General features: G+C 39.1%; 6 protein-coding genes across 11 annotated transcripts in view; 2 read left to right on the top strand and 4 right to left on the bottom strand.

Annotated features, from left to right (window-relative positions):
- Positions 1–13,511, bottom strand: part of kdm5bb (lysine demethylase 5Bb) — a 22,459-nt gene extending 8,948 nt beyond the window's left edge. The window contains exons 1-17 of one of the 2 annotated variants that reach the window (XM_074643440.1): positions 13,140–13,511; positions 11,676–11,753; positions 11,086–11,208; positions 10,827–10,997; positions 10,212–10,268; positions 9,141–9,296; positions 8,892–8,985; positions 7,217–7,335; positions 6,760–6,918; positions 6,446–6,565; positions 6,195–6,353; positions 4,677–4,858; positions 4,378–4,540; positions 4,111–4,230; positions 2,298–2,492; positions 1,790–1,971; positions 681–805 (exon numbers count right to left, since the gene is read on the bottom strand). In XM_074643440.1, the coding sequence (XP_074499541.1) occupies positions 681–805; positions 1,790–1,971; positions 2,298–2,492; positions 4,111–4,230; positions 4,378–4,540; positions 4,677–4,858; positions 6,195–6,353; positions 6,446–6,565; positions 6,760–6,918; positions 7,217–7,335; positions 8,892–8,985; positions 9,141–9,296; positions 10,212–10,268; positions 10,827–10,997; positions 11,086–11,208; positions 11,676–11,753; positions 13,140–13,316 (2,380 nt within the window). In that variant the 5' untranslated portion in view covers positions 13,317–13,511. The remainder of the gene's footprint in view (positions 1–680; positions 806–1,789; positions 1,972–2,297; positions 2,493–4,110; positions 4,231–4,377; positions 4,541–4,676; positions 4,859–6,194; positions 6,354–6,445; positions 6,566–6,759; positions 6,919–7,216; positions 7,336–8,891; positions 8,986–9,140; positions 9,297–10,211; positions 10,269–10,826; positions 10,998–11,085; positions 11,209–11,675; positions 11,754–13,139) is intronic. The other variant, XM_074643441.1, reaches the window with a different exon arrangement.
- A 4,620-nt stretch (positions 13,512–18,131) lies between these two features.
- Positions 18,132–23,436, bottom strand: tuba5 (tubulin alpha 5). The gene is made up of 5 exons (XM_074643446.1): positions 23,329–23,436; positions 20,845–21,070; positions 19,941–20,089; positions 18,649–19,329; positions 18,132–18,573 (listed from the first exon to the last, which is right to left on the bottom strand). Exons 1-5 carry the CDS (start codon positions 23,329–23,331, stop codon positions 18,274–18,276), a joined length of 1,359 nt encoding a protein of 452 aa, XP_074499547.1. The 5' UTR covers positions 23,332–23,436; the 3' UTR covers positions 18,132–18,273.
- A 1,835-nt stretch (positions 23,437–25,271) lies between these two features.
- On the bottom strand, positions 25,272–53,542 carry klhl12 (kelch-like family member 12). 5 transcript variants are annotated; one of them, XM_074643444.1, is made up of 13 exons: positions 36,216–36,514; positions 36,002–36,115; positions 34,996–35,222; positions 34,023–34,176; positions 32,954–33,171; positions 31,367–31,516; positions 31,136–31,250; positions 30,944–31,050; positions 30,657–30,852; positions 30,399–30,557; positions 28,518–28,616; positions 28,247–28,433; positions 25,272–26,602 (listed from the first exon to the last, which is right to left on the bottom strand). In XM_074643444.1, the coding sequence occupies exons 2-13, from the start codon at positions 36,057–36,059 to the stop codon at positions 26,476–26,478; spliced, it is 1,797 nt and encodes a 598-aa protein (XP_074499545.1). In that variant the 5' UTR covers positions 36,060–36,115; positions 36,216–36,514; the 3' UTR covers positions 25,272–26,475. The 5 variants fall into 5 exon arrangements, 4 of the variants coding, with proteins under 4 accessions (XP_074499545.1, XP_074499543.1, XP_074499544.1 ...); XR_012594902.1 differs by having other exon boundaries at positions 25,684–26,602; positions 28,514–28,616; positions 36,216–36,495; XM_074643442.1 differs by lacking the exons at positions 36,002–36,115; positions 36,216–36,514 and adding an exon at positions 53,371–53,537.
- ptpn1 (protein tyrosine phosphatase non-receptor type 1) lies at positions 37,515–47,232 on the top strand. The gene is made up of 10 exons (XM_074643438.1): positions 37,515–37,654; positions 37,771–38,086; positions 39,928–40,018; positions 41,452–41,552; positions 43,068–43,166; positions 43,274–43,411; positions 43,504–43,713; positions 43,909–44,070; positions 44,205–44,365; positions 45,057–47,232. The coding sequence occupies exons 2-10, from the start codon at positions 38,030–38,032 to the stop codon at positions 45,346–45,348; spliced, it is 1,311 nt and encodes a 436-aa protein (XP_074499539.1). The 5' UTR covers positions 37,515–37,654; positions 37,771–38,029; the 3' UTR covers positions 45,349–47,232.
- A 7,946-nt stretch (positions 53,543–61,488) lies between the features above and the next one.
- On the bottom strand, positions 61,489–63,225 carry cebpb (CCAAT enhancer binding protein beta). Its single transcript, XM_074643448.1, has one exon. The coding sequence runs from the start codon at positions 63,005–63,007 to the stop codon at positions 62,042–62,044; it is 966 nt and encodes a 321-aa protein (XP_074499549.1). The 5' UTR covers positions 63,008–63,225; the 3' UTR covers positions 61,489–62,041.
- A 7,689-nt stretch (positions 63,226–70,914) lies between these two features.
- peds1 (plasmanylethanolamine desaturase 1) overlaps positions 70,915–71,296 on the top strand; it is an 8,500-nt gene continuing 8,118 nt past the window's right edge. Inside the window, exon 1 of the mRNA XM_074643449.1 lies at positions 70,915–71,127. Coding sequence (XP_074499550.1) covers positions 70,986–71,127 — 142 coding nt within the window. The 5' untranslated portion in view covers positions 70,915–70,985. The remainder of the gene's footprint in view (positions 71,128–71,296) is intronic.

Here is a 71,296-nt window from a genome sequence, read left to right as displayed (position 1 = left end):
TCAGAGTGGAAAACAGTTTAGGCTACTCAACGGCACACAAACGCACCATTCCTGTACGTGGAACTCAGACGTGCGATATCAATAGATGACGTAACATAACAAAGAAGTAAAAGATCTCTCTCTCTCTGAGTAAATGTCAGACAGTGAATATCATGAGGAGGACCTCCGACGAGAACACGATTACACTTTCTAGAGAACGACTGTTGTACCGAATCAGTTTGAGCATACTGTGTAGAGGGAATGGTGGTGAGGCGAGCGGACTGAGACAGAACACCAGCCTCTGGAACCAACAGATGGCAAATTATGCAATCTACAACAAGTGTTTTTGCTGCCATGACTGGGACATTTTAGAACTGCTGCTGGAGGAGTTAGAGCGAGGCAGCGATGCAGTGACAAAGTTGTTCATCCCACCAAGCGACAATGTTTTGGTGAGAAATGTGTTGTGCTTCACGGAGCAGAGCCTGTCCAATCAGAACCATCGCTATATGTTTTAAGTCGGGTGTATCGTCTGAACCTTTTTTAGTTTGAACATTTTAACAATTCTGCAATATTACAAAAGCTAAATTATGGCTGCATGCTTTGAGAAATGACCAACACAGGGTGCATTTATTTGGCTTTAACATGCAAAATCACTGGTATGGTCCTTTGATGCTTTGTTTACTCATTTACTTAGTGCTTACCTTTCTTCTTTTCCAGTTTAGCCTCGAGAGTCTCCGTCACAAGGGAGGCCCATTCATCATACAGTTCAGCTCGCTGCTTCACTTCGGTCATCATGGGATAGAGCTCGTCCAGTGTGTATCTGAAACTGCAGAAGCAAATAGAACACTGAATACAAGTGGTAGAGGTAATAATAGGACACCAACATCTACTCCAGGAGGCCCAGAATATGAGTGATATAAGTGATGAAATATATATTTACTGACGTATCGTAAGGCTTATGGAGTAACGGAATACATGGAACAGCGTTAAGTAATTAGGATACAAACAAAAGCTAACTGTATTTGGTTATAGTTACAGAACAAAAGACATAAGCAGATAGATTACTGATTTGTTTAGTAAAAATGGGGCTTATTAGTAGGATTACAATTTTAAAATGAAAAACCAATAACAATATACTGTACATGCGCACACTTTAAAGCACTACACGACACGATTCTCACACAATAGCTTCCAACGTAAAAAAAAATGCTTCCACGGGGTCGATTATTTCACCATTATTTTGTATGCACAGCAGAAAGGGGGAACAACACCACAGTACTGTGCAAGTTATCACAAAGCAGGATGGTTCGCGTACTTTACAGTTCATCGAGATTATGCTTTTTGCCGAGACCCATCGCAGCATGAAAAGACGGTTCGTGGGAAATGAGCAAACTGCTTCAAATTTTAGTTTAGCAAATAATACAGGACAAACCAGTAAATTGGCATGTAGGTTAATTTCATTTAATTTAATTTATACGGGCACTGCTGCTGCGCCAAGATAAATTCCGGTATCACTAATGTGCCAAATGAATTGAATCCTTGGATGATGACAACATTTTCACAGCTGGAAGGCTTCACTTGCACTGTACTGTGATGCTGTTCCCCTTTTCTTCTTTACATACAAATTAATGTTTACATGTAATTAGTAATTATATCGGAATACATTTTCAATTATATAATACATACAAGTAACCCTTCCAACCTGGCGTACAGTATTCATGATATTTATACAGCTCACAGGTGACGGGTACTTTGATCTCTGTGTACAAAGCCTGTTAACTGCCTCTGAATCAGCTCTAGAGGGACTTACTTCAGTGTGTAGTTGGAGACGGGGCAGGAGCACAGGTCGTTGATGTGGTGCAGACAGACCAGGACTCCTGGGCTGCATGGACAGGTGACGGCAGACAGGTAGCAGGTGGTCCTGCACCTGGCACACTGCCGCTCGTCGTCCTGGAGGTGATCGTAATTTGCCTCCTTGAGATGCAACACCCCCTGAAGGTGTGAGACAACAAAGGTGTTAAGAGCAAATCGACACAGTGAGCTTGTTTGCTTGAGTGAACATGATATCTCTTAACACTGTATTTAATGTGTAATTGTTGTAAAGAAAGCCTGGAACCCTGCAGCTATCAACAAAACGTACACAGTAAAAGCGATTACATACTTTTTTTGTGTTTATATTATGTTATGAAGAAATTTAATTCTGCAGAAAGTTAGTTGTTTTCACATCCCATCTTTAACAGACAAGAGTATCCGCTCATGAAGAAACAATGTAGTCAGTATAATGGTGTATTGATATATTAAAAAGGAGACTATCCTACCATCTTCTTCACTTTCTCTCTCTGTTTCTGCTCTTCTCGGATCATGGAGACCATGTCCTTGTGAACAGCTGAGGCCAGGACCATATCGAGTGTGCGGGCTTTCGAGGCCATGTTACACACCATCTCGTCATGGGAGAACACATTGTACCGGTGCAGCATACGATAGTGGTCAACACACTGCCTGCCAAGAGGCATCTGGGGATAGAGAGGGGAAAGAAATGGGTAGTAAGGACAGTTCATTAATGATGTGTAGAATCCACAAAAAATACAGTCGCATGAGTGAAAATTAATCTGCAACAATTTTGATAATTGATTGTTCCTTGAAATAATTTTGTATTATGTATAATTTAATGTCTATATTTCACTGGTTCCAGCTTGTCAACTCTGAATATTTTCTGGTTTTCTTCTGTGATAGTGAACTGAATATCTTTGGGTTCTGTTTGATCTATGGGTCAGACAAAACAAGATACTTGAGAAGTCATAAGGGGTGTGGGAACTGACATTTTACAGACCAAACATTAAATCCAGAAAATAATCTGTAGATCAATGGACAATGAAATGAATTAATGGTGCTCCGATTGTTCAGCCACCGATCGTTATTGGAAGATATTCGTTCAAAATAGTTTGATTGGGGCGCCTGGGTTAGCTCAGTTGGTAGAGCGGGCGTCCATGTATTAAGGCTTGGTCCTGACCGCGGCGGCCCGGGTTCGAATCCGGCCTGTGGCCCTTTCCGCATCCACTCTCTCTCTCTCCCCCCTTTCAAGACTCTATCCACTGTCCTGTCATAAAAAATGGAAAATGCCCCCAAAAAAATAACTTTAAAAAAAAAAAAAATAGTTTGATTGGCAAACAATGACAATTGATTGACGCAAAACACACAGACAATTTCTCTGGTGTGCGAGGTTGTGAGTTGTGTCTCTAAAGCCTCTTTCACACAGCCTGTTCAAAGGCCGTTATTCCGCCTCGTTGCTCTGTATAAAAGGTACAGACACAGAATGAGGAGCATTGTTGCTCCACCGCTAAGACGGCAGCTGAGGTAGTCACAGAGTCGAATCGACGTCTGTGTATAAGGGACAGCTGGCATGGTGGGACTGCATGCACACACACTAGACACTGACGCTGTTGTGTTACACGTCACACCGGCATGCTATCCAAAAATCACAACTGGGGCACCATCATGGTGGATTTGTTTAGTTCAGTGGGAAAAAAAGTAAAGCCAGTGTTATGAGGGGTCTTCTTTTTTACAGCAGTACTGCGGGATCTCTGTATAAAAAGGGGCTTATGAGAGAGAGTGGAATATGTTGTACATGTTGCCTGCAATAAATAAACAGTTGTCAATTCATGATACTTTCTCATCTCTTAATTTCAATAATTAATATACAATTTTGTTAAGAATAGTTACATAAATAAATGCTGCTACACAGCAAATGGAAGGCTTCAAATAGACCGTGTGATCGGTATGAGCCGATGATGCCAAATTGGTGATCGGCCCAAAAATCCTGATTGGAGCACCTAACCATGAATCGTTAGTTGCAGCCCTACATGAAATAAAATCTTACACAAACGTCCTTTTCTTCCCTCCAGTTTATATTAATGGCCTTTGCAAGAAGTCATATGAAAACCCTCTAAATGTTGTTGTTGTTGTTGTTGTTGATCATCTTTCCGCTCCTTCCGTTAGGGGTCACATAGCTGATCATTGATCCGCACATTCATTTGGTATAGGTTTTATCCCGGATGCCCATCCTGACGCAACGGGGGGGGAGGGGGGTAATAGAATTACTTTTACAACAACAAGGTATAAGGTGATGCGTACCCAGTCCACAGTGCAGAAGTTGACTGCCTCGGCGAAGTTGAAGCCCTGATTGAAGCCGCTGTGGTAGGCTCTGGGAAACGTGATGACAAACTCACCAGCACACTGGTTTGTTCTGTAAATCTGAAGGTCAGCAGAAACAAAAGAAGAGGATTTATGTTCCCGTTAGAAAGACCAGCTTCTCGTTCGTGAAAATGTCAGCAGTGCATTACTGTGGATTATAGATAGGAGGCATCAAGTACATGTCAAACGAACTACATAAATACGTACTGGAACTCCGTGGGCCATCAGGGTGTTGGGGTTCATGATGGTGACCAGCTGGTGCAGCAGGTCAGGCTGAGACTCAAACAGCTCTGGGGCCAGTTTCCTCATCACCGCCTCCAGCTGTTCTGCAGCGAAACCAGGAGCTCCGTACCAGGTTTTGGGTTCCCCCCTGGTGGTGAAAAAGAAAAACATAAGATTTAGCTTGAAATGAAACAAAAATAACAAAGTCTAGACCTGATATCATCACAAGCCACCATAAACAATGTATTTGCTCTCATCAAGAAAAGCCCTTAAGTCTTAAGTACCAGTGCAGGTAGTTGATGGAGTAGCTCCAATGATCCTCGATGTGCCAGCAGAAGGAGGAGAAGCACATGCCAACATAAAGCCACGGCAGCGTCATCCCACAGATGTCAGCTGTCACATGAGTCAGTATAGACGGGTTCATCATCGCCAGGTTGTTGAGGTTCCAGCCACACTTGAGGTATTTCTGCAACATACAGTTTAATAGCACAAGAATATATAAGTGTTCAACACTTAATTTTACAAAAGGTGACTGATGGTATCCGATATAGTCTTTAACTTAAATTTAGGACTTTTTAAGACCTTTACATTATAATAGCAATTATTTATTAGTATATCACTTCTTTAATACTTCCCAGCAGTATATAACAAGAATTCCTCATGATATAATTAATTAAAATGTGACCTGGACCTAGATCAGCGGCATACACTGAAAAATGACCAATTCTTTTAAGCCCATTTAAGCTTTTGCTTAAATAGACACTTGCCCATTATGTGTTGATGAGCTACTGTAGCTAGCAGTAGTGACGGCGTTTGCTGCAGGTCTGATGGTGCCGACTGAAACTCCACTAAGGATTAAACAGACGTCGACAGACTCAATCTACTGTCGCAACAATCCCACTTTCAGTGTATAGGTGTGCAAAGGTCTTCCGACAGCAGTGTTCATTTTGTTAACGAAAACTCTGACTAAATAAGTTTGCCAACAAACTTTCTAGACTAGACATGACGAGATGGCACCAATGTCATTAAACACATATTAAAGGTCTCTCTTGACAATGAGAACCAGTGTCTCAATAAGATTACCTGTATAAATAAAGGCTAAAAAAATAAAAAAAAAACAAATAAAAACCGTGACTATATAAACATGCAATGTTGTTGACGAAAAAAGACGAGACTAAAACATAATTACAAATATATTTTTTTTTACCAAAATCTCTTTCTTTTTGTTGACAAAAAAGGAGACAAAAACATTGTTTTTTTTGTTTTTCTCAATGCAGTAGTTTGGTGTCCTGTATCATGCGCACCATATCAGGACGACACCGGCAGCAGCACACAATGAGCAGTCAGGAGGACTCGGAGTAATTTGTTAACTAGGTTTAATAACAACAACAGGGCTTTGGAGAAAGAAGCCATGTGATATTGTGGCTTGACTATGTTCAATATAATCTGATGACTAAAAAACACTAAAATGTTGTCACTGACTAAAACTATACTAACATAGTTAACGGTTTTCTTTAACTAAGATAAGATTAAAATGCCCAGACTTTTAGTCAACTAAAATTTGACCCAAAAAAAACAGGATGACGTTGACTAAATATGATAAAAACTAAAAAATAGCTGCCAAAATTACCCAATAGCCTGCTATTACATAAACATTTTATAACAAAAATTACTGCCGACAACAGACAAGAGACTTTGTAAATCAAATTTAAGACTTTTTAATACCGTCTAAGGCCATTTCATGAGGAAACAGAATTCTTTTTATGACTTGATTCCATAAACAGCATCTCTAAAGGGTTTACCTCATCAGCTGGGGAAACCTTAAATTTTCCGTTGGGAATGGGGAATCCGCTCCCAAACTCCTTTGAGGCGATATCTGCTCCATATTCTACAGTAACGTCCTCTTCGATGGCTCCCACCAAACGCCAGAACTCTTTCTCCACCAGCTCTGTGGGGACCATCTGTAATGAATACATGAAGAAGACATTCAAATTTAAAAAATACTCACAGCAAGAGAAACTGACAGATTCATTTTGAAACTGTTTTTACTTACATGAACTGGCATGTTGAAGTAATCGGATTTGAACGCATCAGCCATTTGTCCAAATGCACGCAGGGAATAGTCTCTGTATGCTTGTTCAAAGCCAAATGCCTCGTGAGGTTTGTTGCATTCCTGTGGGTAAAAAAAAAAAAACATCATTGAACAAATGTTGAATGTGTTTTTGAGCCATTCCTATATTCTCTTTTTCTATGTTATAAATGTTTGTATAAACGCCCTTTTAGGAGAGGATAGACTAGTTTCGATAACTTGCACAGCTCATTAATAAAGAGTCAATTTGCATCACTTTAATCAGACTTTATCCTCACCTGAGCGAGACACTTGGGACACCTCCAGTCTCCTTTGGGGATGTCGGGTAGAGGAGGGATCAGGCAGAAGGTGTGGTAGCTGTCGTCACAGCCATCACACAGCAACAGACGTTCTTCATCTCCCCCGCTGCTACACACAAGACACACGACCAGATCCACCTGGAGAACAAGAGGAGGAGTTTGTAATGAATCTGTTTCAGAGCCATGACAACTGAAAAAATAGCTTCATTAGTAGCTGCATTAACAGAAGCTAATGCGGTTTCTATAAACAAACTTTAAACAAACAATAGACAAAGACAATTTTACATCACAGGTTTAATGTTAAGTGATTAAATCTGAGCTTTGACGTTTGATGATGAATTAAACCGACAAGCCTATTAATTTTTGATCAAGAAATTTGATATCGCATGAAGGTACATCTCATCCAAAAGAGGAGATAAAGGACATTTCTACTTACTGGACTTGTAAGAACAGGAGGGATGATTTTCTTGTACCGTGACTTTGATTTGTCAGCTTCAATTATTGGTTCCTTAATTTCCACCGGTTCCTGTTTCACTGGAATTGGAATCTCTTTTGCTGCAAGACAACAGGAAACATTACTAGCACCATTACAAAGCGCAGCACTTTTGTTTTAATAAGAACTTCTACAGTAAATACACTTGACATTAACGTCCCCTCTTCAGCATTTATAAGCTGTATATAAACATTTAATAAATGGTTTATAACACACTATAATGTCGCTGTGCGTGACTGTAAAGATATATTTAAGTGTTTTTCTATGTACAGATATATTAGAAGTGCTCAGGTGAACATATTTGATGCCACCTGCCAACTTCTCATTCAATATTTGGAGAAGATAACAAACAGAGTCTAATGTTATTTACAGATTTTTGTTAACAACATAATTTAGGATCTTTGGGTTTTGTTTTGGTTGTCTAGGTTGGGGGTGTTTTTTTTCTTCTTTTTTCCTTCCCTTCTTTTTTTCTACTGTGTTATTTTCTATAAGAGAATGGTGTCTGTATTAGTTTTGTATATTCACTAGTTATCTTTATATAGCATTTGTATATACACCAATAATTCCTATATTTGTATATTCACTAATCATTTGAGCATAATGACTCAACTCTCAATAAAACTGTTTAAACAAAAGAATTGATGTACAGCATTTGTCAACAATGATAACTGCATGATTGTCCATAGTTAATCATGATTAATTGCAAATTAATCACACATTTTTTATCTGTTCAAAATGTACTTTAAAAGGGAGATTTGTGAAGTATTAAATACTCTTATCAACATGGGAGTGGGCAAATATGCTGCTTTATGCAAATGTATGGATACATTTATTATTGGAAATCAATTAAAAACACAAAACAATGACAAATATTGTCCAGAAACCCTCACAGGTACTGCATTTAGCATAACAAATATGCTCAAATCATAACATGGAAAACTGCAGCCCAACAGGCAACAACAGCTGTCAGTGTGTCAGTGTGCTGACTTGACTATGACTTGCCACAAACTGCATGTGATTATCATAAAGTGGGCTTGTCTGTAAAGGGGAGACTCGTGGGTACCCATAGAACCCATTTTCATTCACATATATTGAGGTCAGAGGTCAAGGGACCCCTTTGAAAATGGCCATGCCAGTTTTTCCTTGACAAAATTTAATGTTAGTTTGAAGCGTTTTTTTAGCCTCTTTCGCCAAGCTAGTATGACATAGTTGGTACCGATGGATTCAGTAGCTTTTTCTGGTTTCATATGATGTCACTATCTTCACTCTAGCTTTAAAAGTGAGCCTACTACAAACTAAAAATCGCAAGTTGCGTTAATGCATTAAAGAAATTAGTGGCGTTAAAATGAATACGCGTTTCCTTTGACAGCGCTATATATATTATATTGTTATAACTGTTTATTATCTGTTCATAGGAAGAGTTATAGTTGTTGAAAAATACACTAATGAAACCTATCCTTGCCTATAACTATACCATAGTTTGTTATAAACCATTTATGAAATGTTTACATACTGCTTATGAATGCAGTATGCAGAGGCATTAAACAAATGTGTTATCATAAATAATGTAAATGTCATTAGTGTAAATATTTCTTCACTCTGGGAAGTGGAGCCTGACCTGGTTCTTGCTTGGCGACAAAAGAACCCATCCTCCTCCTCAGGTTGGGCCTGTTCTCACCGGGCTCACCTGGTTCAGTCTTCACACAGACGACCTACAGAGAGAGAGAGAAGTTAAAAACTGCAGGCAACTTAAAACTACTAAAATCGTGATGTGGAAATATGTGGAGAAAAGTTAAGAATGGAGTTTGTGCTGCTTGTTTCAGGAGTTTTAGTCAGGTGTTTTGTGGCTCTCTTCAACAACACCTACCTCACACTTCATGCGCTTGGCTCTGCGAGCAGTGGGGCCGGTGTCGGGCGTCTGGGCGGTCTGCCTCTGAGCCTGGTCCTGCAGCTTGTGCTCCTTAGTGTCTACGCTCTCCGTGATTCCTGTGCTCTCCGCTGGCTGGATTGGCTTCTGAACACACTGAAGGAATAGTATGATAGTTAAACCCACAGCTAAGTGGCTTTAAAAAAAAAAAAAAAAACATGTGTGTGTGCCTAACTGGAAATACCTGTATGTTCAAATAGACAGTAAGAAATGAATGGAATACTACAGGCAACGTTTAATATGACTTTGCAAACACTGACAGGATAGATTTAAGTGTCTCCTGTAAAACAGGAAGTGTGAGCGTACCACAGCCTGCATTTAAAAAGGGATCTCCTTATTTGATTATCACTTCTGTTTACCAGGTAATAAAATAAAAATTAGGAAGTATCAGCAGCTACCAAACGTAGTTGAAAGACTGAGATATACTCTATCAAAGAGAGTATTTGGTAATAACAGTTTCAAATTAAACAGCCAGAGGGCAAAAGAGGCCATAAGAAGGATGTGGTTAGTTACAGCTTGTCACCCAAAACAGGGAGCATAGAAACTAAGGAGGAACATGCCAAATCAGAAGAAGAAATAATAGATTTGAGCTGAGGCAAGGGTGAACAGATAAAGAATATCAGACTTCCAAGGGCTGCCTGTCGAGTTGGCAGTTTAAGTAATTATAGAGAAGAGAAAATCTACTACAGTGTTTGAACTGATAAATAATTAGCACCTAATTGCCGACTGCAGCCTGTCTCAGAAAAAACAAAAGAATTGTATTTGAAATTTGTCCCAAGATGCATGTTAAGTGTAGATTAGCTCGTAGAGGCGAAGGTCACTTGTTTGAGGTGATGCTATTGCTGTAAAACCAGCGAATGACTGTTTTAAGAAGGGTTCAATTCGCAGTATCATGCCTGCAAATATGAAAACAATAAGCTGGACACACAGTATATACAGTCCAGCCACAAATAAACATGCATTCTTGTTAATTGTGAGGCCGAGTGGCTTTTAACCATGACACAAACATACCTTTTCAAGTTCAGGATCAGCCTCCAAACGCATCAGTTTGGAAGCTGCCTCTGGTGCCTGAGGCAAGAGAGAGCGCTGGGTAATTACAAAATTTAGAGTGACCTCTCCAGGAGGTCACACAGTACCAATCCAATGACTTTGGATAAGCTCTCTTGCAACATGTTATGGAATATTTGGATGCAAATGCTATTAAATGATTAGACACCAGATTGTAAATTCACACTCAGTATATTAGTCGGACGACAGAGTTAACTTCTCCAATGAAAAAATACTGTAAAAAACAAACGTTCATCTCTAAATAAAATACAACATAAATAGAGCATGCATATCCTAATAATGCATTTTGTTCCCATTTATCTTTATGGTCTTAATGTAATCCATATTCCTTCAAATTTTTGATAGGTATAGTTTCTTCTTGTTCAAAGTGAAACACAAATGTTTAAGCATAATAAATATGTAATTTCCCTTTGACTGTAACATTAAATAACTGGTATTAATAAAAAGGTATGGATAAGCATTATTAGGGTTTTGTTTACAAAAGGGACACCAGCTTGTCTTTGTGAGTATCACCAGGGACAAGATATGCTGTCATAATGATGCATGTGTCCAACTCACCAGCAGGTTCGCTCCGCTCTGAAACAGATTGTATGGATAGAGCGTTCTCTCATAATGCCCTCGCAGGTGTGAGCCGATAGCTTTGCCAGGGGCAAAACCCATTTGTAGTGCAATCTTGGTCCATCGCCTGTCCTGACAGACGGTGTCAAATCCACCCTCATCTGCTACCAGCTGAAACGACAGTGAGTCACGTTAATGGTGAGAGTTCTTTTAAAATCGCATTTTATATATAAAAATAATGTGCAGTGTTGTCAATTACCTTATTTAGCTTATACAAATCCAAAATCTTCCTCTCCACATGAGGAATCTTCAGGGCACATCCCTGCAAATCCCAGAATTTAGCAATCTGGTCCAAGAAGTTGAGCTTGACTCTGGTCTGTGCCTGGGAAAAAAATATAAGGAACGATAACAGTCAGCCACGAATTAATTAAATTATAAGGAAATCAACCAAGACAAGGAATTCAAGGCTTTCAAGGAAAACCAAAGCAATCACTGGGGACAATAACACAGGGGCTAAAAATGATCTGAACAGGCTGCATTTTTGGGATAGTGTGCCCTATTGTTTAAAGTAAATAAATAAATGCACTTTCAGTTTATTTTTTTAAATTTTACGTAACAATTACGCATTGTAATTTCCAGTCTAAATTTGAAATTAATTTAATGTAAAATAATGTCATTATTCAGTGTTCTTTGTTATTGTCAGTGTAGCCTACACAGGCCAAGTAAATACATAAATGAGGTAAAAACATGATAAGTAAATGTATAATTTTTATAGAACACTGACACACACACACACACAGAGATGTGGTTAAATCATTACTGGAATATAATTTGACTAACAAAACTCACCTCCAGCTCATTGAGCCTCTGGATCCGAGGAACAAAGTGAAGTCTGTCGACATCACAAGCAAACGGAGGTTGCCAACCCTAAACAGCAACAAAAATACACAAAAATGGCACGTGAAGGTCATAATAACACAAAGCCTGGATATTTATGTAGTTGGCAGTTTTTCTGATTATCATTCTTGCATTTATAAGTTATATTGTTAAGTGTATTTATTTTTCCTTTGAAGACGGTGCCCTTGTGGCAATTGTTTTTCAAAAGCATGGACCCAAATTTGAGAAATTTCCATAATCTTTACTTGTGGTGACTTAAATAAACTTAAATTAAGCAGATAAAAAGAGGCACGTGACTACACGGTTGCAGGAATTTAAAAACTGATGTTAGAATCAAGTTTGGCAGAAAAAGCAAGGCCCTGCTGATTCTGGAAGAACACGGTGATCCTTTATAACACATCACAATACTGATCAATATCTGTGTCAATACTCAAAACACAGCCTTGCAGAAATGACAACAAATGTCCCATCACATAAGCAAAGGGAACCCAAGTTTCTTGTTTTTAAGTCAGTAGCCAACATCCCCCACTGGCACACACAAAATGGCCAGATGGAAGACTCACCAGCCCAGCTTACCACAAAGCCAACATGGAGGACAACACCCTTACAACACAGGCTCATGCATGAACACTGGCTCATCTTCTTCCAAGAAACTTACATCATAATAACATTGCACTGCATTGTTGTGCAACATGAACCACAACTTCACAACTCACAACTTATTATTGAACAATAACAGTGGTCTTTATATTTTAAATAACCCTTCTTGTCCCATCATGAGGCAATTTCTGTGCCCATTAAAGGGCTCATTAATTAACATTAAACACACACTGCTTCATGTACTCATTAGAAACTAGCAGCTGATGATGGATGGAAGTGACCCAACAGCATCAGGATGCTCTCCAACAAATAACCCATAATTAACCTCCACTTTGAGGACATTAAAGGACAAAAGGGAATAACAAGTGTTTACATCCATGCTTACATCTTTTCATCATCTTCCTCTCCACCTAGGAGGAGGAGGAGGATGAATAGCTTCCGCAGAGCCACCTAATGTCAAAGCTGAGAGCTGAATGATGACAGGTTGGCTGTTGAGCTAGGAGCTAGTGTTATCCTAGCCTAGCTTAGCTTAAGTGGCTCAATGAACGGAGGCTTTGTTGACACACATTCACCCATAATCCACTTTTAATGCATTCACACGTCTTTATTGCTGCTAATGAGGCTTTAAAATGTATTAAAAAGCAGCGTGGTTGTGGTGTAAAGAGGTGATAAGTGAGAGGTAGGTAGCTGAGAGCGGCACAAAGACTGAACCTGGTTAACATGGTAACATCCGCCATGTTGAACAGTCCCTTTAAACCAGCAGCAGCTCCTCTCGGTTACATCTCCCGGTTTAACGGGGGTTTTAACGACACTCACCGGCGGCGGGCGGACTTTACAGATGCCCGTTTTCTCCGCGATGGGACGGATCTTGTTGATGAAGGCGAACGGGTCTCTGAATTCCTCCCAGCTCGGCTCGAAGACCGGGCACTCCGGAGGAGGCTGGAACTCGTCCGGCCGGGGCTGCCGAGGCTGCTGCTGCCGAGGCTGGCTCATCGTGAGGCGGACTGGACTCGACCCGGTGCTGGTGCTGCTCCGGAGCTCCGACTGGACGGGTCAAAGTACCGCCGTGCTACGGGTCTCCTGGAGTGTTTTTATCCCCGTTTGGTCACCGTGAGCCTCGGTGTTAGTCAGTCAGCCAGTCGTCACCAGCTACCAGAGGAGGCAGCTTACACACATAGAGCCTAGTACACACACACACACACACACACATCAACATACACACGTTCACACACACATCCATGCACGGTGAGGAGAAGGTTCCAAGGCAGTGAGCACGTCCGCTGGAAAAACTAGACACCACACAGCTCTTATTGATGCAGGAGGGATTTATCTGTGTGCATCAGTGCTTCATGTTAAATCTACTTCTTAATAAGTAACTATAGAGCTACATGTGTGTTTTTCATATTTTCAGTGTTGTGGTTGCAATATAGTAGTTATAATATTACACCTCATTTTATATAAGATATCAAATTGTTACATTTTAATTTCTGATCTTATCATATACCCTCAAACTTTAGCAACCACACAATCTAGACTTGGATTTAACACATTTATTGTTGAACTGATGAGAGATGGAGCCTCCCTTGTGTCTAAATGTGCGAACAGTATGCTACAGCCAAAGTCTATCTGTTTATATCATGTTTATTTTTGTTTATATTGTATATTGGTAGAATTTCATTTTTTTTAAAAATTTTATTCTAACGTTTTTATCTATTCTTTTGTTATTATGCTGCTTACTTGCACTAACAAAACCAAAGCAAATTCCTAGTGTATACCTCTTACACCTGGCAATAAACACCATTCTGATTCTGATTCTGATTCTGATTCTGATTCTGATTCTGATTCTGATTCTGAAGTCAAGATCTGAAACTAATAATAATAATAATAATAATAAAAACTAGACACCACACAGCTCTTGTTGATGCAGGGAGTGATTTATCTGTGTTTGCACAGTGCTTCATGTTAAATCTACTTCTAGAATAGAATAGAATAGAATAGAAAGCTTTATTGTCATTGTATTAAATACAATGAGATTCACAGTTGCCACTTCTGGTCAGTGCTTTAAAACAAATACTTGACAAGACTAAATGAGGCAGATAAGACATATAACAGGTAAAACACACACACAAAGTTATGAAGCAAATAAAACAGGTAAAGTAGATGTAATAAATATATATAAACAGAAGTGTTACACTAGAAGTATAACATATAAAAATAAATGTAATGTAAACAGAGGTAATTGCACTTCTAAAATAGGTAAGGTAGATGTAATAAATAAAATGTAAACAAAGGTAGTTGCACTTGAGGTGTATATTGCATCGAGGATATATTGCACGGACAAATGTATTTCACATTCAGTGTATTAATATTGCACAGATTTATTGTTTGTTCAGTGTCGGTATGGCCCAGGGAAATAAACTGTTCTTAGTTAGTAACTAGAGCTGGTTTTAAATATTTTCAGTTATGTGGTGCAATAAATAGTTATTTTATTACACCAATTAATCCACAAGGCATGCTGCTGCAGGTTGTTTTACTTTACCAAGATCCAAAACCAAATCAGGTCAAAGTGCAGCAATATAAAGAGCAATGCAAGAATGGAATTCACTCCCAAATCATATTACACAACAAAATGATATATATGGTTTAAAAAAAACACTTAAAGAGCATTACTTAAGAAGAAACTTTAGTAATTAATAAGTATTCTTGGGTGTGTAAAGGGTATTATGGGCATTCCATGTTAAATGATGATATTTATCTGTTAGATCATGATAGATTCAGTCGGAGCCGCTCTATTTTCTTTGTGTTTTTGTTATTTAAACTGTGTCAGTTGTTATTGTTTTATATACAGTTGACGTGTATTACGATGTGTTATGTTAGTGTATGATGAGTAGTGTAAATGTGTATTTTTGTATCGTCACCATGTAAATTATGTGGACCACAGGAAGAATAGCTGCTGCTATGCAAAAGCTAATGGGGATCTTAATAAACAAAGAAACAAAGAAACAAACACCTCATTTTATTAAAAAACATGAAATTGTTGTACATTTTAATTTATGATCTTATCATATATCCTCAAACTTTAGCAACCACACAATCTAGACTTGGATTTAACAAATTAATTGTTGAACTGATGAGAGATGGAGCCTCCCTTGTGTCTAAATGTGCGAACAGTATGCTACAGCCAAAGTCAAGATGTGAAACTAAAAATAATAATAATGATAATAATAATAATGATAATAATAATGACAACAACAACAATAATAATAATAATAATAATAATAACAACAATAATAATAATAATAATAATAGTAATAATAATAATAGTTAGACCTAAGACTATATTAGAAATCTGAATTGGGATATTCTGACCCTAAATCACACTATTAATCAGTGGTAGAAATACTCTTATACTTAATTAAGTAAAAGTAGTAATAGGCCCACCACAGTGTAGAAATACTCTGTTACATGTAAAAGCCCTACATTCAAATCTTACTAAAGTAAAAGTACAAATATAATCAACATATAGGCCCACTTAAAGTACCAAAAGTAAATTTAGGCTACTCATTAATCAGAATAATATATAGCCTATTATGTAATCGGATTATAACTACGGATGCTTTTATGTGTAAGAATCACTTTAATGTTGCAGCTGGCAAAGGTTGGGCTAATTTTAAGAAATGTACATACTGCAGGATTGCTTGATCTATAATAATACATCATAATTAAATGTTGATTAGATTTTGAACTAATAATGTTAATCTGCAACATAACTAGGCCCTTTAGCTATAAAATAAATGTAGTGGAGTACAAAGTATGCAATATATCCCTCAGAAATGTAGTAGAGTAGAAGTATAAAGTAGCTTAAAATAGAAATACTCAAATACCTCAAAATTGTACTTAAGTACAATACTTGAGTAAATGTATTTAATTACTTTCCACCACTAAATTGAAATGTTCTATGTTTAATAAGCACACAAACATGTCCATGTTTAAAGTAGGAACTAGCTTGTCTGCTCATGGCTGCAGCCTAAAATCTGCATCAAGATTAACCATGATTGATATTTTCCACTTCATCACATCAGAACAATACATTGCATCTAGTGTAAAAACCATTACAAATCATTTCTTTCATCGTGTTATTAATAAATATTAGTTACATTTTAATCTATGTAACAATTCTCTTCTTTGTAGACTGCCTTATGTTTACACTTTACACGCGGATGAATCTCTTCAGGTGACACCTTCAGGGCGGCCGGGACTCGTTGTTTAAATAGCCAGTCTGTGCAGTCTGATTGGCTGCTTCTGTTCATCGTTTTATAACATCTGCTGCTGCACAACCACAGGCTCACTGGCAGCTCAGTTAATGCAAAAACGTAGTCAAACTTAGATATTTTGATGCAAGTAGTAATATCACACTATAAAAAATATGAATTACAAGCAAAAGTCCTCTGTGCCAATTTTTACTTCAGTAAAAGTACAGAATTCTTAGCAACAAAATGTACTTGAAGTATTGAATTAAAAGTACTCATTATACAGAATGGCCCCTGTGTTATAGTGTTATACTAAAGTAAAAGTACAAATATAATCAACATATAGGCCCACTTAAAGTACCAAAAGGAAAAGTAGGCTACTCATTAATCAGAATAATATATAGCGTATATATAGCCTTAGTAGTGTTATATTGTGTTATTGGATCATTATTGTTGAATTAAAATGTACGCGGTACTTTAATGTTGCAACTTATGTGTTCAATGTGGAGCTAATTTTGTGACTACTTCATATACTGTTGGATAGTTTAATCTATAATACTTTATCATATTTTAGAATTGATCATATAATTTTATGTAAAAATCTTAATCTGAAAAGTAACTAAGTACTATAGCTGTAAAATAATTTAAAAGTAAAAAAAAAAGTACAATATTTCCCTCTGAAATGTAGTGAAGTAGAAGAATAAAGTAGCATAAAATGTATATACTCAAGTAAAGCACAAGTATCTCAAATTTGTACATAAGTGCAGTACTTTGAAGGTGGTATGATGATGCCTTGGTATCTCCTCTATCAGTGCTGTCTTTACATCAAAGACCTTGATGGAAATAAGTCTCAGACTTTTTTTCTGTTGTCCTTGATACTTTGGAGATATGTGTGACCAGAGGCCGTCCATCTCACTCTGTCAAGCATGTCCTTTGTATTTCTTCCATCTTCATCTTCATCTTTCAGGCTTGCAACAGCGTTCTCCGGGTGTAATGGGAACGTAGTAGGTACATGTTGTCGTGTTAGACCACTGCAACACCCTGCTTGCACATCTCTAACAAGTTTCACACAGAATATTCCCAGACAAAATTTATTTCACAGCACAATTCAAATACAACTTTAGTAGTTTGTCTTCTAAAGCCGACAATATAAAAACATGGCAGTAAGAAAGATCCTTAATTTGGTTAAAGATCTTATTGATAACATTTTTATGTAGATGAATATTTAAAAAAACAAACATCTACAGAGCCTTTAGAAAGGTGCCGGATAAAAGTATGGCTTTCCCTGAAAAAAATATTATGATTGTGAATTAATCATTTAAAAAATGTTGGCGGGTCCAAAATGAATGTTTTGTTTATCTCTGTGGAAGCAATCTGACGTTTGGTTCCCACTTCTAACAAGGCTTGTGAGCCAATAGTTAAACAACGTTGGTATCACGTGGTATCTATCTCTGGGTCGTCAGTTAGTGCGGAAAAGAGGATAAATGGCTGAGACTGGCGGTAAGTGCCTGGCAACGACTTGTTGTGAAGTAAATGCAATGGAACCGGGGAGGGAGAATGCGACATCTCGTGGCTGAATGTTATCAGTGTTATCATTAGCACCTTTAACTTTAGCTTAGAAGATATGCAGTACAGATATGAAATCGTTATTCAGTACAGGATAAAATCACTGCTGTGCAGCCATCACAGCCTCACAAAGTTCAGTATTCTTGGCCTTCGTCGTCATCGTCAAAATCGGAGGTCGGTCGCCCAAACTCCTCGTAATCCTTTTCAAGACAGGCCAGGTCCTCTCTGGCCTCTGAAAACTCTCCCTCCTCCATGCCCTCACCCACGTACCAGTGGACGAACGCACGCTTGGCGTACATGAGGTCGAACTTGTGGTCGAGACGAGCCCAGGCCTCAGCGATGGCAGTGGTGTTGCTCAGCATGCACACAGCCCTCTGGACTTTGGCCAGGTCTCCACCAGGAACTGCAGTTGGAGCTCGGTAGTTAATTCCCACCTGTTGAGACAAAGACAATAATCAGAAACATGAAGTATCTCAAGCTTCCCTTCCGACCTTCATGATGTTACTCACCTTGAAGCCAGTGGGGCACCAGTCGACAAACTGAATGGAACTTCTGGTCTTTATATTTGCGATGGCAGCGTTTACATCCTTAGGAACGACATCGCCTCGGTACAGCATGCAGCACGCCATGTACTTGCCGTGACGAGGGTCACATTTCACCATCTGATTGGCCGGCTCGAAGCAGGCGCTCGTGATCTCGGTCACAGTTAGCTGCTCGTGGTAAGCCTTCTCAGCAGAGATGATGGGCGAGTAGGTAACCAGGGGGAAGTGGATGCGTGGAAATGGGACCAGGTTGGTCTGGAACTCCATCAGGTCGACGTTGAGGGCGCCATCGAAACGAAGAGAGGCCGTGATTGAGGAAACAATCTGACCGATCAATCTGTTGAGGTTGATGTAACTAGGACTCTCAATGTCCATGTTGCGACGGCAGATATCGTAGATGGCCTCATTATCTACCATGAAGGCACAGTCAGAGTGCTCCAGGGTGGTGTGGGTGGTCAGGATGGCGTTGTAGGGCTCCACCACAGCGGTGGACACGTGGGGAGCTGGGTAAATAGCAAACTCTAGCTTGGACTTTTTGCCGTAGTCGACAGACAGACGCTCCATCAGCAGGGAGGTGAAGCCAGAGCCGGTTCCACCTCCAAAGCTGTGAAAGACGAGGAACCCCTGCAGGCCGGTGCACTGGTCCGTCTGATGAGAAGGACAGAAGGTCAGGACAGACTCTGTTAAAGGAATAGTTTTGTGAAATGCACAGTCTATAAATAAGGAGATTGATACCACTCTTGTATCTGTCCATTCAATATGAAGCCAGTGGGCTGCCTCCGAGTCTGAAAAGTGAAGTCAATGCTGAAGTGCATTAAACTTGCATTCTTTCTAATAGCCAGCAGGGGGCGATTCCTCTGGTTGCAAAAAGAAGTCTGGTTGTATAGAAGTCTATGAGAAAATGAGCCTACTTCTCACTTGATTTATTACCTCAGTAAACATTGTAAACATGAGTTTATGGTCTCAATCGCTAGTTTCAAGTCTTCTTCAATACAGCAAGATGTTCATTTAGATTATTATTATAGTGAATTATGATAAAGCAGGGTATGCTGTAGGACGTGGTTATCTTGTGATTGACAGGTCGCTACCACGGCGTTGTCCGGTCTGGGAGTTGTCCGTGTTTTCGTCTAACAACTTTAACTCTTTCACAGTGGGTTTTCAGTTCATTAAAGTTAATTGTAACATTTTGTCAAAACAATACTTTTCTTTTCTTTCACTAACAGTAATTTATCAATCAGGTTTTTCCTATTATTACTGACCATTATACGAACACGCTCCATGACTCCATCAATGATGTCTTTCCCGACGGTGTAATGGCCTCGAGCGTAGTTGTTGGCTGCGTCCTCCTTTCCAGAGATCAGTTGATCAGGGTGGAAAAGCTCTTTGTACTTTCCAACTCTTACTTGATCTGAAAAGAAAGTTTTTATCCATTAAGGTCAATAAAAATCAACTGCAATGTGGTTTAATTGGATGTTTTCCACAAGTTTATCATCGTTACTGTCACATTATCTTTAACCTTCGACCAGCAGACATCGAAAAATTGTAAACCTATCCTTTAAATGTATGTAAAATATTCGTCTACATAAAAATGTTATCAATAAGACCTTTAACAAAATGATGTTAACTGAGTTTAAAGGTAAAGTATAAATCTTTATATTTCCTTTTTATACTCCATTTTCTCACTAAAAGTGTTATTTATTGATGTATTCAGTTATATAATCTTTTTCTTTATTACAGCTATGGGGCTCCACAGATGAAGTGCTTCACTGAAACTAAAGCGCAGAAATGTTAAATGCAAGACCACTTGTATTTGAGCAGCTTTAGATTGAAAAATGTGGGAAAAATATCTTGAAGCGTTTTCGGCATAAATTAAAAGGACATATTGTCCTGTCTAAAATCAATCCAATACTGCACTCTGCTAGTTGCTATTTACACAATACACTTCTGTAAATGTTAGCCAGCATTGAATAAAAGGCAAAGGAGTCACCACTGCACTTGTTGCTTGGATACCAGTGTTCCCATCAGCAGTTACCTGCATGACCCGTGTGGATGGAGATGCATTCACACTAGACGCATACGGCCACACATAAAAAGACGACGGCAGCAGTAATAAAAAATAGAGATAAGGAGGATAAAAATAAACCCATAGACAGGACTACTCACCAACCACTGTGGGCTCCAGGTCCACATAGATCGCTCTAGGAATATGGCGCCCAGAGCTCCCAGTATTGAAGAAAGTGTTGAATGGGTCTTCACGAGTGTTGGGTTCTGCAGGGTTGTCCAGGAAGACGCCATCGGGACCGACGCCATGCTCCAGGCAGAAGAGCTCCCAGCAGGCGTTTCCTGTCTGGACACCAGCCTGGCCCACATGGATAGAGATGCACTCTCTCTGGACAGAAAGAAACAAGACAGGTGGAAGTTAAGATGTCTGTCACACAGTTTTTAACACAAAACACAAAGTCAAACAATCCTTGTGGTACTTTTTCCTTAACATTTATGATTCCCAAAAACATGAATGGTTTGTAAGCACAGCCATCTATTGCAAACATAAACTTGAATGAATAAGAAGGATGAATTAAGGAAATGTCTCGTACTTTTACAGCTAGAAACATGTTTTGCCATCCATAAATAATCAGATCTCTTTAAATCGCTACTGAAATGTAAAACTGCTGTTGAAAATAAAGGTGGATGTGTGGATTTTGTGCAGTCAAAATTTATTCTAACCAGAAAAAGGTGCACATCTGTGGAAGTAAAGAAAGGCCATAAGGATGTGATTCTAAAAAGCACCTGAATACCTAATTTAATTTTTAATTTAAAGGCACAATGTGTAACATTTCGGGGATCTATTGACAGAAATGGAATACAATATTCATAACTATGTTTTCATTAGTGTATAATCACCTGAAACTAAGAATCATCATGTGTTCGTTAGCTTCGAATGAGCCATTTATATCTACATAGGGAGCGGGTCCTCTTCATGGAGTCCGCCATGTAGCTCCACCATGTTTCTACAGTAGCCCAGAACGGACAAACTAAACACTGGCTCTAGAGAGAGCCTTTCACGTTTTTACGTTACCTGAAGGCTCTCCGACACGCTTGTGAAACTACGGTAACGTGAGCCGCAGAGTACAAAACCGTGGTGCCGCCAGCCGCCGTCTGACTCCCATTGCTCCTTATGTAGAGTTATCATAGTAAGGATGGCCTCTGAGTTAGGCGAACGCTGTCACCACGGTTTTGCACTTGGAGGCTCACGTTACCGCAGTCTTGGAAAGGGAGGAGTGAGCGGAGGGGTACTCAGTTGGTTGCAATTTGCAACCACACCACTAGATGATGCTGAATCCTACACGCTGTACCTTTAATTAGTACTGAATACTTACTATTGAAATTTAAATACCACTGAAGCGGCTACAATCAATATTCTTTATAATAACAACGTAGCAAATGGCAATGTGAAAGGTGTCACTTGTAGTGATAAGCCAACAGAGAATTATCACCTGAATCTGCAGCTTCCCTCTGCATTACAGAGCTTTATAGTGAGTTTCAGTTCATTGTTTATCTGTCTGGCCCACAACTTTACTGTTTTGGTTCACTTTTGCTGCTATAGCGTTGTTTTCAGTCTCAGCAGGCAGCAGCTAAAAAACTCTAAAAATCCACAGTACACTACCTGCTCAGCACCTGACAGCAGACAGACACAGTTAGAGACTAGCTGTTGAACATAGTGGAACTCGAACTTGAGTCTGCAGTGATGCCTGCAGCTCTGTGAGGCTGTTCTTAAGCACACTGGTGCTTCGAGCTAAATGCTAACATACTGATGAAAAGCAGATCAGATTAAATTAGATTGGTTAAATTCAGACACCAAACCCCCAGACACTTACATTTTCTATATAAACTTGGGAACCTATTTGTTTCCAGTTGTTTATGGAATTGAAATGATGATGGCCTTTCTGAGCTTCCATACACATCAGATCAGTTTGCATAAAGGCAAAAATCTCTGATGACACACTGTATTGTTCATTGTATGTGCGCTCTGCTGTTCCATTTTGTTAAGAGTAAACATAGTAAAAAACTGGATCCAACTCTTAACTGTTTTTCATTTCCTAAGTACTTCAGCAGTCATGTTTCAACATGTTGAGAATTTTGTTTTCCCTACAGGGAGAAAATCCCCCAAGATGATTTTCTTGTTTGCTATTGAGTAATATTTATTAAGAAACAAGTATAGACTAAAGTTTGGAATATGAACATTGATAAAATACATCCCAAAACTTAAATATTCACACAAAAAGAGGCTTCTGAGGGTCTGAGGCTGAAGATGAAGCTTTGAGCTCCTCTTGCTATCAGGGATTATGAACTCATAAAACACTCAAAGTGCAGATAGAACTTACTTTGAGCCTTAAAACTTTTGTAGCTACATATATGTTAACACAAACAACTTCATTTGTATTTAAAATACATTTGTACAGTCCATGCAGCCAGTTTTAGGAAGGTTTTGGATGAATATCTTAGATTTCCTTGCAGATAAAAGTCAAAAACTGTTGCAGAATTCAGAAAAACTAAGGTATATGGCATAATTGAGGAAAACATATCACCAAATTTCAAACTTTCAACAGTATAAGTTTCCACACTTCTAATAAATTGTAATTAACTTACCATGTCGCTCCAGATGGTATGAACAGTTGGTTTTGATGCAGGATACTGTGAGTTTATCGTCTGTCCTTAAGGCTTCAGACAGACCGAGTAGTTCCTCTTTACTGATCCAGGACGAGTAACACAGAACTGCTCTGTTGGCTGAGCTGCTAGTCGCTCTTTGTACCTGCACAGACTCACCTGGTGTGTCTGTCTGACTGCTTATTCAGGCTTTAGGAGGAAGGGAGGGAGGGATGATGACTTTCCTCCCACATGGAGCTACCTCTCCCTACAAAATGTTGTTTTAGTCACTATTTTGGTGGTCTTGTTAGACTGGCACAAGAAAGAACAGCTGGAGAGAAAAATCGGATTGGTCATCTTCCTCATTTTAATTCATATTTCTCCATCTGACTCAATTCAGCACTGTGTCACTGGTTATTTCACAGCGGACTAACTCTTTTCATACCATCATGCAGTGGTAGAACAAGAATTCAGATTACTTAAATGATGAAAAAAGGTTAAGTGAGCGGTGTGAGGTGGAAAGTCAGTCCTATCTGCTTTTGTACTGTCCACATTATGATGCTTTAAGAATGTCCATTTTCCATGAAATGACAAAACCCTGCAATAATTTTGTGTACAGGTGATTACAAATAGGAGTAGTTGTTAAATTTGATGTGTTAAAGTTAACTAACATTGTATTAAAAGTTTGAAAATCTACTTGTGAAAATGAACTGAATAGGTTTTCTTCTATTTTTTTTAACTTTTTTGTGGTAGTATTTGAAAATGTGTAATAAAAACTTAATTGTGTGTCACTGCATTGTTATTACTGATGCATTTTAATGTTGCAGCAAGTGGGGCTAGTGTAAAGTTTATATTGCCTTATAAGTAGCGTAACGTGGAAATACTCAAGTAAAGTACACATACCTCAAATTACACTTAAGTACGGTACTCAAGTAGATGTGATTAGTTACTTTTTATCACTGATATCATAGAGGTTTAAAGTTCTAAGGTTAATAAAAAGTAAAAGAGCTTATATGCACATCCTGTAATCTTTAAAATGGTATATGAAAGTACAGAAGATGGTGAAATGTGGTTAATTCTCAGATGTTTTATTATTTGATGATCCTGCAAACTTACCTTCTGTTCAATCTTAATGTTTCCTTTTATTAAAAGAGACAACTTATCCTGTAGGCTGTGGTAAGATGTTTCATCATTATTCACGGGTTGGTGCCTTCCTTAGGAAACAGTGGTGTAACAGTATCTGATTGCCCAGTTCAGAAAATCAGACAAAGCTTAACTTAAGTAAAAGTAGTGATACCACAATATAGAAATACTCAATTACAAGTACAAATCCTGTATTCAAAATGCCACTTAAGTAAAAGTACAAAAGTATGAAAAGTCTTTTGTCAGAATGAGCCTTGTAAGGTTTTTTTTTAATCATTATATTAATGGACTATTAATAACTGCTTTATATATGTTTGGGTATTTAAATCTATGACATAGCATCATATTTATATATTGATAACTTTTTGTTCGTAAAATCTTAATTTGCAAAGTAATGCTGTCAAATAAATGTATAATATTTGCCTCTAAATTGTAGTGAAGCAGAAGTATAAAGTAGCATTAAATGAAAATACTCAAGTAAAGTACCACAAAATTGTACTTACAGTTCTTGCGTAAATGTACTTAGTTACACTCCACCACTGTTTAATACTTTAATTACTTTTTGCAGATAACATGTACACTAAGTGGAATTTTGAATGACAGACTTTTACGTAATATATTTTGACCCTATGTACTGGTAGTTTTACAAAAGTAAAAATTACATTTGTGTACACAAAGTACACCTGAGGCTGATGGAACTATTTACTTAATACTATATTCTTTCAGCTGGTATTTAGTCATAAAGTTAAAAAGTATTGGACAAATTACAATTTTGACCTGACGGTGGCGCTGGATGAAAAGTCAGATGATCACAAAATTTATTCCAATTTATTCTGAGGGGAACATGAATGTTTGTACCAAATTTAATAGTAATTCAATTAAATGGTTTGTTGAGATATTTCATTCAAAATCACAAATATCAACCCCATGGTGGCATAGAGCTATTATTAGTAATCAGGTGGCATGTGGACAGTTTTTACCGTTTCCTCATGTAAATAAGTTGTACAGGGATAAAATGGATGAATCTACCTTGTATCGTTTGTTGAATGAGACATCAAACTGCTTCGAGTGGCTGGATGATTCCTCACATTCGCTCTGCGGATGTGAATGATGATGATGCCACTGACTCAGCTGACGACGTGTGAAGCGAATATACAGCGTTTTGTCTCCCTGCATCACTTATCAGGTGCTTACAGACCGAGAGGATAAAACGCGTCAGTTCTCAGTGTGTTTATTCACTTCCCAGGCAACAGTGATGTTAGGACTTTGAGTCCTACATGTACATGTCCAGATCTATAAGCTGAGAAAAAAAATTAAATAAATCACATGCACCTCATAGTTATTACTTTGTGATTCTTCAGGGACAAAATAATCAACTGGTACAATTCAGTCATTTTCTAAAACGATATTGATCTCTAAATATATATTCTGAGAGCGACAATAAGTATTAAACCTTCTGTATTAAAGTGATTTGAATCTAAAAGCACTGTTTACTGAAAGAATTACAAAAAGGGTTGAATTACTGACCCATTAATGACTTCGCAAATGCCAAATGAGTACACTCGACAATAAGCCAATGTACTGTAACTATCATCAAAGTCAAATGGGAGGCAACACGGATGTTCACTGTTTGATGTAGGCCAAAGTCATAAGGCATATAGCAGCAACCGGAGTCTATGTCGACTCCATCTTTTTCTGTTTATGATGAGTAGAAATATATTGCACTTTGAAGACAAACTGAAAAAATAATCTCACAGGTAACGACAGCAACAAGTACCACCGAAGAGAGTCATGCAAGTGGTGATGGGCTCGTCGGAGGCCTCTTTTGAGGTGAAGTCTGCCACCAATCTCTGTTGCGCAGTCCGACTGACTGAGAGAACCTATTTGCATACTGGCGAACAAACATCTCCCTTTGTGTGGCTCCGTTTTAGTGGCATTTTTAGCAAAGTCTAGCTGCCTGTCCTCCCTTCTGATTTTCCTCTTGTGGTTCTTGTTTCTTGGCAAAGATCACTTTTCGCGTAGAACACAGACGCCCGCGTCGCACCGCTGCGTCGCCATCGAAGTGACGACTTCCCAGGAGTCGATGACCGGGTCGTAACATTCAATACTGCTGAGGAGAGAGTTCCCATCATATCTAGAGAGAGAGAGAGAAGTGACACAAACACAGAGGAACTGAGTTTTTACCACAACAATCACCACTGCTCAGTAGAGAATGATGTGGCATAATAATAACTCGATAAGTGTGCTCAGTAGAGTGCAGATCTCCAACAGGTGTGTCTGCAACATCCACTGCTGTAATGATTGATTGAATGAATACAAACCACAATTGCCCCCCCCGTCTGTGTGTGTTTTTCAGTCGCACATCTTACGCAACAGATGCGCTCTCATTTTAATCTATGCAGCTGTCTGCAACGGCTCTGTCCAGCTAAACCGCAGTTCACAGTGTTATGCTTTATGCTGGCTGTTTAACGCTTCCTCTGAACAGAAACTGTCAGTCCTGCTGTGTGTTTCTCTGTTAGCCAAAAACACTGCAGGACTCTGCTGCCCACCGGCTGCTAACAGCTAACTAGCTCTACGCTCCTAAGCATGCAACTCAAGAGAGGAACAATTCGTAATCCGTAGTGGAAACAAGTGTCGAAACTGAAGCAGTTGTTGCGGTCCCTACCAGCCGGTTAAGAGTAGTGAGGAGTCAGCAGTCAACGACAGTATAAAATGGTCAACAAACTATGTTTTCAAAAAGTATGAATCATTGCAACAAGAGGTCCAACAAGAGGTCCTTGAGCATGCAGTCGTAAATGAGCACAAAAAAATATTAGGCTGATGGGTCCAGTAGTATGCGAGATTAGCCGTGGACAGACACACATGCACACATAATCTCCTGACGGGAATATTAATTAACCAGATCAATTTGATAACTTGTCTGATAACAATATAAAAAAGATGAAAGTGTTAGAATATACTTGCAGCTAATGTAACTCTTACACCACTTATAGGTTCACAACTTTTTTAAGTCTGTCTTATAATAACAGTCAGGTGCTCATATGAACACTGATACAGGTTTTGCTTTCTGTAATCGTTCCTCCTGTTCATACTGACCATTAAGAGATCTGCTCCTACAGAGCTGTCCGGGGAAACAAAGTCAGGTAAGACGGTCAAATATGATCCAGGAAGTCCAGTTTGAGTAATAGATCCACGAGTTTGAAGGCTTATCAGACGCAAAAACACTGCACAGAGGTTAATTATACTTTGAGGAAGGATTTACTGCTCTGGAAAGTGAAATAAGGCATTCACTTTACAAAGTACATCTTGCATGTATTTGTTTGGCCAATGCAGCGCCTTGTTGGATGATGTCGCGAGCTGAGCCTGGTTACAATTTTTGGTCAGAGCCTTCGGCAACAAAATCCACAGTCCTTGTTTCTGCATCCTGAAGTTCAGCCAAAGCTAATTTCAGCCATACTGTACCAAGTGAGTGTCTTCCAAAGTCTTTTTTAGTACAAAATTCCCCGGACAGTGTTGCTCAGCCACGGTGGAGGGATACGTCCTGTTAGTTGAATTGCCGGAACAAAACACTGGCAATAAACCTGCACTTCATTTGGCTAATTGCGACGGCTGAAGCTTCATAATAGCTTTGGCTAAACTTCAGGATGCATTTTTGCACGGAACAAAAACTGTGGATTTTGTTCCTGATTTCTTTATAGTGTCGTCGAGCTACGGAATTTGAATCTATGCTTTAAACCCACCGTCACAGAAAGAAGGACATTAGGACACTCTTTCTTACCCGGCGATGGCGTAGAGACGTCCTCTGAGGACGGTGGCTCCTACGTAACATCGGGGCGTCGTCATACTGGCTACAGTTGTCCAATAGTCTGTTCTGATGTTGTAGACCTCTACAGAGTCGAGGTGTGAAACACCATCAAAGCCTCCCACAACGTAGATGTGGTCGTTGAGTAAAGCCACACCAGCGCCTGAAAACAGCAGAACAGTCTCAGATAAACAGTAACACACAGGGTTAGCTGCAACATTTGACTGCATTCTGTTTTCTTACCTACCTGACCGCTTGGTGGCCATAGGCGTAACACTCGTCCAGTGGCCTGTGTGTGGGTCATACCGCTCCACTGAATTCAGGATATTTAGGCCATCGTATCCACCTAAGAAGAAATATTGGAAAAATGACAAGTGTAATCAATAATTCTATTGAGAGAAAAATAATCTGCAACTATAGTATATATACTATAGTATAACTATAGTATTTGATATTTTGATAATCGATTAATTTTCAAGCAAAAATGCCAAACATTCCCACGTACACCAACTTCTCATTTGTTAGGTTTTTCTTCTTAGTAGTAAATAAAATATCTTTGGATTTTGGAGGATTGGTCAGACAAAATATGCAAATCAAATTCATCATAAGCATTAGGAAATCGTGTTGGGCATTTCTCACTATTTTCTAAAATTGTATAAAACAAATGATCAATCAAGAAAATTATTGTTTACTACATTTTCTCAATATGAGCTAGAATTGAAATGGTTAATCAATTACCTCAAATATAAGACAATATCTTTTTCTGGAAACTGCGTTTGAAATAGTGTGATTGTATTATATTCTAGGACGAGACAATTCTGTAATCACAACACCAGATATTCTTTTTGAATTTAGAGCGCATCGGTGTTAATACCAGGTCTTACGGAGAGTGTTGCATTATGGGTTGTCTGGAGCCTTAAAGGATAACGTCGGTATTTTCCAACAAGCTGCGAAAGGGCAAGTGAGCAGCGTCAGTGTAACTTTACGTCCACTAAAAGTACTTTTTTTTGCTACTGAAAGGCTCAGATTGTTATCATAAGTGTCTGACTACATTATGGAAAAGGACCCTACAGAGGAATAAAACCTTTTTCTTACCTTTCTCTTGATCCAGTCTGTTTATTATTGTGTCCAAGTCCCGCTCAAGGAGATGTCTCGCTATGAAATCTGAATATCCGTATACTCTGGCTCAAATAAATAAGGGCGGCCATCGAATTCAAAGACCTCAACCACATTGTGGAAATCATCTAAAAATTCAGCATGACATTAAAAATCTTTTAGATATCACGAAGCTACGCTTTCTGTACTCCAACACAACAAACTCTACCCGGCTGGCACTGGCGTTTCCACCATGGATGTATTCCACTATTCTGTTGTCTTCCGGCAACACGTCATCCCGCCGGATTTCACAACGAGACTTCTCCTTGATCGAGACTCTTTCCATAATGTCAGACACTTATAATAACAATCAGAAAAACAAGAGGCAAAAACAAGCGCTTTTAGTGGACGTAAATGACGGTGCCAGCTTGACCCACTAGCACTTTATTACAGCCCGTTTAGCAGCTGCCGTCTACAGCGCTCTCCCTCAATACTGAACCAATTTCACAAATTGTTGTCCCCATAAGTCAGTTAGACATAAAAACATGGGAAATAAGGGTCCAGGTTGTTTTATAGGTTAGAGAGCGTCTTCCAGTCTGTTTATAGTGTGTTTTTAGTCAACCATCAAAGCTTCAAAATATTTTGTTAACCTAACTAAGGATTTTCTGAGGGAGTGTCCCGACGCCTTTAGTTCAGAAATGGACCGTGGACTGAATCATTTATCAAGAATTATCGCTGACACGTCTGAAAAATGTTAACTTCTGTAGGAATTAACTTTCACCGCTTCCAAGATTCAGATATGAAAGAGTGTGAGAATATGTGACTGATCTACTGAGCTGTGAATGTCTTTGGGTATAGCAGGACTGATGGTCGAATAAAGCAATGAGAATGCGCCACATCGGGCATTTTATAGACAGAATGATAGATAGATTAGTTGAGAAAATGATCGGTAATTAATTGATTATGAAAATATCAACTTGCAGCCATAATATGATCTTATGTGTCAAAGTTATCAGAGATTATCAGTCCATACCTAGACAGTATATGAGTCCACTGGCCACCACCAGACCAGCTCCTTCTCTAGCCGTCTGCATATCTCCCAGCATGCTCCACTGGTCAATGTTTGGGTCGTATCGCTCCATGCTGGTGTGACGCCGGCTGCCATCGAAGCCGCCGGCAACATAGATCATGTCTGTCGAGAGCCAAATAAGACGGAACAATATATTGCATACCTTTCTGAGAGAGGAAAAAACATTCGAATGGGGATTTCACAGAAAAGAAACACCAGTACCTCCGAGTGTCGTGGCTCCAGCGAGGCCACGACGTACATTCATGGTGGCGACGGTGTACCAAACGCCGTCCTCATCCGCTGTATAGTCCAGGCACTCGACGGAGCTGAGCCTCGACCGACCGTCGTAGCCTCCGATCACATAGACTCGATCGTGGAGGGACACCGTGGCGACATAACGCCTTTTCCGTGCAATGTTCTGTTCAAGACACACCTGTCTGCATTAGCCAAATACACTGGGATACATTTTTTTTTTTTACAAGGATCTCTTTTAACTATTTAACACTTACAGGAAGGGAGCTCCATTCTTGTGTTTTCGGATCATATTTCTCAACTATGTCTATTGGTGATTGTTGGCTGCCAAACCCGCCTATAACCAACAGGACTTCTTTGGCACCTGAAAAGACCAACACATCACTTTAACTATCAGTGTGGATTACAAAAAAGGTAGATAAGAGACATGCTTATAGCTAAATTCCCACCTAATCTCGCTTGTGTGCGTGGGCCCTGCATCTCACTCCTCAGCTCCGGTCTTAAGTGGAATTTCTTGGCTTCATCAACAAGGTCTCGACATGGCAGGCTACACCGAATGAGAGGCTGAAACGTGTCAAAACGTGCGTTAATTATGGTGGTAACTGTGATAAGTATTTCAACACATAATCCATGCTTGGCGTGTGATTACAGGACAACCTGCCGCGTGTCGGCTGGCTCACCTCGGCATCAATGACATCTGTAATGTAGCGGGGGGTCAGGAGCGGCATACGAACAAACTCGAGCATGTCTGGCAGGTAGGGCTCTCGCTCTTTTCGGTTGTGTTTGACCCAGTTTAACACGGCTTCAAATACAGGCTCCTCCGAGTCCACCTGCATACAGACAGCATGTACAATCAGAAGAGTTACAGCCACATTTAAGACCGTTAATCCACATATTAATTAAACCATTAAGATGCAGTTAAACATGTTAAACAACATTCATTAGTGATGCAACCACTCTATTATCGTTAATTGTTCAGCAAGTAAAATTATTTGTGCGTAACTGCAAAGACACAATGTGCAGAAACGCATTCGGCTGGAGGTGAAACAAGCTGTAAATTCCTCCCATGAGAAAGATGACACAAAGTTTTACTGAAGGCAAATTATGCGTGACTGTGACTTACATGTATGGTCTAGTTTTATTCTAAAAACAACTCAAATGACAGAAAGAACCATTTGAGAGATGTGATGATCTATAAATCATTGTGCTATAATAACTGTTTTTTCTCAAAGCAAGGTGTGCGGTTGGGAGCAGGAATTTCCTGAGCACAAAGGCAAACTTAAATCAGGTTTTCTTCTCTGCAATTTCTTTGTCAACTCAATCCGCAAAAGTGAGTGGAATTAATGGGGGGCCCCACAGACTGACTGAGATTACAGCAGGTTGCTACATGCTCGTCTCTTTTCGCATTCAGGTGTTTGAAAGATGACAAGAAAGCTGTGAAAGTCAGTTGACACTATACTATTTTAGTCAAGATGCTTTTCAGGCATCAATTCTAACCATTACAGTTGCTGCAGGTATATATATACTGTACATAGACATGCTGTCGAGCAGATATGTCATTATGGTTTCAGGTATTTTACATATTTAGTTATCTATAGTCAGTGCTTGAAGTGGGAAAAAAAAGTGCCAGTACTCCCTTTATTCACATGTTGGCGTGTGTATCGGCCGGTATCAGCAATCTCTTGCGACTTATTCCTAGTATTCTTTATTTCTTTAAGCATGTTATACTGTGTCAGTCATAATCAGTTGTCATTTAATTGCTATTATTATACTTGGGCTATGCATCTTCCAAGTAGGCCTATAGAACCTATGTTCCAACTGAAACATTACAGGTTTAAGGAGGTGTGTATATAGTGTTAATACTTAAAGTGCGTTCCTGTGTTATTCTTAGTATCGCTCTATAATATATTATAGGATGTCTATAGCCTGGAATCAACAGCAGCCAACCAGACAGGTAGAAATGCAGAGCTGAGGTGTTTGAGCTATTCATTCAGGTTTTAGGAGCAGTGTCCCAGTAAGGATGCTCGTACATATTATACAGAGACACATTCTGAATTTCAACAGTGAATAAAAGACACTAGGTCCTAGTTTGCTTTAACATTGGTCATAATGGCGGTACTTCGAGAGCCAAATATTTTCTGAGGTGGTACTTGGTGAAAAAAGTTTGAGAACCACTGGTCTATAGTATTCAGTGACAACAGATTAAGCAGCCTCCACAGTACAGCTGACAATAACGAACAAAACCTCACAACATCCAGCTTTCTTACCTGGATTTCGTCACATTTTATGAGCTTTTCGACCTCCGCCTGGCTGAGCAGCATGAACTCCTCATGTTGAACCACCTCGGAGAAATGCTTCTGGGAAAAGAGCTCGGCGGCCTGCATCAGGTCGACGCAATTGTGAGTGTCGGCGAAGTCACGGATACCCAGGCAGTTAGTGGGATCGAGCTGACTCTCCAAAAAATCACAACACGCTCTTTTCACCCCTGAGGAAAACAAGGATACATTTGTTAATACACACACACACACATATTCAAATACAGCCAAATCTTGACAGGCAGGACTCTCATGTCGTTCAACAACTCTTCATTTTGGAAATGCCGCTGCCGTTTCAAAAGTGGTGCCATGCCTCAAGAGTTTCTGAGGGTTCGTTGAGCTAAAATTAAGACCTTTAAAGACCTTTTTAAAATATCACATAGAATGCAATTTCATAACTATGTTATGATCAAACCAGCCAAAGTATTAAAGTATGATGGAAAACCAGTCAGGGCAATATGGCCGAGAATTATGTATCATAATATCACCTTTTTATACTTCCCGGCAGTATATAACAAGAATTCCTGATGATATGATGAATTAAATTAATGTGACTCGGGTAAGCGGCATAAAATGGATGGATCAACCAGTTATAAATGATTCATTCATTTAAGTTTTTGCCAAAATGTATATTTGACAATGAGCTTCTTAGCTGCTGTGAAAGTGTTTGCTGACTGAAACTCTTGAACAACCTCCTACAAACACAATCTGTCGCAACAATCCCGCTTTTAGTTTGCAGGTGTAGAATGTCTCTCAACAGCCCACAATCAGAAACAAAAACATTTCATAACTAACATTACTGTCTGCAGCTGGCAAGACAAAATATTTAAGACTGTTGTAAATTAAAATCATACATTTTTGAACACCTCTTAAGACCTTTTTATTTGAAGAAACTGAATTAAATGTGTTTCAAGATCTGCAGATGCCCTCTGCCTATACTCACATGTGTCAATACGATATCAGTTAGCTTCAGCATGCGCTTTTCAAATCAAGGTTTCAAATAATGCACTCCAAAATGTACCTTTGAGCTGCAGTAAGCACGCCGCGGGAAGCAGTTCTTGTACGTTCTCCACTGTGACTAGCACCGTCTCTGTGTACACAAAGTCCAACAAGATCTCCATAGTTGCTGCAGTGAGCCCCTGAATGTCGACAAAAGACTTCCCCTTCTCTGCAAGCTGCAGAGCCACAAAAACAGAGACCATCAGGTGCAATGACAAGAAACATGTCATCAAGGGATTCATTATAAGCACTGGATATTATCAAAAATTGGCTGGCTTGTCTTTTTAGAAACGTCTGTGACAAAGTGGGTGAGAACACACCATTTGTCCCCATTTTCAACATTTCAAAATAATTTAACCATGATTGTTTATTCTCTCATTTAGCCATAATTCCATCATCTGTAACTTGCAGACACATTCTATTCCGGGTTTGTTTGTGTTTTGTATTATGTGGTTCAAAACACAGACCAGCATTGTTAAGTTTAGTTATTCTTTATTGGTTTGGTTTTGCATTTTATAAGTTAATAATTGTACTTTCTCTCCTACTTACCATACCCACCATGTGCCCCAAAGGCACAAACACCTCCTGCCTTTATGCAATGAGTCTCTACTGTAATTTTACTTGTTGGTCTATTCTGTGCACACAACATCTGAAACCCTCCTCAGTTGCTCTTTCCTTTCTTCCATTTTTTCCCACATTAAAGTTAATTTTTAGGGAGTTTTCCCTTATCCGTATCAAGGGTCAAAAAGGAAAGAGGGTGTTGTAAAGCCCCCTGAGGCAAATATGTGATTTGTGATATTGGGCAATACAAATAACTGACTTGACTCAAAGACTCTGGAGCGAGGAGTGAAGAATAAACAGATCGTATTTATCTATCTTCATCCTCTTTCTTGAAAATAGATACCATATCAAACCATATGTAACATGCTTTGCAGAGGTAAACAATAGTAACAATTCAGCGTGATTCTGAACGTTCCAAACATTTGTAGCATTACCTCACTGGTGAACATGGCACAAAAGTAGTCGCTGCAGGCCGCCAAGACAATCCGGTGAGCTGGGAAATCTGTGTTCTCCACCCTCAGAGTGATATCACAGAGTGTGTTGCTCTTGCGAAGTGCGTTCATGGCATTTAGGATGGATTTGGCATGGGAGTTGGTCATGATGTCTTTGGGAGCCATGCTGCCTTGAGAATCTCTCAAGGATCTCAAACTACTCCAGGAATCTAAAATAGAGAGACAAGCTTTGTTGAGAACAATTGTCAGGATACTCTTCTTTATACAGTAGTCACGCTAATTTGTACATGCAGCACTTACTATATGTGTTATCCTTTGGTGAGTGTGTTTGTGTGCATTAAATGAGTGTGTGTGAACTTGTGTTGCATAGTGACAGAAATAATGCATCTGATGTGTTAGAAAGCCTGGGAAACAAAGATGTAAAGTAAACTGGGAAAAAAAAGTTCAGAAACTTGTGTTTGGCAGAGCATTTTGGCAAATTTTTCTTGGGCGCTACCCACATAATCAGCTGTGCTGCTTATCTCACAAATGCATGATCCTTACAAGTTGGACATCATTGTGAAGGTAAATAAACAGGCTTTCCAACCATGTAAAATACAATGACCATTAGCATTGTGACAACAGAGAAATAATCGACCAAACACAAGTTTCCAGACTTTTTTTCCCCAGTTTATATTAAAATACTGTACTTCAGTACTGATTTGAGGTATTGGTGCTTAACTTGAGTATGTCCAATTTGTGAGATTTCCACTTAATTTTTAGAGGATAATATTTTTTACTTTATACTAATTTATGTCGTTTATCTGAATTTGTCATGCAAATCACAATAATCTAATAAAAAGATCCCTTTCTTCAGTAGCAGGACTTTCAATTTGGATACATAAATATATATAATTTGTGCTAATAATTGAGTGTTATTTTGAATGCAGGACTTTCACTTTTTAATGGAGTAATTTTTGCATTGTGGGTATGGCTAAATGCAACTTACCGTTAAAAGATTTGAATACTTTTTCCACCACTGGGAGGCAATAACTATAGCTACACATTAGCAAGCAGCAGCCAACGACAGCTGAGGGCTAACGCCAACGCTAGACAACAACAACTAGGAAAACAACAGGCACAGAAAGTGAGCCAGCTAGCCAGAAGAAGACAACACAAAGAAGCGACAACACACAGAAGAACTTGTCAAGAATGTGCAGTACCTGTCGCAGCGGTAAAAGCTGATTGAAAACGTGTATCTAAGTTGATCTGCTAGCTAACGTCAGTAGCACCAAAGTACCCTTGTCCCAGTTCCTGCTGTCAGTCACACTGTCTGGAGGAAAACACACTGAAACTACAGCTAATCCATGACCTCTGATAGGTCGCACTAATCCCCCTCCTCCTCGAAGACATATGTGTCTAAAATGACAGAAATCATTTCATATCGTCCCCCGTGCGAGTTTTTAACCAGCTATATGACTAAACTGCAGCAGGTCACAGCAGCAGAGACTCCTCTCAGATTGGACGTAAACAGACCATTACGTGAGGTGTACGTGCGCGCTCCCGCAGCCCGGACGCGTCACGTCACGTCACGTCCTCAGACACAAGATGCCTTCCGCGCTAGTGATGGGAAGTCCGGCTCTTTTTAGTGAGCCAGATCATTTGGCTCAGCTCACCAAGAAAAGAGCCGGCTCTTTCGGCTCCCAAACGGCTCTTCGTTTTACCACTTCTGCCTTTTATAATTCAGCCAATTTTAGCGCTGTTTTACCTATGATTAGTGATGTTACGTGCTGTGGCGAGGCTTCGGAGCGTGTGTCGAGTAATCCAGGACGTTTTCCGCGATACGCGTATCGTGGCTTGTATCGTTTTAGACCAATGACGTCATTGATGACGTCCGAAGCCTCGCTGCCCGGCCATACCGCTGATTGGTTCAGATCTTCACTGGTTGAACCAATGCCACTTTCCAGAAGTGACACAGAACACTAATATTGCCCCTCCTGCCATTATTATATTATATTACACTACACTACAATACAATTATTGACCAAAGGATTGGTTTACACAAATAAGATGCATTACCCATAAAAAAATGACAGTTGATTTATATGTTATATACTCATAATATACTTACTAGAAAATAGACATTATATTACATATTATATAGATATATATGGCAATATATATTTTTTTCATTGTTTATAGTCATTCCCAACAGCCTTTACTGGCGCAAAATACAGTAGATCACAGATCACATGGTTAAGATTATATCTGCCTGTTTTACACTCTTTGACCACCAGGTGGTTTCGTGTGCACATGAAGCCTCGAGAAATGAACCCTTTTCCAAACCAATTTGATGGAAAGCTTCATGAAGCTTCAGCTCGCCATCACTACTGTCATCACCTGATTGGTCGCACGGACGTCATTAACATAACATTCAGTCTGAGTCAGTGCATGGAGTGCCCGTGGCGCGGAGAAGATCATCCTATCATTCTGCCTTGAATTAATTAAAAAAAGAAAGAACAAAAAAAACGCTCTCGGACGGGAGCCGGCTCTCATCGTTCACTTAAAAGAGCCGGCTCAAAGAAACCGGCTCGTTCGTGACCTACACATCACTATTCCGCGCGTCCTCGCTGAGTCTCTCTCTACAGCAGCTGTTAGAATGGTAAAGTGACTATTTATTACAATAAAAGTTACATATTCTGCTCTGATAAAGACGTTTAAATGTAGATGGACACCCGGAGCGAATTATAATCTCTTTTAAAAACTGTTTTGTTGTAGCTACCGGAGGACGGCGGCTACAGTGTGTAGGAGGAGTCAGCGGCGTGTTTCCGCTAGCAGCAGGCCGAGAGAGGTAACACGGTAATCTACGAGCTCTACCGAGAATTACAGCATATCGGCGGACCAGTCGGCAGCTATTGCGGGACACTGTGATAGAGTACAAGTTGTTTAACCACCGGGGAGCTGCGGTTGTCCATATCTGGGAGAAGAAGAAGAAGAGAAAGACATAGAAGAAGGAGTGGCAGCTGGACTGTCAGCAATGGAAGCCGAGTTTCGGGAAATCGATGAAAACGGGAGTTGGAGCGCCATTTATCAGGTAAAAACCAAGGTGGAAACGGTCTGTTGTTGGTGAAGCTGCTACTGTGCTAATGCACAATGAGTCTGCAGCAGCAGGAGCTACCATTAATGTAGTTTTATACGTGTTTTAGTTTAGTCCGTGTTCCGCCTGCTCTGCTCTGATCAATCCGATGATTGATGTGTCTGCCTGGGTGTCAAGCAAAGCAGCACCTCCCATCACTAAACTGATATATTATCATGTGTTATATACACATACATTTAGTCAGTGTTGGAAAGAAGTACTCGGACATTTTACTTGAGTAAAAGCAGCAATACCATAGTGTAAAAACACTGTAAAAGTCCTGCATTCAAAAGTATTGGCATCAAAATATACGTACAGTATTAAAAGTACTCATTAAGCAGAAAGGCCTATTTCAGAATAATATATCACTGGATTATAATTATTGATGAATTAATGTGTAAGCATCACTTTAATGTTGCAGCAGGTAAAGGTGGAGCTAATTTCAATAACTTTACATACTGCTGGGTAGCTTAACCTAAAATAATTCCTAGTCATTTATTTGCTGGTTCATATTTTGTATTAATCTGAACGCAAATATACTTACAGTACTAATACCAGTCAAGTTTAGTTATTGTTTATTGGTTTGGTTCTTTCTCTCCTACTTACCATACCTACCATGTGCCCCAAAGGCACAAACACCTCCTGCCTTTATGCACTGAGTCTTTACTGTAATTTTACTTGTTGGTCTATTCTGTGCACACAACATCTGAAACCCTCCTCAGTTGCTCTTCCCTTTCTTCCTTTTTTTCCCACATTAAAGTTATTTTTTAGGGAGTTTTCCCTTATCCCAATCAAGGGTCAAAAAGGACAGAGGGTGTCTTATGCTGTACAGATTGTAAAGCCCCCTGAGGCAAATTTGTGCATTCAAAAGTATTGGCATCAAAATATACTTACAGTACCAAAAAGTAAAAGTACTCATTAAGCAGAAAGACCCATTTCATAATAATATATCACTGGATTATAATTATTGATGAATTAATGTGTAAGCATCCCTAATGTTGCAGCAGGTAAAGGTGGAGCTAATTTCAAATACTTTAAAAGTAGTAGTCTGTTTTTTATACTTCCTTCTATTTAAATGGTTCATATTTTGTTACACTTTGTTTAGCTCTTTTTTTTACTGTGTTAGCTGATGCATCTTGTTTTTTGCACTATCCCCTTTGCTGCTGTACACTGCACATTTCCCCACTGCGGGAAGGAATATCTTATCTTATGTTATCTTATCTTTACATACTGCTGGGTAGCTTAACCTAAAAATATTTCCTAATCATTTATTTGTTGGTTCATATTTTGTATTAATAATCTGACTCTGCAAAGTGACTAATGTAATCAAATACATAGTGGAGTAAAAAGTATAATATTGGCTGCCAAATAGTACTCAAGTTAAGTAAAAGTGACTAAATGTATGGAATTTGTTTGTCCATAGTTTCTTGCTCAAAATATCAATTAATTACAGCTCAGTGTGAATCAGGTGATATTTTATATTTCCAGTTTATTCATGGGTGCACTAACATGTTCAGCACCCTATTGCGCACACACACAAACACCCACATTCACACCCACACACACACACACACACACACACACCACTATGACACTTTTAGTGAACTTGACTTTTTTTCAGAACGAAATAGAATTTCTGCAGAATTGAATAAAGGCACAACCTCCCTCAAGATCCTTAACACTTGCTTGTATTCAGTTTTGAAACATCTGACAGCCTTGGAGACAGCCTGCACCATTCATGTTACATTAGATCTCTAATGTCATGTTAATGTAATGATATTTTTTTCACTCTGTCACAGGAGATTCGCCAGCAGTCATGTGAACTCCCTTGCAAGGTTGCCAAATTACCTGAAAACAAGAATCGGAATCGTTACAGAGATGTTAGCCCATGTAAGTTTCTCTTTTGTCTGACTGAATGCACCAAACAGAATAGTTTGAAATGTTTAAACTATTCCTTTAGATTGATGACAGCTCTGTAATCTGCCAGTTACGTCCAAACATCAACCAGTGGTGACTTATTCTTTAACAACAGCATCATGCTTAACTGGGTCTTCCACAGTTGCTATGCTATACAAACATGCCAGCTCATTGCTGTTTGACCTCAGTCATTTGAAATAACACAATGTCAGTATTACACAATAGGCAGAGTGTTGCGTCACTGTGGACGGACGTCATAAAGGATGTGACTTCCAATACATAACTTTTGTTCTCTTTTCAAGAGCAGCACATTTGTTCCTGTGAATTTATTAAGGTCATCACTGGTGATAGTACATGTAGGTAAAGCTACATGAGGCCGGCAACATAATATTTACTTAAAACCCATTTGTATTGGCTGGCTTTTATGTAATCTTCAACGACATTTAACAACGTCAATGTAAATGAGTCGGGGTTAGCTCAACAGCTAATTTGCATCCGTATTCCCGACACAACGAGACACTCACAAATGATAAAATACATTAGTACGAAGTAAAGTTGCAATGAAAACTGTGGAGAAATGAATGTGAATCGCACCAGTTTGTCCAAACAATCTTAAACCAACAATACAATCAGACAAGTATAAAGCACTATAAACAAGTTAGACTTGATCTATAAATCATCAGATCATCCATGAGTACATATCTCAGTAGATTTTATTCACATTTTAGGTTTGATTTTAAAAAATACTAAATGATTTTGAACTTATTTTCTCCCTTTCTAATCATACATTTGTTCATTTTAAAGCACTTTGTAAACATGGTCTGAGAAAGGCAACACATGCATCCATATTTGGTATATATTCAAATATATGCAGCATATTTGCCCACTCGCATGTTGATAAGAGTATTAAATGCTTGACAAATCTCCCTTTTAAGGTACATTTTGAACAGATGTTATCATGATTAACAACGGAAATTAACTAATATATCTTTTATGTTCGCTCAACCATCCTCGCAGACACCCTGCTTTTAACTGCAGATGTGTCTTTTCATGTAAAAAATAACGTTACTTCTGTAACGTCACAATCCAACAGCTGAACTATGTGGTTTCCTCTTTTTCACACTGCATAAGCTATGCAAATAGTTACTGTATATGTGTCACCAGGCTTGAGAAAATATGAAAATCAGTAACCTGAAACTTGTTCATGTTGTTTACTTTTGAACTGACATCGCCTTTCAGTGATGTATCAAGAGAAGTCGACGTCATCCGGAATTAAAAAGCTGACACCTGCGTTTTGGTCGAAGACAGACTCGTCATATGTTCTCAGCAGCTGTGTCGGTCTGATCTTTAGTCCCCTGAGTGTTGTGACATATTTTCATGTTTCTGTTTTTTCTTCTTCTCCTCAGTTGACCACAGCAGAATATGTCTGCAGCTGGGTACGAATGACTACATTAATGCCAGCCTAATAACAGTAGAAGAGGCGCAGAGGAACTATATCCTCACTCAGGTAAGCAAGATTCACGACACTCTTCTGGACAGCGATGATCCTCCCTCACAAAGAATTCACACCAGCTATTTATATGATATTGGATGATATTTATCACAGCTATGATGCAAGCGTTGTGTCATTAGCAAGGACGTGGGAGTGCTACCTGTGACATATTCATGGGAAGACTGACTGACTTTTATTATATAAACTTTAAACCTCTTAACAACCTGACTTCCCGCTGGCCCGCTTAGCCTCTATTCTGTCTGTCAGAGGTTGAAGCAGGCTCTGTTTTAAAGCTAGAGTGAAGATACTGGTATCATGTGAAACTAGAAAACCTAAGGAATCCATTAGTACCATGTCCTGGTAGCTTGTCGGGAAGAATGCGAAATAAAACTCCAAAATTACGCTAAATTTAGGTGAGGAAAAACTTGCATGTCCATTTTCAAAGGGGTCACTTTGACCTCTGACCTCAATATAAGTGAATGAAAACTCTAAGATGAAGCGAGTGAAGACTATATCTCATTAGATAAAACAGATATTGACAAACTGTATAATTTGCAGTTGAAAAAAAGGTAATACTTCATCCTCCTAAATGATCATAAAGTTGCCATCTCTAGAACAATTTCAACAAAAAGTGAACATCATAACCTTCATGAAGGTTAGATTTGTTGCAGGTGTACCTAATAAACTGGCAACTGAGTGTGCAAACATTTAGCAAATGGTTTACAACATAGGATAATTATTAATGTATTTGTCAGTGATTAAATCCTCCTGGGGGCAGCCAGAAGTGGAGGCTGGTGTGTAAAAAGATAATGAATGACAGTATAGTAAAATACATGTGTAATAAAGTAAAATATTAATATCATCCTCATAGGAGAAGCTAGAATTTCTGACAGATACTGTATGTAAATAAACAGTATAATTATATATATATATATTCATTAATTAATTAATGAGCGCTTAAAAGGTCATTATAGCTGCGCACAACAACATTATTAAAAACCATTGATTAAATATTTTCTATACTGCTGATAAATTGTTAACAATGTTTTTTTTCCGTCTTTACGAGGAAAATATTAACATAGATTAAATGTCTGCTTTTTTAAATGAGTTATTTAAATCCTCAGATGTTAGCTGCAGTATTTCTCTCAAGGAAACGTCGATTGTTTATGAGAGGTGAAATGCTGCTGCTCATCAAGCTTGTTGCTGTGAGTGACTCAGACGAGTGTATCAACATTTTTACCAGCTATTCTCGCCTTTCATTCCGATTTTGGCAGTAAGACTAGGGAGATCCCCAGTGGGAGTTGCTCCCTGCTCATAAGTATACAGCTGATGTTTAGAGGTTGATGTGTGTTGAGACTGAATTTTAAAACGGTAGACTGAACATTCAATACATCCATCTCTTCTAAAGCAGTCTTTTTTTAAGAATAGTATGCTCGACAATATCAAACGCCTCGCTGAGATCTTTAAATAGATGCACTGTTTTTATTTAGTTATTCTGTACTGTACTAAGAATAAAATCTTTTTTCTCAGGGACCCCTTCCAAATACATGTGGGAACTTCTGGGAGATGGTGTGGGAGCAGAGGACCCACGGTGTAGTGATGCTGAACCGAGTCATAGAGAAAGGATCTGTAAGCAGAGGCTTCTTTCCTCACAGTGTAACTCAATTGTTTGCCCCATAACTTCACTGCTCTTCTCTTTTTGTTATGTATAATGTGCACCTTTTATTTGGTTTCAGATTAAATGTGCCCAATATTGGCCACACAGAGAGGAGAGAGATGCCATCTTTGAAGATACCAATTTCAAGCTCACCCTCGTCTCGGAAGACATCAAATCTTACTACACAGTCCGTCAGCTGGAGTTGGAAAATCTGTCTGTAAGTTGTTTGTTTTAATAATCCCCATGCATGTGAGTCCTGGTCACTTCTTTGGTCTTTGAATTCTTCTTTACACTGGTCTCCCTTTACAGACTCAAGAGACTCGTGAGATTTTACATTTTCACTACACCACCTGGCCTGACTTTGGGGTACCAGAGTCTCCGGCCTCCTTCCTTAACTTCCTGATCAAGGTGCGGGAGTCAGGTTGTCTGAATTCGGACCAGGGACCGGTGGTGGTGCACTGCAGCGCCGGCATCGGACGCTCTGGGACCTTTTGTCTCGTGGACACCTGCCTCTTACTGGTTTGTACAGAAATCATGACGTCATATCTGTCAGTCTGTCTGCAAAAAATAGAATAACTCTAAATTCCTTGATCACTGTTACAAGCAACCAGTAATGACGAGTGTAAATGTTCTGACTCTAGTGCAATTATATTTATAAGCTAAACCTTCTCAAGACTCTAATGTACTGAATCGTTTTGCTTTTCTCTAATGCAGATGTCCATCCGTAAGGACCCGTCTTCAGTGCGTATTCGTGACGTGCTGATGGAGATGCGACGCTACCGCATGGGCTTGATTCAGACAGCAGATCAACTTAGATTCTCCTACCTTGCTGTCATTGAAGGTGCCAAGTACATCAAGGGGGATACATCACTGCAGGCAAGTCCTTCCTCTCTATTCTGATCAAATTTCATTCGGTTTATCTTCTTTTCAGGTTGGCTATAATGCGCTATAAGACATGGTGTTTTTCTTTAAGTATTTTTGCAATTAAAGGGATTTTGTTTTTTCTCAAGGAGTCCTGGAAAGAGCTCTCAAACGAGGAAGATGATCCTCCAGAGTTCACCCCTCCGCCTCCTCTTCCTCCTCCCAGAGACCCACACAACGGCAGGGTTGAGCCAACCTTTTTCCCCGAAAATGATGAGATCATCCCACAGATGAACATCCGCAGTCTGGGGTAATCATCCAAATTCTTTGGAAGATTTAGTTTCAGTTTGTCTTTCATCATTACTGTAAACCTTTTTACCAAATAAAAGAACAGGAATAGGTTGTTCCTGCTATTTGTAATCCCATGAGCCGGCATACATAGTGGCAAGGGAGGGGAAATGTGTGTTTTCCTGCGAATGTACAGCAACACGTGTCAATTTCCACTTGTTACATGCATACAGTCTTATCAAAATAAAATTCTGTCTTCACTGGAGACAACCTGGTTAGGTTTATGGAACAAAACTACTTGGTTAGGTTCAGGAAAATATAGTGGAAGTGGCGTTACTTAAGTACAGAATTTACGTGACTCACACGAGATACGAACATCAATCTCCTGGATGAAAGTCTGGTGTTTTTTGATCCACCCCGACCTCCTCCCTACACACCGTTTGTTGCTCTTTATACTTCCTGGTTCACAATTGCGTGGATTACATACAAATTGATTTTGTGGGATATGTAGGAATTACGGTGCATTTATTTTCGTAGGTTTAGCTACAAACGGTGTATGAGAACAGCCTGACCAGATAAAGCGCCACTGAACTGGTCGGGTTTTGGAGGGCACCCATCAATTACTAGTTTAGTTTCAAACTAGTGATTTAATAAGTCAGATTGCACCATTTTAAATGTAGTAATTTAGTTATGTGTAAATTGGTTCTACTCAGGTCCTCACAAGAGCTGCGAAAGAGGAACACCGCTGCCCCCCCGCCTCCTCCTGACGGTGCTGATCCTCTCGATGGCCACGTGGAATTCGAAGATCATACCTCCAAAGCTCCAACGAAATCCCAGCAGCAGGAGACGGAGGAGACGGAGGAGCAGGAGTCGCTTGAGGGAGCGGCGCAGCCGAAGGAAAGCTCTCCTGTGTCGGGGACTTGGTCCCCTCTACTAGCCAATGTGTGCCTGTGCACGGCGCTGGCTCTCGGTGCTTATGTCTGTTATCGAGCCTGTTTCCACTGATGTCTGTCCTTCCTCCTCCTTTTTTGTTCCTTCTTGTCTCTCCACTGATGTTGCAAAGTGGACTAGGCTGGCCAATCAGCCTGCTTTGACTTTGGGTTTACTCTGCGAGCAAGTGGATTATTTGGACTTCAGCAGATTCAGGTTCACTCATTTATTTCACAAATGCAGTGCGAACGGGTTGGCCGGTTGGGAATAGCAGGCTGCCAGTCCTCATTACCCACCCAAACGTTCTTTCAATATGTCATCATGGATGCTCAGGGCCTCTGTTTTTCCGGTGTCACATCCCAAATGCGTGTGCCGACTTAAACACAGACTCAACAGACGTATAATACGTGTCTGTTGAGGAGAAGGGTTTTGCTTTAGCTCCCCTGTTTTGTGAACCAGGATGAATGGCCTGTCAGCCCATTTTACACGTGTCTCCTCTCTTATTTACCAAATGACACTTGTATGTGTTCTTCCATTTCATCCTGAGGTGTCCGTTTTGGATTTCACATTTTTTTTTTCCACCTCATCTTTCTTTTGCTTTCACAAATGACCAGAAAATCATAGAGCCAGATTTTTGACCAGCCTGTCTGAAAATATGCCAGTAAGCGAGACACTTTTTAACATGTCCGTTCTTTTGTTGTGGGTTAATATTAAACCCAGCAGTAAGGTGAAGTATGTGAAAGTAAGAGGGAAGCAACCCTGTCCCTACTAGATAAGAGCTGCATGCTGGGGTGGGCATTGAATTATCTGTCCTCACTGGGGGCCTGTGTAGGTCTGCAGGGGGCATGCTAGTTGAGTACATACAGACAGTATGTGTGTGTTTTTGTGTATTTGTACGTTTGCGCGAGTGGTAGTTAGTGGAGCTTTCTACTGATGCTTGAGTTAAATCTACTCAGTGAGAAATATTAATATAACATTTACAGTACGTCAAATGTGAGATGTAGACTGAGTTGCCTCCTGGTAATTGATTCCCTCTGCGTTTTCACTCCCTGGTGGCTCAACAGTGAAACAGAAAAAAACAAAATGGTTCAGGGACAGGGTGCCATGTCTCATTCTCCATTTCCCTGGCATTCTCAAATTGACATTGGAACAATCTTGAGATTGTTTTAATAAGGTTATAACACCTGGCTTTTGCTTTAACTGTTTTGGAGAACATCTTTTCAGTCACAGTGGGTACAAATGTGTGGAGGCTTTTCATGCCAAGAGAATGCAACTGTTATATTAGTAGTTATATTAGTTAGTATAGTAATGTGTGTTCAGTAACACACAAGAATGCCAGCTTTTTGAGACACAAAGTAGCTAACACCCAACTCTTTTATCCAGCAATACAAATACTGAATAATGTGTCACCCTTTACTTTATCAGACTCTTGAGTTTGAACAGGGAACCAGGGATTTTGAACAAACCAAAAATCAAACACCAGCACAGGGAATAAAAACAATACACTGTAGTGATGATCCGTTGTATCATGGCGTGGCCCTGAGCTGGCAATATTGTTTTGTATGATTTTTTTTTTTTTTTAGCATGCTGCATTTGTGAATCAACAGGTTTGTCCTAAGAAGAGATTAGTTAAGCTGCTAGCATTCAGTTTACCTTTGTGACTCGACAAAGTTCAGTACACAAGTCCGACAGCTGTACTTTTCTTTAGAATGTATAAACGTCCTCGACAAGGACACACCCTTATTAGATATATATATTTTTTTCAAATCAGGTTTCAGTGTGCTGAGTTATTTTTTTTTTTTGTTCAGCTTTAGCAAGGAATTAAATCTCAGCACCTGTGCAGCCATTGCACCAGGTTCTCCTGTTTTTCTATACTTATGCTGAGCTCAAAAACATGTATTTTTTTATTTACATTTGTTGTTTTCCTTTTTAAATAAAACAAAAACAAAGTCTACTGTTGATTTGTTCTGTTTTTTAACCTCATTCTAAATTTCCTAGAACAATGACTATGGTAATAAAAGGTCACGCATAACTGTGTTTTTATCTCATTGTTAGGTCAGTGATATGAATAGAAAAGGCTGATGTGTCTTACTGAAACTGAATGTGTCACAAAAACACCTTTTTTTCCTTTATAACTTTAATTATACAGAGAACAATCTGCTTGGTGTGGCTTTTCCACTTCTGCTCATTTACAAGTTGCCTCTAATCAGAGATATTATAATGAACACATTGCATTTAATGAAACTGAATGAATCAAAAACATGAATCTTATTTTATTTTTCCTTTTCTCCATCTAATGTTAAGCATTTTGAATAGTCTCTGGGTTTGAAAGGCCCTATTATAATTGCACTTGCCTTGCCTACCTACTATGCATTATTCAACGGTAGCTGCAACAGGTCAGATTAAAATACGAAATATGATTTTATTTACTTATTTTAAAGTATGGCGAGGGAACGCAAAACATATTTAGAGGGAACGCAAAAGTAGTCCTCAAAAAAATTCTTGCCGTTACCCTTAAGGGGCTTCGTACAAATGCACATGAAAACAGCAGGGTTTTAAATTTAATTTAAAGTTTGTGTGCAGTTATTGCGATCACCAGGAAGTTGGTTCCATCTCTGTGTTCGGTTCTGACTTGAGGTTCTACCAGCTGACTGCTTCTTAAAGACCCAAGTGACCTGCTGGGTTTATATTCAACGGTATCAGAGATTTATTTCGGCCCAAGGCTGTTAAGTAGTTCTCTAAGTGAGTGGCAGCGAGATTAAAGATTTAACAACAGGAGTAATGTGCTCTGGGACATTACTCCGGGACATTACTCCTTCAAGTCATCAATCAATGAAACGCTGTTGCACTCTGTAGCAACAAAATGTCTACATTTGAATGCTTAGAAATATTGGTACCTCTTTCTAATAATGTACCTTTTATAAATGGCTTACAAATTGTCTTTATTCATATTAACAAGTATTTACTGATGCGTTATAGATCAGTTATAAGCCATTAGTTAGAACTAAGGCTGCACCCTCTTCTCATCTGTTGTTTTGTTCTTAGTCAACTAAGATTTCTTTAGTAGATTAGTCATTTTTTTTATTACGCTTTTTCATGCTGAATGACTTATTCCTAAAAAATGTATGCGCACATCTCTGGTAAACACATGGTTTAAAGTGGTGCTTTCGTGTGATTGAGAAACTCAGATTAGTCGACAAAAATGTAGGAGTGTTAGTCGACTAATAATTTCTTTGGTCGAGGACAGCCCTGGTTAGAACAAATCTAGGTCACTTCATTGTGAAAAATCCTGTTGCAAATTATTTATCCTCTCAATTTGGTAATAATGCAGTTATGAATGTTGATAATTCATTCATACTTGCTCAGGGGTTTCTCATTTTCTTATAGGCCATTTTGCCTTTAGCTATAAATGTTAAGTCATTACTAAAGGGCCTTATTCATTAACTCTGCAGGTATAAGTGTTAATACATTGTTAATAAATAGATTTTGGTCCATTGTCTGTAGTTCTTTTGTAGAAATAAATTAAACATTTTAACAGCCCAAAAGTATATTCTTATTGATGGTTTATAACGGATCTGTAAAACATTAGTACATCATTGATTAAGAATTAATAAAGCCAATATTAGTTACAACTTATAAACCCTTTATAAAGGTTTGCCAAAATATCTCTAGTGATGTCAGGAAATCTTCCAGTCTGAGCGTCAGTCTTGGAAAGTTACTAAGTACATTTACTCAAGTACTGCACAGTATTACATAATATAATACAATTTTGAGGTTCTTGCACTTTATTTAGTATTAGAGTATTTCCATGTTATGCTACTTTATAATTTTACTCCACTGCATTCATTTGACAGCTGTAGTTACTTTGCAGATTCAGATTTTTAATACAAAAGATAGATCAAATAATAAATGATGATGTATTATTATGTATTAAGCTACCTGGCAGTATATGAAGTTGCTGAAATTAGCCCCACCTTTACCAGCTGCAACATTTAAGTACACATTAATACATCACTAACTATGATCCAATGATATTATATATACATATTTTTCTGAAATAGGCCATTTACTTTTGGTACTTTAAGTATATTTTGATGCTAATACTTTTCTGCTTTTACTTAACATGATTTTGAATGCAGGACATTTGTTATGAGTATTTTTACGATGTTGTATTGCTACTTTTACTTACGTAACAGATCGGAGTACTTTTTCCACCACTGTGAGTACTGCTAATGTTCTTTTTCCAGTGGGTCTTAAAACCACCCCCAGGTGGCGCTGTTAGACTGTAAAACGTACTGCTTCTATCTCTGAATAAGGAGCTTTGGCTTTTATTGCAGCCCACACTCTTTCCTGTTTTCTGTATTGAACCTGGGTTTGCTCATCAATTACATTTAATTATCCTAATTACTTTTATTTACAGTAAACGATGAATCGGGAGTGTTCCTCTATTGGCAGACCATACACTGCCTCTTGTTTTTAAGGGGATCATGATGCTGCATGCCACAAATATTTCTTGTTTTATTCAAATTCGAATTGCTTAAAACTACGCAAACAGTATGTTTTCATGAAAATACTATTGGAAAACTGAATTCTAGTAACTATTGTGACCACTCTCACCACAGGAATTACTGATATGAAATTGTTTCTCAACAGTTTGTTGTGAAAACACACACCAGTTCCTTTTAATACACAAAACTTTGAGGTTAAGGTCCAAACTGTTCCACTAAGCAAAGCCCAAGAATGAGTTTAGGTTTGTTTTAGTGTATAAGACCACAACAACGACGGTCAGTGAACACTAAAGGGAAGGAAGGACATGTCTTGAGACACGCAGTGCTTGAGCAAACTCCACCACACTGATGTAGTACAGATGATTTGGCAACAGTCTTGGCTAGAACTTCCTGTTTGGGAAATAAGAGGCAGGCACTTGTACGCGGTGTACAGGAATGCAACTTAAACAGAGTGAGTAATAGCACTCCCAGTCACGGCTCTCTTCTGACGTCAAATGAGGAGACATGATGGAACACGCTGCACTCGTCGGCACTCAGTAGGAAAACTACAATCAAGGTGGACCGGAAGTCCTCTTAAAGGCACGGTTGTTTCTATTGAAACTATAGACTGTCTGATCTGACAGTGTTGTCATGACCCATGCTGTTTGTGGTCATTTTATTACTTACTTTGAATATACTATATACCATATTTATGTATGTAATCTACCAAAGCCTACATATTTCGATGTTTATGATTTGGGTGAAAAATTAAAGCTCCTAGATCAGAATATGACAGCTCTGAGAAATGTCACTTGAACAAATGTCAAAAGTGCACTATGAGTTGTCTCTCCTTACTCAGCTTAATTGTGCATAATGCTGACTCCACATTCACAATCGACCAAAAGGGATATCTGCCCTGCCCTGCCCTGCTGACTCTTCCAGCATGTGTCCTCAGTTTAGTTATTAACCTGGAACTTCCCAATAGCTGGCCAGCTGTGAGGGTGGGTGGGACGATCTTTGACTGTAAGTCTCTTTTAGAGACCTGCTGATCATTTGCGCTGGGAGCCGAGCAGGCATCAGGAAATTCCTGAATGTGAGGGGAGTCAGATCCTTCCAAGTGTGACTCTGCAAAGTCTGAGTCACCACTCACAGCGTCGTACAATGGAAGCTTGATATGAGGAAGTGTGAGAACACAATCAGGTGTACCATGTCTCTTCATGCCCTTATCATTTCAAAACTAACAAAAGACAGGGGAGTGAATGAGACATAGTGAGCTCCCAGTATCGATCAGTGGTTGAATGTATCACAGTACATTTACTCAAGTACTTGCACTACATTTGAGTATCGTATTTCCAGTTCATGCTACTTTATACTTTAAACTACTCTACTACATTTCAGAGGGAAATATTGTACTTTTTTATTCCACTACATTTATCTGACAGCTATAGTTACTAGTTACTTTTCAGATTCATTCTTTGCATAATAAAACACAAGCTTATAAAATACGACACATTGCTGACGTAATAGTTTTGACGTATTCAGCAATATACTTATTTGCTTTCTTGCTGAGAGTTAGATAACAAAAATCAATACCACTTTTATGTCTATATGCTTAATATGAAGTTACAGCCAGCAGCCGGTTATCTTAGCTTAGCATAAAGACTAGAGACAGGGGGAAACAGCTAACCTGGCTCCGTTCAAAGGTGACAAAATCCAGCTACCAGCACCTCTATAGCTCACTAATTAACACAGTATATTTCCTTTGAACAGAGCCAGGCTAGCTGGTTCCCTCTGTTTCCAGTCTTTCTGCTAAGCTAAGAGATCTGGTTTTTAGTGGTAGGTTCATATTTTGCATTCAGACATGAGAACGGTGTTGATTTTTCCCAAAAGATGGCTAAATTAAAATAACTGTTCAAGGCCCAAAAGAGGTTCAAGTATCAAATGTGTGGCCAAACTTAGTTTTTATTTTCTTTCCTCTCCCATTAATCATCGCACAAGCCCTCAGATGTATCCTGTGACTAGGGCTGTCAGAGTTAACGCGATAATAACGCGTTAACGCAAATTTGTTTCAATGCCAAAAATGAATTACATATCAAGCACTATATTAATCGCCACGTGAGCTGAAGCCTGGCTGTTCACACCTGAAACACATTTCTCCCCACCAGTCAACAAGCGATTCTGCTCCTCTGCTGTTTACATTAGTTATCTTTCTCTCTGTCTGCATGTGTACGTCTGTGTGTGTATGTCTCTGTGTGTGTGTGTGTGTGTGTGTGTGTGTGTGTGTGTGTGTGTGTGTCTGTATGTATGTTTGCTCGTCTCTGTCTTGCTCTCTGTTTAGACAAAACTAACAAATATGTGGAATAAGTATGTAATTTAAAACCAACAATCACAAACAGCAGTGACACTAGGCTATTTCTAATAAAAATAGTGGATGGATTTCGAAATTTGACTGGGGGCAGGGAATGGTATGGGGAGAACAGGGAGAGAGGGGAGGGAAGTGCCATGTGTTCGTGGGATGCATATTTTATCATCTTATCAGAATCATAAACATACAGTATATAATTTATATTGTTTAGAGTAGATTATCAGTGTGTTTTCTTGCCAGATTCGCTCGCGGCACTATAATTTAAAGGGCCAGTGTGTAGCATTTCGGGGGATCTACAGTATTAGCAGAAATGGAATATAATATTCATAACTATGTTTTCATTAGTGTATAATCACCTGAAACAAAGAATAGTTGTGTTTTTGTTAGCTTAGAATGAGCCCTTCATATCTACATATGAAGCGGGTCCTCTTCACAGAGTCCGCCATATTACTACTAACACTAACACTAACACTAACCAAACACTGGCTCTAGAGAGTACCTTTCGCGTTTTTAGGTTACCTGAAGGCCACCGTAGTTCTCCGACACACTTGTGAAACTGTGGTAACGTGAGCCGCAGAGTGCAAATCTGTTATCTCACCAGCCTAAAGTAGTGTTATTATGGTGAGGTTGCCCTCTTAGCCAGGTGTACGGCGTTACCACGGTTTTGCACTCGGTGGCTCACGTTACCACAGTCTTGGAAACGGAGGGGTGAGTGGAGGGGTACTCAGTTGGTTGCAATCTGCAACAACACCACTAGATGCCACCAAATCCTACACACCATACTTTTATGTAAAAGAAGCTCCATCTCAACCAGTTAATATTAAAATGCTACTTAGGTATTAATGCATCAGTATTGACAATATAACAATGTGGTAATTTATCAGCCACAGAGGCCATTTTTCTGCTAAACAAGTACTTTAACTTTTTGATAATTTAAGTGCATTTTACTGATAATAGCTCTGTACTTAAGTATGATTTTGAAAGCTGGACTTCTACTTGTAATGGAGTATTTTTACATTGTTGTACTTCAGTAAAGGATCTAAGTAACTTTTGGCATCAGCCCAGCTTTATTCCTTAATTAAACATTGCATAGTGTTGTATCATAAGAATATAACTGCTTTTCCTAACCAAGCAGCAAGATTGATTTTAATCAGTCGGTAAAAAACACCTCTGTGTTGTTGTTCTTATCACGCTGCAGCCTCTGTGTCAGAGGCTGTCTTTGGTTACGTCTGTAGAGACACTCACCCATGATCAGTTCCTGTTCCTGTTCCTGTCCCCCCGGCTGCTGCTGTTGAGGACCAACCGTTAGACGTAGATGTGACATATTGCACCTCGACTGTCATAGGCTAAGTTCATGCATGTAGGTCATATCGTAAATACTGAGAGGTTGGAGCTGGTGCTTCCCCTACGGTCCCGCATCCTTTCTGATGACGTCGAAAACATATGGTCCACATGTAAACAAAGCTGGCTGACCTGCCTGCCTCACCACAGATGTCACCACTGTGTTCTTTTGGCTTATTGTTGATGTTTTCTTCATAGCAACTGTGGAAAAAAAGACGACATATTGTTGTATATGAGTTTGTTTTCGATGCACTACTGAATCTGTGACAGAAGCAAACGTAGTGCATGTCAATGATTGTGTGTTTGTGACAAAAACTTTTGGGAATGAGGTGAAAGGTAAGACGTGAACGTGAGGACGGTCACATAGTTAAGCTAGTGTGGGTGGAATGCTTTCATTGCTGCCACCGTCGTCAACACACCCTACTTCCTGTTGAGTCAAAGCCCACACATGACTACTAATATTACTTCAAGGTATCTGTGATTTTACGAGTGTACAGCTGAGAGTTTTCTGTACATTTTATGTTTTACTTTGCAGCAGCTCATCAACATAACAGCGTTGTTTCATTTTTTAAATAATCTCTGCCAGGCATGAAGTCACAAGATCAGAGGGGAACAATCTTCCCACAGTTTTTTCTTCCTATCATTGGTCTAAATACTATCCTCTCTTAACCCATTTGTGCCCAAAGATGATCTAGTATGATAAGGAAAAATGCCACAACATTTGTTCTGTTTGGTCAAAAGTCTTGAAATTTGGAACGGACATAGTTTGGGAAAGTATCTATCAGTACAACTTTGAAATTTTTCGACTCAGTAAAAATCAGGATGAAAAGTCCGAATTTTTGAAAAATGAGGAAAAACGCAAACATTATGTTTATTAAATGTTTTCCATATGAAATATTTTTTTACACTGCATATGTGTGCATATCTTTGATGTTCAACTTTTTATGAGTTCATAAACTTTAAATCGAGATTTTGCTCACATACATTTTCTTATCATACTATATCTAGTATTTCGGCACATGAGACTTAGTCAAATATACTGGAGTCTATTGAAAAAAACAGTAGTCCCATTTGCCAAAAGACTAGATATAGTATGATAAGAAAACTCACTTTTCAGCCAAACAGTTTGACCAAAAATTTCTCCACATTTCTGCAAGCCCAGAGAACACTTCCCCCAAAGGAAATTGAAAATGTCAGTTGTGGGCACAAATGGGTCAATACATGTCATATTGTTTTGCACCTTTCAGGTAGGGCTACCTTTTTTAAAAATTGTGATTAAAAGACCTGAATATAACTTCTTCCCTGTATAATTGTAAATGACATTTCACACAAACTCATAGAATGACAAATCAGTCAATAGCTGTTATACCAGTTCAATTTTAAACTTTTTGCAGAGCTGTTTTGATTAAACTACGTTCATCTTTCATCCCCCGATTCAATTAATATGTACAATTTACAGTAAGTGGCCTTATCGTGCCCTATGTTTGCACAACTATTGGTGGTATTTCTTGTGTTAGATGATACATTTTCACTTCCATAATATTCACAATTTCCAACGCCCAGTTGTCAAAATAAAACAGGATGTAAGCTTAAGTGAACATCATGTCAGAATGTCTGGTAATCTAGGAAAGTTTTAGAGGAGAGCATTGAGGAATAGAGTAATGTGTTCAACTTTCAATATTGATAGAAACTGCAGTGAAATACTAATTGGATAGCTTCCTTCTTATAAAGTGCTGCAATAATTACCTACACAAGAAATTACTGAGGTCTACTTGTGTGTGTGTGTGGAGGAGCCAGTATAATAATAGTGTTAAATCAATGTTGGCTCATATCTGTTGAGAAGGGACTTGTTGGCTGTGAATGATTTTATTCATGTGAGGTGACCCTGAATGACCTCCAATTCTATTAAATACTGACTAAGGGAAAATGTTACCGGCTCATTATTTAATATGTCTGAAATTAGTGTCATCAAATGCCATCCTTTGTTCAGTTTGTGTACATTTGTTGTACATTTACTGCTGAACTAGTGCAAATTTGAGGTACTTTTACTATATTTTACTGGAGTATTTTTTTTTTTTTTTTAAATCATTTACCATTTCTTGTGACTTTATACTTCTACTCCACCACAGTTCAGATGGAAATATGATACTTTTGTACATTAATTTGACAGCTATAATTTCTTGTTACTTAACATATTAAGATTTTACACATGAATCATAAAATCAGTTTTTAAAATTTGATGCATCGTTATAGATTAAACTACCTAACAGTATGTTAAGTTATATTTTTTAACTCAAACTCAACCAAATACAACATTACAATGATATGTATTAATGCATCCGTAATATTAATCCAATTATATAAAATACTGTATATAAAAAGTGTACATTTTTGCATCTACTTAAGTACATTCTGCTGATAATATTTATGTACTTTGGTTAAAGAAATTCTAAATCAATCAGGACTGAAATCTTAAATTTAAATGCTGATGGGATGTCATGATGGGATGAATTTGCATTGTGCTATTGCTACTATTAAGTAAACGATGTCATGTCCTCTACCGCTGCTTTCTTTTATCAATAAATGGCTTACTACTATTAGGAAATAATCATAATTTGGTCATATTTTAACATTTTGTAAGAGCAGGTGTCACATTTGAAATGATGTGTGCTAAATACATGTTCAAATATATTCAAATGTATTCTGGGGGATCATTCTCAGAGGCCTTTTTTGCACTTTGATAGCAATTTATTATAATTTTTGGGGAAATCCTGATGAAATCCTTATTTTTTAAATTATATTAAGATGTCAGGCAGCTAAACCACCAAAACCGCAATTTATTCCCAAATGGTACTAAACATTTTCATACAGCTTCAATTAACAATTTTCCTCTCAGATTCCAGCATTTTGTTGACCACTCTGCATAAACCCTCAATTAACCCTTCATACACTGCGAGTATATTGAAATTAACTCTTCTCACGCACAAATGTTTCTCTAATAATTAAACCGACGTTCATTTTGTAAGGATGGGCTGGTGTTACACAAGATCTGGGCAGTGATACTTGATACTGTGTAGTGACCGCAAGTCACTTCTGCACGTCAGTTTGGTGTTTTCACAGTCATCCACAGCGAAAATAGCAGAAGTGAACTAAGATGTCGAAATCTTGGTGCAGTTCAAGACATACAATGTTCTGGTCCGTTTACCGTAGCTCAGGCGGTCTGGCTTCCCGTTACAACCCATGGTCCGGATATCCAGCGCTCCTTTCACTTAGAGGAGGAACTGTAATTAAACCAGCAAAATCACAGTGTTAAAATCACCATGACATTTATAAATATCTGTTTTAATTGTGGCAAAAAAGATGACGCAGGTTTGGCTACTTTTGATAGAGTATTTCAGAGTTTCAGAGGGCCAAGACATCTTGACTACCTTCTGCCTTTGGTCTAGACTTGACAATCATAAGAGGCTTTACATTGGTCAACCATCTTTAAAATTCTGACTGAGCAAACTATCTCTATATAATATAGACAAAAAGTTCTTTAGGATGATGTGTCACTACAACCATAAAGATATAAACAAAAACTGGTCAAATATTTCTACACAAACCATTTCAGTATCTGAGGGTCCTAAATAACTAAAATTAAATGCAAGTCAATGTATGTTCTTTAAATTGGGTGTTACAGTATATGATCATTAATTTAGCCCTGGTTATAAATCAGTCTATGAGATGAAACAAGATTTTGAAATATATGATAAGCTTTTACAAATTCAAAGAGGATGGATCCTAAAATAGAAGAAACAACACAACTGAGCACCCCTTTAAACCAGTTTTACAAAATACTGACCAGAATCAAAGGTGATTCCCGGTCTGCTTCCAATTTTTTTAGAAGGAGTTGTTTTACTTGCATTTATCTTATGGTAATTTGAGTAATTAAAGGAAGAAATGTGCAAAAAATAATATAAAGAGAAAACAAAACAGGACCCAGGATAGAACTTTGAGGTACTCCACAGCATAACTGTGATTAGGTGGATGTAAGATAACAAACAGCAGACGACATTAAATATAAACTAACTGACTGGTGTCTGTCAGAAACAGATTTCATTTAAAGAATGGCTTTTATTAATATTCTATATTTTTCTTATTGCCAACAATTCCTCTGTGCCATAGAGCTACATTGTTGTTCAAAAGCTATAAAAACACACCAATGAGCCACACTTTTGCACTGGGTGACATGTTCCTTCATTAGGATGAACATGGTTAGTTTCTTTTGACTCTATTCCACGTGCTGTACACCATCCTGTTGCAGTAAATACTCACTGGAGCACCAAATATATATTTATCTGTGGCTGAAAATAGTTCCCAAAAATGCACTATTTATTTTGTTTGAGTGAAGTTTGCTGAAAAAAAATACAGTACTCGGCTGTTTTAAGAAATTACAGAGTGTGTATTTATGACCTCTTTTTATAGATTAATGTATTCAATAGGAACCAATGAGTTTGGGGCTGAGTTTAACAGACAAGGTAGGGAAGTCAGAAACGTATAGAGGGACGGACTAGACCAACACACTTTTGGTTTGGTCTTTCCATGGGATTTGACTGTAATAAAAATTGTGAATATTGCCAGCCTTTTCTTTTAGATGCATTGCAAACTATGTCAAAAGTGAATTTTAACCAAATTGGCAGAAAATAGTAATTACTGTGTTATCATTATGTGCTGATTTGCATTTTTGTGATGAACAAGTTGATTGTTTAGACGCTATGAAGCAGCTGTAGCCACGTTGTGTTTGTTAAATGTTAGTTCAGCATTTTTGCTATTACCAAGTACTATATTAAGGCTGCAACTAAGAATTTGTTTCATTATCGATTAATCTGTATATTATTTTTTCCAATTAATCATCACCAAAATACCAGAAAATAGTAAAAATGCTTTTTTGTCTGATCTGAACAGTCCAAAGATATTCAGCTTACTGTCATGACTGACAAAGAAAAGCAATAAGTCCTCATATTTGAGAAGCTCAAAACTATATTTAACTAAATATTTGCGATTTTTGTTTAAAAAAGTGATTCAATTTGTTGATTAATTTTCTGTTGATCGACTCATCAATGTATCTACTTATTGTTGCAGCTCTTTACGATGTATAAATTTGTGTCATAACTGTTTCTAAATAACTGTAATTATCTGTAGAGAAGCAACAAACCCCTAATCCATCTGTTTTGCTCCATGTTCGTAGTGTAATTTCACTTCAACACACTTCTGTAGCTATTTATGATGTAAAACAGCAACAAATGTGTTGTGCATCAGCTCACACAGAAACAAACTAAACAAGAAAAACTACACCAAAGCCAAATTAATAGTAAAAGTGTTAAATAACAGAAGGTTGAGTTTTCATCATTCAACTTTTTTTGATTAATATAAGGTGGCAATCTCGATTTTTTCATTTAAATAAATGTCTGTTAAGTCACTATCTATCGCCAGATGAGGTAACACAATGGTGACTGAGCCTATGGCCCATCGTTGAAAGTATTGCAATATTTATATATTTGCAGTATTACAAACCAGGTCTCTGTGGTGACATTCCTGGTAAAAGAATGCTGTATCACAGTTTTTCTCCATTGTATACACACAAAAAAAGGGACAATGTTCACAAAACTTGAAGCTCATGTACATAGATATACATTTCTATTCTATTTCTATGCTCGTGTATCAACAAAAAGACTCCAGACTGCTGAACTCAGAGCACATTTCCATTGTTTTCACTAAAATAGAAATTCTAAATCAATCAGACTGAAATCTTACGGACTGACACTTTAGTACAATCTCATACAACATTGTAGAAAAGTGGTTTGAGGAACAAAAAAAACTACCAATCAGCGTCAAAAGAACATACTAACATGACTCATAGGTAAAGAAAAATCTTTAATTTCTCAACAACTGGTACAGAGTGGACATTAGAGTGGCAGGTGTGTGTGTGTGTGCGTGTGTGTGTGTGTGTGTGTGTGTGTGTGTGTGTGTGTGTGTGTGTGTGTGTGTGTGTGTGTGTGTGCGTGCGTGCGTGCGTGCGTGCGTGTGTGTGTGTGTGTGTGTGTGTGTGTGTGTGTTTGCGTGTGTGAGTGTGGTTGCGTGTGTGTGTTTGTATTGCCTTATCAGAGGAGTTTTTTTAGGAGGCCAGTTGGCCTGTGAAGGGGCTGTGATGCAACGAGGAGTTTACGGACAGACACTGCCCATTGACGGTAAAATGAGGAAAGGGGGCTGGGCTAAACTTTCAAGAAAAGAGGTCATCCTGTGTGGGAATTTCCCTCTCTCCTGTCAGCGTGTGTGCCAGGAGCAGGGAATGACTGCGTGGGGCTCCAATGGGAAACAAGGGGTCATCGAAGAAAAAAAATGCCTAGAATGTCTAAAAGAATCCGTGCCAAAACTGACAGCTACGACGGGAGTGGCAAGAGCAGGAAATGTGCTGTAAAAGTCACGACAGTGGAGTGCTGAATGTTAAATCATTAACACGATATATGAAACATGACTCTGTTTCTGCGGTTCTGTTCATTATGTTCTAAAAACACTTTTCTTGAAATCTGTATGTATGAATGATCATGTTTACTTGCACAGTTTTTGTGCCCAGTACAGCCTAAAGCCAGACCACAACTACTTACAGCTATTGTCACGTTCATGGAGTATAACAATGTCTTAATGTGGGTGTAGCATTCTTCAAGTGGTGATGTGTTGGAAAGGGAGGATATTGCACAACAGTTAAAAGCCAAACTGTTCCATCATTGAGTGTGTTGAAACATCCACTGAGTTTAAAATGTCATCCCTCACTGCACAAAACAGCAACAGATTTTATAGAGAATATAACGTGACCTTTTAATGCCAATAAAGTGCCCTCCTCTTAAAAAACTAGCAGAGGTGGTTTTTCCTCTTTTCTGCTGTTTGAAGAGAGAGCTGGAAAAACATTCCCCACCCTGAATTGTCACGGATCACCTACAAATCCCACCATGCCTCTTTCGTTATCCATCTGTCTGTGGTTTGCTTGTTTGAGACAGATACGTTTGTGCACACAGTGAAATGCAGTCTAAGGGCTTGGTAAATTCCACTGCAAACAAATAGTCAACTTATCTATCATGTCTGGTGTAACCTACTCTGTCACTCCCATTTTTTAACTTCTTCATTTTCTTGCTGAGTGTTTTCCTTCTGAGGGTTGAACAAGGTTTGCTCAGGATTCTTCCTACCTCGCCCATTCTGACTCCCAGCCAGGTCTTTTGGCTGTTGAAGCGTGACCTGAGGTGGTGTGAGGAGGTTAGTTGCTGATTAATTTTCATGCAACCTTGAACCCCTCACTGGGCCAGTGGACCCAGCAGACTATTGACAGAGCCGTGTGCTAAAGATAAAGCTAACATTTCTCTGCTACGTGCAGTGTGACTGTTTTTTTTTCTGCTGTTCTCAGCAGTATCATTTCAGTATTGGATGTATTTCAGGATCTGAGGATTTTTGTGTCAACCAGTGTGTAAACAGAGGAAAGAAAATGGCATTAAACATTACCCAATAATAGTGTGGAGATTCTGTTACTATGAGGAATCCATTCATATCAGTCTTCATAGAAAAACACAGTTTCACATATCAATCCTCATGTTATATTCAGTAACAGAGGAGGTTTCTATAGCCGTATAATGGCACTGATCAAACGCCATTTTCTGCTTTGTGGAAACACTAAATAATAATGAATAGTGATGATGGTGATTTGAGGCATTAATAAAATGTTTTTAGCCTTACTGTTGATAAAAATGTACTCAATGTCCAAAAAAACAAACACATTCCTTCAGCTTGTTGATGTCTCTTTCAAATTTGACATAATGGCCTGAATTAAACGTTTGCAACGTTCGAGCCAGTTTTTATCTGCAATATGTTGAATTGAAACACATCGAAATACACACTCTGACTATCATGGCTTGTGGATATGTAAGACAAGCCCAACACCCCCTGTCTGCACCTGCTTCAAACGCACAGAAAAAGAAGAAAATTACAATGAAATTGTTTAGACAAAGTAGAAATCTGTTTAATTCAATAAAATATCAAGTACAATTAAAGCATTTCACCCATTTAATATTAAATAATTAGACTTATTTCATTCATTGCCAATACTATTACAAAGAGTTGCATCATTTCACTGCAGCACAACTCTTCCCCTTGACAACCATTGCTCCAGATACACACACACAAATGTAGAAATTCACTCGCACGTATGTAAAATATGCACCGAAATACTGCATATACACAAATAAAATGACATCTGAGAATAAAGCGAAGGGTGACATGTTGAAGAAATCGTGAATGATTGCGCAATCAATCCATGCACCCTGTGCTCTCCTTCAGTCCCATTCAAAGTGTCCCTGTAAACTGGTGGTCGCTGTCTTCACCTGTGAAAGCGTACCGTTTTTTTTCCTCAACACTTGTTCAGCGGCATCACCTCTAGAAGCTCTTAAAGTCCATCAATGATTAGAGGAGCATTAGTGGAGTCTCTGCTGGAGGTTTTTTCTAACATTGTCCGGTGGCAGAGTGGCCAGCTCTCTGGGCAGCAGGTTTTCTAACATTGTCCGGTGGCAGAGAGCAGGTTGCGCAGCGTGGACAGCTCTCTGGACAGCTGCTCTACTCGCTTTTGTAAACGATCATTCTCAGCAGCCAGCTCCAGCACTTTATGTTGAGTCTCCAAGTTGCGCATTTTGGCTTTGTCTCTGCTCTTCCTCACGGCGAGGTTGTTCCTCTCCCGCCTCACCCTGTACTCGTCACTGTCCTTGTCCAAGCGCTTCTTTCCAGCTTTCCCGCTGGACATTTTGCCACCACCGTGCGAAGAAGAAGGTGACCTGCTTCTTTTACTACCTGACGGTCCAGGTGTGCCGGGCGGGCTGGAGCAAGTGGAGGACGCGGAGGAGGAGATGTTTCCAAGACTACCGCTGTTGGACTGGTAATGAATGTAGGACCTCATGTCAAACCCAGACGACCCGTTCTCCATCTTTGCGTCTTCCTGGCTGTCGTCTCTGTCAGCAGCAGCAGCAGCAGCAGCAGCAGCAGCTCTGTAGCGGCTCTGGAGGAGTTCAGAGCTGCTGAGCACACTATCCACCCGGGTCTCCTGCAGCTCGGTGTAACCCAGCAGCGCGTAGGGCTCCCTGGGGTCCCTCAAGTTGTCGCACTGACTACTCGTCTCCAGCTCGTTCAGCAGCGAGTAGTTCTTGTAGTTCTGCAAAGCTGCAACTCTCTTGATCTTGTTGCTCTCCGCGAGGAAATCGGAGAAAACGTCCCCCTGTTGCTGCTGCTGCTGCTGCTGTTGTTGTTGGTGTTGTTGGTGCTGCTGTTGCGGACAGTGCAAAGCTGAATCCAGGTAAACGCTGAAGTCTATCGCTCTCTCCCGCTCTTCAATGCCCAGCTCCGTCATCGAGTCGCCGAGCCTCCAGTATGAGCCGCCGTTGCCGTTGCCGTTGCTTATGGGACTGATAATGCTGTCTCTACTGTGGATAGCAAAGCCGCCCTCGTCGTAGAAGCCGGCCACTTCCATGGATCTTAACACCCGCCGGATTGCAGGAGCATGGAGGGCTTTGAGATGAGACGCCCAGGCTGGTTGTTGTGTTTTTTGGTTCAGTTGCCTCAGTTGCGAAATGGCAGAAAGTAGTCGGAATGTAATGAGTTGTTTAAAAATGTCCTGTGTCACTGTGTCTGTGACAAAACACGCAGTGAAACTACTTTTTTGAAGAGGCTGTGCTCATGGATTGGGAGGAATTGACAGGTCTTCCTGTCTCGGGGGTGTTTTATGAGACGCGCTGGGCGGGGCGTCAGCTGGGCAGGTGTGTGACGCTGCAGCGAGGAGCCAACCGGACTATCTGCCATGCTTTATGAACAGCTTTCACGCATTCAACTATTTGTGTTTGGACATGATAAAAAATCTTAAAGGTCCCATATTGTAAAACAGTGACATTTTCATGGCTTTTATATTATAAAGCAGGTTTAAGTTCTACATAATTACTGTGAATGTATTGAAACACCTAATCCACAGAGAAACACACACAGCCCGTATTCAGAATTTTCTGTCCATTTGTGATGTCACAAATCTACAATATTTAGACCATTTCTCAGTTTTAAACGTGAACATTCTAAATGTATCCAAGTTTATTTCCTGTTGCAGTGTATGTTAATGACATCAGCTGACAGGAAGTACACATGGACCCAAACTGTTGCCCAGCAACGCAATTCCGTTGCAATTCCATTGAAATGCACTAAAACGGAGGGTTTCAGACAGAGGGTAAATACAGGTATATTCAGGCTGACAGTATGAGGAAAATAAGTTTTTTTTTAAACATTAAAGTATGTAAACATGTTTTAGTAGAAACCCAAAATACAAGTATGAACCTGAAAATGAGCATGATATTGGACCTTTAATCTGGGTTTTTGTGAGAGTCATATCTTGCATAAAAAGCATAGACTTATACAATACAATACATTGTTTAAAGACAGAGGAGTGAATGAGGGTGACGGAAAGGTAACTGAGTAAGGTTAGCTAGCTACATAGCCTGAAGATCTTTCCCGCATTCAACTATATTTGTGTTTGGACATGATAAAAAAAAAACTTAATCTGGGTTTTTGTGTCATTAAGTTGTGGCATAGACTTTTAGTGCAGCAGCAGAATAAAAGAAGGGAAATGCAACTTTAGTGGTTTTCATGAAATGAAACTGAGACAACAAAAATTTAAAGTGAAAATAAAAAACCAACACCATGTCTCTTTACCCCAACTGTCACAACAAAATACTTCTAACCACCATTTGTTGACAACACGTCCATTCACGCCCTCTACAATCACATCTCATCAACTTGACAATAATGGAAAAATCCCACTCAGTCAGTGGCAACCATTTTCTAAGTTCATGCGTAATCACCCCATAACAACGATGCTCCTGAAAGCAGCCCAGCACATCTCCAGACAGCTGTTTCCCCACAACACACACACAGAGAGAGACTGGTTTAAACCAGTCTGTTGTTGTGTGGTCAAACTGTACAAGATGATACATCCACTTCAGCACTGTATGAAGGTCAGGATGGGAGTTGTGAGGAATTTAGTCAGCCTAGTTTATGTGAAAAACACTTAAATGATTTCTCATAATGCCCCAAGATCTATATATGTCTCATAGGTCATCATTATATTCCTCTCAGAACATTACATTAACAATAAACAGTTCACAAACAAGTAGTTAGAACCAGACACAGTGACTCAGTGGCTGAGGTGACAAAACAGATCTTGGTATCATATATATATATACACATACTCAGTATAGGTCTAATGAGCCTCAATGCACACAGCCTGCTCATAACTTGACTCGCAGCTCTTCTTTATACACTACAATTTGTAATCAGAGCTGAGTGATGTCGATTAAAAGTGAGGTCTTACTGCCATCTTGTGGTAAACTGCAAGAATGTGCACAGGCGACATTAGAGCAACATACTGTATGTGTATCTCTACAACTGTTTCACTCATGTGCAGCCAAAAACACTTATGTCTTTCCCAGGAATATAAAACCCCTTCTTTTTACCAGGTGGATCCCCAACATATGCATGCACCTGTGTTACAGTTTATTCTGTGAATCATTACAGTTTGTAACTTTATTGATGTATTTTTTTGGTATAACTGCTATCTGCTGTTACTAAAAATGGTGACCCCATAGCCTGTTAGGGAGCCTTGGGGCAAAAATTTGCTGTTGGAGAATAAAGTAGTATATGTGTACTCAGTTACTTTCCACCAGTCAATACTGAAAGCTGTCTCTCATTCACTTTCACCCAACAATACATTTGATTGCATAAGCTTATGTTTTTATGCAAAATATGAATCTGCAACGTAACCAGTAAATCCAACTGTCAAATAAATGTAGTGGAGTGAAAAATGTAATATTTCCCTCTGTGGAGAATGTACAGTATAAAGTAGCATAAATTGGAAAGACTCAAGTACAAGAGCCTCAAAATTGTACTTAGATACAGCTCTTGAATAAATATACTTGTTACTTTGCTGTTGGGCCCCAACTGACAACCACTCCCAATCCGTTGTATACGGGCCGCGTCGCCTTCAAGTTGATACAGCATGTCCGCTTCATTATTAGAAAGTAACCAGGACTAATGTACTGGTATAACACCACCTGATCCTAGGTTTTCTAAATAATAAAGGTAATAAAACTAGATTCTGACCTAAAGTACCGCTACAAAACCGGGCCACAATGCAGAACCTACCTTAGTTGATATTTATATTAATCAAATTATTTAAATCAATTGGCACATAGTGAACCAAGGACTTTTAAGGGCCCCCGGGGATCCGTTCCCTGTTTTGCCTGGTCATATTTTAGAAGCTGATCCAATATTTTGTATGTAAAAGTAAGATAAATGTAATGTCTATTTACAAGTACAATATTTACCCCAAAATAATGTAGTGGAGTAGAATTATTAAGGATCAGAAAATGGAAATACTCAAGTAATGCACAAGTATCGCAATATTAAAGATAACTGTACTTACTGTAGTTACACATTCCACCACTGCAAACAGTGAACTTTTATAGTATTTAATACTGTAGGGTCACAACTTTTGTTAGTTGGCTAGTATAGTGTCTATTGAGCAGTGGTGCAAATTAACCAAGTACGTTTACTCAAGTCCTGTACTTAAGTACAATTTTGAGGCTCTTGTAGCCTACTTTACTTGTGTATTTCCAATGGGTCTACTCCACTACATTTCAGAGGGAAATATTACACTTTTCTTCACTGCATTTATTTGACATCTATAGTTGCTGGTTACTTTGCAGTCATATCTTGCATAAAAAGCATACGCTTATACAATAAAATACATTGTTTAAAGACAGAGGAGTGAATGAGGGTGACAGAAAGTAACTGAGTAAGGTTAGCTACCGGCATATATTATAGCAGCTATTCTCAACCACTGGGTCGGGGCCCATTGGTGGGTCTCAGAGCGCCATCTAGTGGGCCGCGGAGGTACTTCAAATGGTCAGATTAACCTCCTCAAAATCCGACAAACGCTATTCTGTCTTTCAGAGGTTGTAGCGGGCGGGTTTTAAAGCTAGAGTTTAGATACTGGTATCATATGAAACTATAAAAACCTAAGGAATCCATTGGTAACCATGTCATGCTAGCTTGTCGGGAAGAGCGCTAAATAACGCTCCAAAGTTACGCTAAATTTTGTCGAAGTAACACTGGCAAAGCCATTTTCAAAGGGGTCCCTTGACCTCTGACCTCAAGTTATGTGAATGAAAATGGGTTCTATGGGTACCCACAAGTCTCCCCTTTACAGACATAATGTTCTCGGATGCAGTGACACAAAACGGAGCTGTTTTTAAAGCGAAAAAGTGATGTTGGGGACAACCCTGCTCCAGTAAGCTCCACAGCGTGTGGTGAGGAAACATGACCCTGAATAGTGTGGATTCATAATGGCAGGGAGTGATGGGAGAGGGTAAGCTGAATATGTATGTGGCTCTTTACACCTGACAGTGGCATAACACATATTTATAGCCCAGTTTGTCATTTATTTGGGAAAGTGGTCCTCGGAAATTGTTTATTAATCAGAAGTGGGCCTCAAGTTCCTGGCTTATAACTTAAGTACTGTATCTAAGCATAGTTTTGAGACTCTTGCACTTTACTTGAATATTTCCTATTTATGCTACTTTACATTTCTACTCCACAAGTTTAAGAGAGAGATATACATGTTCCACTCATTATTTGATAGTGTAATATAGTGAGGGAAAGATGATGTATTTAGCTAACCTTACTCCACTATATTTCAACACCACGATATTTATTCAACAGATAACATTAGAGTTCATTTGAAATTAGTTTAACCCATAACACAAACTATAAGTAACATTAGAAGCCTAGCTACTTGTAATGAAGTACTTTTAAGTAAATGTAGGGGAGAGTGGGGTAAAATGAGCCAGTGGGTAAGTTGACCCACCCCCTGTATCTTGGCAACTGTGATTATGTTTTGTCATGTGACCATAAATTCAGGAAGTACCCATCATTTCTATCTTGCTGTGATGAAGTGAAGCACATGGGAGAAATAGTAAGTACTTTTTTACACCAAAAACAGTTTTTTCCCTATCAAAGTAAATTTTCTGCATGTCAGGAATAATGACTGTTGGGTCAAAGCAAATTTATCCAGGTCTAAAAAAATATATTATACATGTTGGTGATTTACTAAGATATAACACCATGTTAATCCCTTCGCTAAAGATTAGCCTGAATTGCTAAACTGGGCCATTTTTTCCAAAATGGTAGCTATGGGGCAAAGTGAGCCAAAGGTTATGGGGTAAGTTGAGCCACTGGCTCACTAATATTCTACTATTATTCCGAGCCACTGGCTCAACTTACCCCACCATAAATTAACCAAATTAATTCTCTGATGTATAAAATGGTATTACTGTTGAGTGTTACACAACTTGGTTTGATTTTTGTATGTGTTAACCTTTATAGAAGAGGGAGATAAAGGAAGTTAAAACAGTTGGTTATAGTGGAACAGCAGAGGCAAAGAGGGTCCTCACAGAGGAGGTAGAGAAGGAGCTTGCAGACCATATCAAGAAGCTGGCTGAACAGTTCCACGGCCTTACTCCAAAGAAATGCTGTGAACTGGCATTGGAATTGGCAGAAAGAACAACCTTCCTGTCCCCAACAACTGGAAAGAGCAGGGTTTAGCAGGTAGGCCTAGGTCAAACCAAAGACCAAGACGAAAATCACAGCGTACAGCAGTTCTGAGGAGAGTGTGATGCCATCCCATTTGATGAGAGTTCTAATGATGAGAGAAGTGAATCAGACATCTCAGATCTGTCAGTTGGTGACTTTGTCATAGTAAACTTTGTATCCAAAGGCAGAAGCTACCATTACATTGGCTTGGTTGAGAGCCTGGAGGGCAACGAAGTGAGTGCAAGATTTCTCAGAAGAATCCGGGGGAACACTTGACGTGAGAAGCCCACCTTTGTATTCAAGGAAAAGGATGAGGCATCTTTTCCACTGAGTGATGTGCTGAAGGAGCTACCTCAACCTCAAAAGGCTGGAGGAACTGTAAGGAGGGAGCAACAGTTCATATTTCCCTGCAACCTTGACGACTGGAATATTGTCGAATATTGAATGATATTTTGATTGTTCAATGGTCTTGAAACTCACAGGTGGTTTGTTCTCACAAGTTCATAACTGTGAAACTGTTTGTTAACACACTTATGCTGAGGTTTAAACTTAAAAACTCAGATGTTCAGTTTACCCCACGATGGCTCAACTTACCCACTGACTCGGATCAACTTACCCCTTACCTGGGGCAAGTTGAGCCACAGGAGCACTTTTTTTGGGAAGGTCATTTTTTCCAGACAGCTTTGTGATGGATGCATGCTGATCATTTCATTTGATAGGAGAGATCCTGAATTTAAGGTTCAAGTTTTCATTCTGCTTCTGTCTCATTTTTCCTAACCTCGAGGACAGCATAAGTAAAAATTGTCTCATCTTACCCCACTCTCCCCTATTGCTAATTTGCAATTCTAGTCAAATATTGCTGAACAGCAGCAAATGGCAACCATGGTGACAAGAAGCAGCTATACCACTTTAAGCAACTGGTCATTCAACACCAGGTGAGGCTGTAGCAGCAAAACCTGCTGATGAATTTACTTTGAACTGACTTTAAAAACAACATAATTAAGTAAAAGGTGTGAATAATTATTCCGTTAATGCCTCACCTGACGGTACGTTGCTATCTGCTACCTGTCGGTCGGTTGACGGTTGGATGAAGTTGCAGCATCACAGAATGTGCCGGGTGACAGATGTCGCTGTAACACCTGCTCCGGTTGTTAGGTTGTTTGACATCATGTAGACAGACAGAGGGAGAGAGATATGAAGAAATTAGGAAAACATTCTTGATGAAACCCCCCAGCATTAACACAGAAACAGTTTTTAAAGCTAGTCACATGTCAAAGACAATTTTTGGAACAGTAATGCAAACAGCACTTTACTATGGACATAAATGCACTTTTCTCTGCTGCTAAACACGACTGCAAATTGGGTGTACGACTGCAAAGTGTGTGAAATTGTGTCTGAAACGTTTACTTATTTTATTCTTTTATTGTTATTTTTAACACTTATTTATTCTATCATTTTTAATGCACTGACGGGGAGCTGGGAGAAACAATATTTCGTTTCCTTCTGTGTATACAAATACTCAGTGAAATGACAATAAAGTGAATCTTGAATCTTGAATCTTGAAATGTAAACTCCAAGATTTTGTTTCCCTCTCTGACCAAAATAAAATACAACATATACTTGGATAAAATAGTGTCATTGCCATAGAAGCTGCAGGATATGTCAGTGCATGTCACAGAGACAACCACAACAACACATAATAGATGTAACTCACACTCTGCCTTTTATTTACTCCTCTACTTCATATATATATATATTTTTTACATTTATCCTTTGATATTGCAATATATTGTTATTAATTGTTTTTTATTTGTTTGTTTGTTTTATTGACACAACAAACATTGATTACTTATTTATTGTTTTCTTCCATTTACATGCATGTTTTTTTAAATATCTATATATTGTAATTTGCTTAATGAATTGTATACATGTATATATATATGCAGGACAGATAATAATGCATACAGTGCACTTTCATAGACTAATCTACTGGAGTTACCCTGCACTATATTCATTTTTAACAGTCTCTTCTGCATTATATTCACTTTTTTAATAGTCGTGTATCTCAGCTGTTACCCGGCACTATATTCAGTTTTAACAGTTTCCGTCATCTCCTTGTATTTTTATATCTGGTATATTTTTTTGTACTTTGTACTTTGCACTACTACCTTTTGTACTGCCTTTTTTTACTAACATGTTTTGCACTATGGAACTGTGATGCTGGAAACTGGAATTTCCCTCAGGATCAAGAAAGTTACTATCTATCTATCTGTCTATCTGTCTGTCTGTCTGTCTGTCTATCTGTCTGTCTGTCTGTCTGTCTGTCTATCTATCTATCTATCTATCTATCTATCTATCTATCTATCTATCTATCTATCTATCTATCTATCTATCTATCTATCTATCTATATGTTTTTGTTTTGTTCTTTTTTAAAATTTTTATTTATTATTGAATTGACGCTTTGGCAATATTGTTCACCTGACAGTCATGATCAATAAAGCATATTGAATGTAATTGAGAGAGAGCTCCATCTCCAGTCCATCCAGCAGAGGGCTGAAGCAGAGAGGCACCAGACAGGACGGGTGGGGTCAGGAAATGCGGTCTTTCCCCTCGCTAACACCCATTGGTCACTCGGCTGTCTCAGTAACATTTTCCCGTGCTGTGATTGGCTGCAGCGCTCAACGACTTCGCATCTGATTGGTTGAAACCGCTCCGTTGTGTTGTGGGCTGAGAACTTGATGATTCCGTTGGTTCCTGACTGTGTGAGTAGAGTAGAGAGAGAGATTGAAGGGGCTGGGCCCATACAGTGTGGAAAGAAATGGCGAGGATGGTTAACGAGAACGGGTGTGGAGTGGAAACACAGAGCCCGCAGCCGGAGCCGCAGGGACCGGGCCGGGGTTCGGCCAGATGGGGTCCACAACACGCCGGAGCCCGAGAACTGGCTGATTTATACTCACCAGGTGAGTGGATCCTCTCAGCTGATCCGTCTTTCATTGGCTTGTTCAAGTGTCCACGAGTGGTGTGATATAACCGACAGGCGTTACATAGCGTAGTTACCAAGTAACCAAAGAAACTAGTAAAATCACAAAGCAGTTTATCTTCAGCTGCTACAGTTAAATGACACCGAGC

This window comes from Sebastes fasciatus, chromosome 8 (genome assembly GCF_043250625.1).
Source record: "Sebastes fasciatus isolate fSebFas1 chromosome 8, fSebFas1.pri, whole genome shotgun sequence".
Lineage (NCBI taxonomy): Eukaryota > Metazoa > Chordata > Actinopteri > Perciformes > Sebastidae > Sebastes > Sebastes fasciatus.
This window is presented reverse-complemented; position numbering and strand designations above follow the sequence as displayed.

Bases quoted from the DNA above. Each gene is read 5' to 3' on its own strand.
- tuba5 (XM_074643446.1), bottom strand. The intron at 20,090-20,844 runs GTGAGTAGTCCT...CTTTCTTTTCAG, and splicing joins CCTGGAGCCCACAGTGGTTG to ATCAAGTAAGAGTTGGAAAG. The intron at 19,330-19,940 runs GTCAGTAATAAT...CCTTCTCATCAG, and splicing joins TGGAGCGTGTTCGTATAATG to ACGGACCAGTGCACCGGCCT.
- ptpn1 (XM_074643438.1), top strand. From the start codon at position 38,030: ATGGAAGCCGAGTTTCGGGAAATCGATGAAAACGGGAGTTGGAGCGCC. The intron at 41,553-43,067 runs GTAAGCAAGATT...CTTTTTTCTCAG, and splicing joins GGAACTATATCCTCACTCAG to GGACCCCTTCCAAATACATG. The intron at 43,714-43,908 runs GTTTGTACAGAA...TCTCTAATGCAG, and splicing joins TGGACACCTGCCTCTTACTG to ATGTCCATCCGTAAGGACCC.
- klhl12 (XM_074643442.1), bottom strand. From the start codon at position 53,449: ATGTCACATCTACGTCTAACGGTTGGTCCTCAACAGCAGCAGCCGGGG. The intron at 31,051-31,135 runs GTGGGAATTTAG...TGGTCTTTTCAG, and splicing joins ACGCACACAAGCGAGATTAG to GTGCCAAAGAAGTCCTGTTG. The intron at 30,558-30,656 runs GTACTGGTGTTT...GGCTCTCGACAG, and splicing joins TGGAGCCACGACACTCGGAG to ACATGATCTATGTTGCCGGC.
- cebpb (XM_074643448.1), bottom strand. From the start codon at position 63,007: ATGGAAGTGGCCGGCTTCTACGACGAGGGCGGCTTTGCTATCCACAGT.